The sequence below is a fragment of the Martes martes genome, assembly GCF_963455335.1.
Source record: "Martes martes genome assembly, chromosome: 17".
Lineage (NCBI taxonomy): Eukaryota > Metazoa > Chordata > Mammalia > Carnivora > Mustelidae > Martes > Martes martes.
In genome coordinates, this window is record NC_137905.1 from 51114761 (window position 1) to 51169719 (window position 54959).

The 54959-nt window shown below is 55.9% G+C and overlaps 6 protein-coding genes across 11 annotated transcripts; 2 read left to right on the forward strand and 4 right to left on the reverse strand.

The window, feature by feature from the left end:
- Positions 1-9141: 9141 nt before the first annotated feature.
- Positions 9142-10161, forward strand: LOC308358595 (galactoside alpha-(1,2)-fucosyltransferase 2; the record flags this gene model as incomplete). The annotated part of the gene is made up of 1 exon (XM_080828853.1): positions 9142-10161. One exon carries the CDS (start codon positions 9142-9144, stop codon positions 10159-10161), a length of 1020 nt encoding a protein of 339 aa, XP_080684979.1.
- Positions 10162-18965: 8804 nt separating this feature from the next.
- MAMSTR (MEF2 activating motif and SAP domain containing transcriptional regulator) lies at positions 18966-25076 on the reverse strand (the record flags this gene model as incomplete). 3 transcript variants are annotated; one of them, XM_080829109.1, is made up of 10 exons in its annotated part: positions 18966-20345; positions 20548-20602; positions 20680-20919; positions 21210-21404; positions 21600-21702; positions 22008-22186; positions 22367-22548; positions 23196-23234; positions 24373-24456; positions 24942-25011. In XM_080829109.1, the coding sequence occupies 9 exons, from the start codon at positions 24428-24430 to the stop codon at positions 20062-20064; spliced, it is 1335 nt and encodes a 444-aa protein (XP_080685235.1). In that variant the 3' UTR covers positions 18966-20061. The 3 variants fall into 3 exon arrangements, with proteins under 3 accessions (XP_080685235.1, XP_080685236.1, XP_080685234.1); XM_080829110.1 differs by lacking the exon at positions 21210-21404 and having other exon boundaries at positions 24942-25076; XM_080829108.1 differs by lacking the exons at positions 24373-24456; positions 24942-25011 and having other exon boundaries at positions 23196-23358.
- Positions 25077-25876: 800 nt separating this feature from the next.
- On the reverse strand, positions 25877-37802 carry RASIP1 (Ras interacting protein 1). Of its 2 annotated transcripts, none has more exons than XM_080828000.1 (12): positions 37730-37802; positions 37377-37517; positions 36013-36698; positions 34306-34661; positions 31632-32285; positions 30816-30853; positions 30430-30581; positions 30208-30311; positions 28879-29122; positions 28498-28670; positions 26869-27016; positions 25877-26309 (listed from the first exon to the last, which is right to left on the reverse strand). In XM_080828000.1, the coding sequence occupies exons 2-12, from the start codon at positions 37511-37513 to the stop codon at positions 26110-26112; spliced, it is 2892 nt and encodes a 963-aa protein (XP_080684126.1). In that variant the 5' UTR covers positions 37514-37517; positions 37730-37802; the 3' UTR covers positions 25877-26109. The 2 variants fall into 2 exon arrangements, with proteins under 2 accessions (XP_080684126.1, XP_080684125.1); XM_080827999.1 differs by having other exon boundaries at positions 30208-30323.
- Positions 37803-38093: 291 nt separating this feature from the next.
- On the reverse strand, positions 38094-41582 carry IZUMO1 (izumo sperm-oocyte fusion 1). Of its 2 annotated transcripts, none has more exons than XM_080829433.1 (9): positions 41216-41582; positions 40718-40792; positions 40453-40539; positions 40145-40165; positions 39723-39803; positions 39433-39533; positions 39003-39156; positions 38479-38704; positions 38094-38237 (listed from the first exon to the last, which is right to left on the reverse strand). In XM_080829433.1, exons 1-8 carry the CDS (start codon positions 41448-41450, stop codon positions 38496-38498), a joined length of 963 nt encoding a protein of 320 aa, XP_080685559.1. In that variant the 5' UTR covers positions 41451-41582; the 3' UTR covers positions 38094-38237; positions 38479-38495. The 2 variants fall into 2 exon arrangements, with proteins under 2 accessions (XP_080685559.1, XP_080685558.1); XM_080829432.1 differs by having other exon boundaries at positions 38095-38237; positions 38500-38704; positions 41216-41574.
- A 1050-nt stretch (positions 41583-42632) lies between these two features.
- Positions 42633-46965, reverse strand: FUT1 (fucosyltransferase 1 (H blood group)). Of its 2 annotated transcripts, none has more exons than XM_080829534.1 (4): positions 46921-46965; positions 46084-46335; positions 45700-45862; positions 42633-45133 (listed from the first exon to the last, which is right to left on the reverse strand). In XM_080829534.1, the coding sequence occupies exons 1-4, from the start codon at positions 46951-46953 to the stop codon at positions 44034-44036; spliced, it is 1548 nt and encodes a 515-aa protein (XP_080685660.1). In that variant the 5' UTR covers positions 46954-46965; the 3' UTR covers positions 42633-44033. The 2 variants fall into 2 exon arrangements, with proteins under 2 accessions (XP_080685660.1, XP_080685661.1); XM_080829535.1 differs by lacking the exon at positions 46921-46965 and adding an exon at positions 46453-46474.
- Positions 46966-47650: 685 nt separating this feature from the next.
- Positions 47651-49428, forward strand: FGF21 (fibroblast growth factor 21). Its single transcript, XM_080828459.1, has 3 exons — positions 47651-48066; positions 48187-48290; positions 49031-49428. Exons 1-3 carry the CDS (start codon positions 47832-47834, stop codon positions 49319-49321), a joined length of 630 nt encoding a protein of 209 aa, XP_080684585.1. The 5' UTR covers positions 47651-47831; the 3' UTR covers positions 49322-49428.
- Positions 49429-54959: the final 5531 nt, after the last annotated feature.

The following is a 54959-nucleotide window of genomic DNA, read 5'->3' on the forward strand; positions in this document are numbered from 1 at the left end:
GGTATCCCCCTCAGTACTGGAGGGTTCCTGAGAGGGTCGACGTCACGGAATTGTGAAGACGGAATGAGGCTGACAGACCACGCAAACGCTCCCGTTGGTACCGCAATAAATAAAAGCAGGACCCTGACAGGGCTGGGTCTGGAAGAGGCTGACCCATGGGGACTCAGTCCTCCTCCTCCCGAGCGTCTTCCTGGCCTGCTTCCCAGCGGTCACGTGGGGAGGGAGGAGGCGGGGCTCCAGGCACACCTGGCTCCCCAAGACCAGCTCGCCCCGCCACCCTACTGCCCTGGGAGGCCAGGTAGATCCTGGGCGGGGTTTTCCGGACACTAGTGCTGGGAGGGTCAGATTTCCGAGTGAGGACTCGACCTCACGGGTGGGAGCACCCTGATCTGCTCGCAGAGCAGCCACATCGCCGGCTACCCCAATTCCTGCGGCCAGGATCAGGTGAGAGACGGTGGGGGTGGGGGGCGCTCTCCGACCCCCACCCAGCATGCGGGCGAGAGCACGCGCGCACACACATACGCATGCGCGCGCACGGGGCAGGAGCTGGGACATACTTGAACTCAGGGATTCCCCCCTCTGGGATGCGCCCTCCCCTGAGTCTCCAAAAAGAGAGGGTCCATCCCTCACAGCCCAGGCCTCCCCCCCTCTGCCTCCAGCCCCCCAGCCGCCTCCCCGCTGGGCTACCCTCACCTTCCCTCCTAGCACATCTGTTACCTGAACCCCCATCCTCCTCCATCACCCCCCACTGTCCTCCATCACTCCCCACTCTCCCCTCCCCCGCCCCAGGCTGCCAGCTCCCTCCCTCCACCACCCGTTTCCTGGAACCTACCTGAGAATCACTGTGCGGACCTGTAGTGCTTGAGTTTCCTGGTCGCTTCTCGGGGTCTGCTCCCCCACCTCCGGGAGGGACGCAGGACCCAACCATAGGACCCAGGGGTCCTCAGAGTTCCCACCCCCCCACCCCCCCACCCCCCGTGGTCCCAAGGATTCCTGGCTCCGGAGTCGCACCTTCCGTTCCAGTCCTGGGAATCACGGTGAGGGCTTCAAAGTGGTGGCCTCACTTCTGTGTCCCAAGCCCGTCCCCAGAGACGCGCTTACAGTGTGAATTCCGGGCTGTGGGAAGAACAGGACAAACCAGCAGTGCCCAGAGCAGTAAGGAGGGGACTGAACTGGGTGATCTGGGCTTACCTGGGGGAGAGGCTGGGAAGGGGTAGGGAGGGGCTTTCCGTGCGGAGGGGACCAGACACGCAAACACAGGGTGTGACCACTGGGCCTGGGGACGTGGGAGACGGAGTTATTTCTTGGTGGCAACGCCTGGCTGGGTGGGTTTGGGAAGCCCGGGGAGGGCGGTGAGCTGAGGAGGGGGCCAGGCCAGCTCAGGGGGGTGGGGACGGATGGGGGCGGGGAGGCGCCTGGGGCCAGGCTCCAGATAGGGCAGGACAGAGAGGACTAGGTTCAGCCTGGAGCTTGAGACCGAGAGTTTAAAAGAAATTACGGGTAGATATTGGTGGCCCCATTTTTCCCATTTTTCCGAGGGACCTGGAGGCTGGGCTCCTTCTTCAAAGTTGGGGCCCCTCTCTGTTCTCCACTCGGCCTGGGGCAATCGCCCAAGGGACGGCAGCCAGGGGACCCGGATGAAGGAAGGGATCTTGACCCTTCCTCCTTTTTATTTTATTTTATTTTATTTTTTAAGACTTTACCTATTTATTTGAGATGGAGCGAAAGGGGGCGAGCACGAGCTAGAGCCGAGGGACCGAGGGAGAGGGGGAAACAGGCTCCCCACTGAGCAGGGAGTCAGACGCGGGGCTCGATTCCAGGACCCCGGGATCATGACCTGAGCGGACCCGACTTGAGTCCTCCCGGCGCCCCGTGACCCTTCCTCTTGCCCCTCCCTCCTTGGCTGGCCGCACAGTTGCGTGCGGCTGCAGGTAATCAGGACCGATAAGGAGGTGCACTTTCTGACTTCCAGGAAGGGGGTGCGGTGGGGAAAGCAGGCTCCTCCCACTTGCCCCAAGCAGCCGGGTTTTCCATTAAGCCTCTCCCCGGGGCTGGCTGGTTGGCTGTTGGCATTCCCCCAAACCTCCGCACGGATGTCAGGCGGGCCAGCCGCTCTCCCAGACTCCCTGTGCCCAGCTCTGCTCCCCTGTTCTGGCCTTTCCCCAGGATGCCCCCCACCCCCAGGCCCCTCTCTGACTAGTCCCTGAGCCTCACTTTGCCTTTGCTTTCAAATGGGCGTGTTTGCACCTCCTACAGGACTGCGCCACGCCCTTAAGCATCCAGTTCGGATTTCCGAACCCACGGTGAGCTCACACAGCCCTGGAGAGCAATAAGCCCCAAGTTTTAGATGACAACACTGAGAAGTAAAGGCCCTCGGTCAAGGTCATATAGCCAACCAGAGGCTGATGACCGCATTCCCCTGAGCTTCTCTCCAGATCTGCCCCCACTCCCAGACACTGGCGTCACTTCACCCTGTAAGCCTCCCTCCCTCCTCTCCCCAAGCCTCGCTCAAGGACAGGGGGCCAGGTCTGCAGGTGTTTCCCTTAGGCCCTGAACCATGGACCCTCCCACTTCCCTAGGGAGGAAGCAGGAAACCACCAAGGAAGCTGAGAGAGACTCTGTTCTAGAACATTCTGTCTTCCTTTTCACCGGAACAGAACTAGCCTTCTTGTCTTTCTGTCTGCTGTCAACATATTTCCAGGGGATATTCAGGGCGAGCTCAGAAATTACGAGGTTTGATTGTGAAGGTCGTCCTCCCAGTATTCATTTCTTTACCTACTTGGTGCCGGGAAATGAATTCAGAAGCAAAAAAAAAAAAAAAGAGAGAGAGAGAGAGAGAGAGAGAGAACTCAAGATAGGGAGAGGTGGGCAGACACTTGAGGCAAGGAGGAGAAGCTGACAGGTGGAGACAGACCCACATTCCTTCTGCATCCATTTCCTGCGCACCTACTGTGTGTTGAGCCCCACGTCTGGGGGCTGCGGGGGATACAGAGAGAATAAGACTGACGCTGTCCCTTCCTTCGCAGAGCTGTGTGTGTGATCAGGAGACTGGGACTAAATGATCCCAACAGGGGGGCGCCTGGGTGGCTCAGTGGGTTAAAGCCTCTGCCTGCAGCTCAGGTCATGGTCCCAGGGTCCCGGGATCGAGCCCCGCATCAGGCTCTCCGCTCAGCAGGGAGCCTGCTACCTCCCCCCTCTCTCTCTGCCTGCCTGTCTGCCTACTTGCGATCTCTGTCTGCCAAATAAATAAATAAAAATCTTTTTAAAAATAAATAAATAAATAAATGATCCCAACAGGGACTCACTTGGAGACGCAGAATTGGGACAGAACAGGGGCCAGAGCTGGACTGAGTACGGGCAGGTCCGTCCCGCCGGCCTTATTTGTCCGTCCCTCTCTTTCCGTCTCTCAGTCTGTCTCTCTTGTGGTTTTTCTGTTCCTGTCTCTCTCCCTGTCTCCCTCTTTCCCTGTGTGTCTCCACCTCTCTTTGTCTGTCTCCCCTCCTGCTCTCTCTCTGGCTCTGTCCTTGTCCTCCTCTCAGTCTAGTTCCTTTTCTTTCCCTTTCCCTGTCTCTTTTTCCGTGTCTTTCCTTCCCTCCACCCTTCTGCCCTCCCACAGGCATTCCCCTCGGTGCCTGTCGTCCCACGTCCCCTGCTTGGCAAATTCGGAACTAGACAGAGGAGCCAAGTCGACTCCTTGCCCTTCGAAGGCTCGCAATCTAGTTGGCAAAAGGAAGAGACAAACACCCAGAACAAGTGGGAAGGAGGCACGAGGCCACTGAGCAGGGAGCACTCCCTCCTCCTACCCGGACTGGCCCCTCGTTCCCCAGCTTCCTCCTGCCTCCCAGCCTCCAGACAGTTCCTTCTATCCAGAGTCAGGGCGGGGTCTTGAGGAGTGGGGACCCGGGTGTTGGGACCCGGGTGTTGGGACCCGGACAGGAATGTAAGTGCAGGTGGCCTCGAGGAAACAGGCACCAGGAAGCCACCCGGGGTGCAGTCATACTTTCCATTTTCCCCTCTTTTTATTCTCAGGTCGAATCCCCTGGGCTCATGGATTTCTCTGGCCCTTAGTATGCCATCTCGCTTAGTACGGCTGCGCGTGGGTCCTAATAGGCCGGTTGGCCGCCAGCCCCACCGCCAACCAGCCACCGTCTCGCTGCTTCCGACTTCAGATTCCCAAGGGGGAGAATCTGCTTGACACAGATGGGTCCCTTGAGCCGTCCCCGAGCCCACACATCATGAGCTGGCAGTAAAGAGGCCCACGGATCACGCGATATACCATGGGCTGTGTTTTCGTTTTGCTTTTATTTATTTATTTTTTATGATTTTATTTACTTATTTAAGAGAGAGAGAGAGGGAATGAGAGCAAGCAAGCAAGAGAGGGAGAAGGTCAGAGGGAGAAGCAGACCCCTTGCTGAGCAGGGAGCCCGATGCGGAACTCGATCCTGGGGCTCCGGGATCATGACCTGAGCGGAAGGCAGTTGCTCAGCCAACTGAGCGCCCTGTTTTAGTTTTTTTATAAAGACACGGGTCGTGTTGAATTAGCGTCAACCTTAAGATGACCTCGTTTTAACTTGGTCACTTCTCTGAAGACCCCTGTCCCCAGATAAAGTCATATCCTGCAGTATTAGGAGTTAGCCTTCGACTGGGCGCCTGGGTGGCCTAGTTGTTAAGCGTCTGCCTTCGGCTCAGGTCATGATCCCAGCGTCCTGGGATCGAACCCCACATCAGGCTCCCTGCTCGGCCCTGAGGAAGTCTGCTTCTCCCTCTCCCACTCCCCCTGCTTGTGCTCCCTCCCTCTCCCTGCCAAATAAATAAATGAAATCTTTTTTTAAAGATTTTTTTTAATCTTTAAATCCTTTTTTAAAAGATTTCATTTATTTATTTATTTGACACAGAGAGAGAGATCACAAGTAGGCAGAGAGGCAGGCAGAGAGAGAGGGAGAAGCAGGCTCCCCGCTGAGCAGAGAGCCTGATGCGGGGCTCGATCCCAGGACCCTGAGATCATGACCTGAGCGGAAGGCAGAGGCTTAACCCACTGAGCCACCCAGGCACCCCAGTAATAAAGTCTTAAAAAAAAAAGGAGTTAGCATTCGATATACCTACGCAGAAAGACACAATCCAACACACAACGCACAAGGTCTGTGGGTTGGGGGAGCAACAATGTGGTTCCTTGATACAGTCTATGCTTTGGTTGCTGTCATACATATTATGCTTTATCTCAGACCCTCATCCCCATTAAAAAAAAAAAAAATCAGACATTCCTCAGGGTAAGGAGACCCGCCCATACTCACCCACTCCTCACAGGGACAATCCCCAAAGTCAGCTTAGTCCACCAAGGCTACACCTGGTGGTGCGGGGCTCTCCTGGCTGGTCCCAGAACTCACGAACCTCGGAGTGAAATTCATGCCTCTTGTAGGTTCCCATCTCATCCATCCTCCACATGTGACTCCTCCAAATTCTGGGACCTAAATGCTAGATTTGACCATGACCATGGCCAGTGGGAAAATGGCGCCTGGCCCAGAGCCCCCACAAAACAGCGCTGTTTGCTTTGTACGTGAGGATCTCAAAAGGTATTGGTTTTGTCAGCCCAGGTGTTTGAATCCTCAGAAAGGTGGAGTTACTTGTCCAGAATCCCACAGCTAATGAGGGCGGGAGCCTGCAGTCAGTAGCCTGTGACCAGAGCGTGTGCCCGTAGCCGCAGAGTTATGGGTCCTCGTGGTCCCTGAGCGAAGCGCGTTCCATGTGGGGCTTAGGGAGCGGAAGCTTCACTTCCGGTGGCCATGAGGAAGGGGCCTGATCTGGAACTTTGACCAGGAAGACAGAATCCTGAGCATCCGCTCGGTTGTGAAGTGAACTTTATTCAGCAAATCCAGCCTCCCTGGCTCTTTACATTCAAGACAAATGGGGCAAGAGGAGGTTGTACCAGCCAGGAGTTCACTTGGGGTTAAACTCAACATCCGGTGATGACCCAAGGGGCCCAGACCCCACCTGAGTTGGTTTAACTCAAACACAGGCATCTAGTGGACAAACCGGAGTTTCTTCTGGAGAGAGAATGCAGAGCGCCTGGGTGGCTCGGTGAAGCGTCTGCCTTGGGCTCAGGTCATGGTTTTGGGGTCCTGGGATGGAGCCCCATGTCACGTTCCCTGCTCGGCGGGGAGCCTGCTTCCCCCTCTCCTCCCTGCTCATGCTCTCTACCTCTATCTCTCTCTCTCTCTCTCTCTTTCTCTCAAATAAATAAAATCTTAAAGAAAGAAAGGTAACGCATGTGATCTTAATGGGTGATGACAGTAGCAATGACTTAGAAACAGGGATATTGGCTGTAATCATTAAGGACCACACCTGCACAAGTTCTGGAGGCTTCCCAGGTTGAACCAGATCACGCCCTGCTTGATTTAGCCCCACTGTTCTCTTCTTTTTTTTTTTTTTAATTTTTTGGAGGTTTTTATTATTTATTTATTTGACAGACAGAGATCACAAGTAGGCAGAGAGGCAGGCAGAGGTGGGGGGGGGAAGCAGGCTCCCTGCTGAGCAGAGAGCCCAATGCGGGACTCGATCCCAGGATCCCGGGATCATGACCCGAGCCGAAGGCAGAGGCTTCAACCCACTGAGCCACCCAGGTGCCCCCCCCACTGTTCTCTTCTTAATGGCCACTTGAGTCAACACTTCGACCAGGAATCCAGGCCCTGGACCACGTTAACCAGAAACCTTTTATCTTGAATCTACCTTTGCGCACGGCCTCCCGGATGGGTTTTGATTAAACCCTGCTCATGAGGAAGAGTTTTAAAAAGAACGATTGGGAAGCTCTCGTGCACAGGGAAGGAAGGGGGAAGGCTTTGGAAGAGCTAGGAAAGCAGAAGGGTCTCATTCTTCTGACTCTTCTCACATCGCCCCATTTCCATTCTTCCAGTTCCACAGTTGAGCAGTGGCCAAACCTGGGCTTTTGACTGCGGCAACGTGGTACAGGTGGTGTTCCAGCCTGGACTGTGGAATGACAAAGCCCACCGGTCATTCCTGGAGGCAGTCTTTAAGGAAGTGTTAACTGTAGTCATCCTAAGTCATCTTGCTTGTTCCTGACCGGCTTCTAGCCACGTAATGGGGAGTCACCACCAACTCAATCCCTGCTTTGTTCCACCTTCAGCTGTTTGGATTAGGCTCAACAACCGTATCTTCAAACCCCTATCCTTTGGGGGGCCTTTACTTTGTTTCAGGGAGTCCCAGGAACGAGCTTCATTAACCGCTTTGCTCTACAGATCAATGGTCCAACTTGTATGGCCTGGGATGGAGAATTCTCAGTGCCCCCTACCTCCTTTGATACTACGGTAAATCCCGTGTGTTCTCGGAAGGTCCATCCAGTGCAACCGCCCCACTCCTGGAACTGATCTCCGTTACAACCAGAGTTGAAAAGAACAGGCTGTAGAAGTATATACGGGCGATTTTTTTTCTGGGTTTTCTTGGCCAGTTCTCTTTATGTCTCTGCACATCCCTTCAGGTGTCTCCCTGTTACTGGCTGCCTCTGCTTCAGCCTGCGACTGACCTGTCCCAGCCACTCCAGCCCCGCCTCTCTCAGCATCACCTGCTGTGGTCTCCTACAGTGATATTTGGTCTGTGTCCCTAGTTCCGGCACATGGCTCCTAAAACCCTTGGCATTTCCTGAGTGATAGGCTGATAGGAGTGTCTTCTTCTTTGATGAAGTGACTCTTCTCGGGGCCCTAGGTAGCTTCAGGGTCTGGTCACCAGAAAGACCAAGCTTGAAGAGATTCGAACTTTTGTCTCCAGCCCCCAACCTCCGGGAAGGGGAGAAGAACTGAAGATTAAGTTAATCACCAGTGACTGATGATTTAATCAAGCATGTCTACATAATGAAACCTCCATGAAAGCCCTAAATGGGTTTTGGAGAGCCTTTGAGTTGGCAAACACAGCCATGAGCCAGGAAGGTGGTCCAGGGAGACAGAAGCTCCTTCTGGATCTTACCTATGTACTACTTCTGGTTATTCATCTGTCTCCTTTATCATAAACCGGTAAACATAAGTAAAGTGCCTTTCTGAGTTCTGCCAGCCATTCTAGGAGACTATCAAACCTAAGGAGGGGGTCAGTTTATAACTTATGAGTCAGAAGAAGCATGAATAACTCAGAACTTGCAGTTGGTGTATGAAGTGGGACCGAACTTCTCGGATCTGATACTAATTCAGGTAGACAATGTCAAAATCGAATTGAATTGTTGAATTCAACTGGGTGTCCGACACCCGGGGGAGAAGAAAACGAACGCTCACCTGCCAGGTGCCTTCTGACCTTTCAGTAAAAATATTCGAGAGAGAATTGACCAACTCATCTTTTAGAGCCGGCCTACAACCTGTCGTGACCAGTAAATCGCAAAGCCACCGTGGAACCCGGTGTTTATCTTGTGCTCAGGTTGGCTGTGGCCGGGAGGGTAGGCAAGCCACGTGGTTGAATTCAGGATGGTTTGGGCCATTTCCCTTCAAAGGGAATATAGGAAGGCAGGGCATGCAAAGACGGACCTCTCTAGGAAATGGATCCCCAGTCCAGTAAATAGTAGGATTATACACGTGTACTCCCTATCTGTAGACACCCATGTATGTATATTCAGGCTATAAACTCCTGCATTCAAACATACAAGGTACATATACATAACGTGTGTGTATGTGTGTGTATATATGTCCACACTATATTATATAGAGTACACACCCATGTATGTACACGAGATAGATACTTTCCTACTATACAACGTACACATATCCGTTATATGTATGCAAATGCACACCCACCCACATATGTATACAGTGTGTAGATAACCCGTATGTATGCGCACACACACTCCTGCAATGCATGTGCCGTATGTAAATACACACGGTGCAGTCAGATCCTGTAAACAGGAGCATATGAACTGCATGTAAACACACTCCCATCACACACTCTGGAGACCCACCTCCATACACGCACCTGAGTGCTCACGCCCCTGGAGACACACACACAGCAAAGCCATCTGCACACACACGCACACAGTGTCTGAACACACAGCTGCCCTTGCACATTCGTGAACCCCACTAGGGCCTCCAAACCACCCCCACCCCGCCTCCCTACCCGCCCCAGCTAACATTCCCTGCTCTCCCTCCCCTGACAGCCATGCTCAGCAGTCAGGCGCCTTTCTTCTTCCCCATGGCCCACTTCGTCCTCTTTGTCTTCACGGCTTCCACCATATTTCACATTCAGCAACGGCTAGCGAAGATTCGCCCCACGTGGGACATTGAGACACTGGCTTTGGCGACGGAGAGCCCCACGAGCCAGCTGCCCCGGGGCATGTGGACGATCAACGCCATCGGCCGCCTGGGGAACCAGATGGGGGAGTACGCCACCCTGTACGCCCTGGCCAAGATGAACGGGCGGCCGGCCTTCATCCCGGCCGAGATGCACAGCACGCTGGCCCCCATCTTCCGGATCAGCCTCCCGGTCCTGCACGGCAGCACGGCGGGCCGCATCCCCTGGCAGAACTACCACCTGAACGACTGGATGGAGGAGCAATACCGCCACATCCCCGGGGAGTATGTGCGCCTCACCGGCTACCCCTGCTCCTGGACCTTCTACCACCACCTGCGAGACGAGATCCTGCGGGAGTTCACCTTGCACGACCACGTGCGGGAAGACGCCCAGAAGTTTCTGCGGGGCCTGCAGGTGAATGGGAGACAGCCGAGCACCTTCGTGGGCGTCCACGTGCGCCGGGGGGACTACGTGCACGTCATGCCGCAGGTGTGGAAGGGCGTGGTCGCCGACCGACGGTACCTGGAACAGGCCCTGGCCTGGTTCCGGGCCCGCTACGACTCCCCCGTCTTTGTGGTCTCCAGCAATGGCATGACCTGGTGTCGGGAGAACATCAACGCCTCCCGGGGGGACGTGGTGTTCGCGGGCAATGGCATCGAGAACTCCCCTGCCAAGGACTTCGCGCTGCTCACGCAGTGTAACCACACCATCATGACCATCGGGACGTTCGGAATCTGGGCCGCGTACCTCGCGGGGGGCGAGACCATCTACCTAGCCAATTACACCCTGCCCGACTCCCCCTTCCTCAAACTCTTTAAGCCAGAGGCCGCCTTCCTGCCCGAGTGGATTGGGATCGAGGCAGACCTCTCCCCACTACTCAAGCACTGATGTTAGGTGGCCCTTGCCCCCCCACCCTCCTTTGCTGGCTCCAAGACCAGTTCCCCAAGGCATGGGGAGCATATTGTTATGTGTACCAGGACACTTCCTTCTTATATCAGAAGTCACGGACTTGCTGAAATAACCTATTTATGTGTCTTTTACGACAGGACCCGAAGTTGGGGCATCTCTGGGGTTAAGTCAGCAGCCCAGCAATGTCATCGGCGACCCGTTCCATCTGTCGTGTTCAGCTGCTGTCAACTCCTCTCAGACTGGCTCCCTCATGGTCCCAAAAGGGCTGCCACATAGCTGGGTGTCACATACAGACAGCCTCGTCATGAGGCAGCAAAAACAGCTTCATTCTTGGGTCCCTTTTGAAGAGTAAGAGAAAGATTCCAAAGCCCTCCAGCAATTTCCACCCCGCCCTCCCAGCCCCCGTATATCTCACTGACCGGAAGTGTGTTAAGCGCCCACCTAACCCATTAGAGGGCAAAGTGAAGAAGACCCTGGGATTGGTTTAGCCTCAGATCAATAAATCTTTGCTCCCTCCAGCTGGGGAGTTGATCCGCCTCCTCTGGAAGACAGGGAGGCTTGCAGAGAGAACAGGTGCTCCTAACGAGGAAGAAGGTGCAACACAAAACAGAGAATCCCTGAATTGTGTGGGTTGTTTGCTACACAAAGGCATTTGGCCAAGGGGGCTGATGGAGCTCTAGTAGACAGAACAGCCTACTCTCCAAGCCACCGTGTCCCTGGGACCCTGTCCAGGCAGAGGGCTCACTGTTTTCTAGTGCGTCTGCCCAGACCTGGGACTTTCCCCCCAGTTTTCCCAAGAGCGCCGCCCTACTGGCCAGTAGCTGGTGCGCTTCTAAGACCTCCCGCCCCAATTCTGCAACCCTGGCTTCCTAGGGTTTAGGATGGTTCCTGGTGAGAACTCAGAGCCCAGTAGGGCTCAGTGAACGTGAAGAGGGTCTGTTTGTTCTTTGTAAGTGTCTGCCGTGGTGCATCTAACAGCATCCCTGCTAGCAAAGGTTGGATTAACAAAACATAGTGGCGTGAAGTGACGGTTTAGGATTTCCCACAATCTGGTGGGTCAGCTGGGGGCTCTCTCCTCCATGCGGTGTTGGCAGAGGCCTCATGCTGCTGCGTTTTTGTGGAGTTCAGTTCCCCTCGGTTGTCAACATCATGAAAGCAGCCCCCATGCTATGAGGAAGCCCAGCCCCACTCCGGGGCCACGGGTGGGTGCTCCAATTAGCAGTCTTAGCTGAGGTCAACTTCCGAGTTCAGGGTGGGCATCAGATGTGATGCCACATGTCGTTCAAGTCAGCCTAGCATCCCGCTGAGGTTCCCGACAATGTGCCGCAGAGAGCAGCCCTATCTCGATTCCTGATTCACAGAGTCTGTGAGCATAACTATACGATTGTTCAATGCTGTGTTTTGGACTCATTTGTGATACAGCCAGAGATAAACTAAATCGATGATTCTCTTTATCTGCAGACACTTTTGTGACTTGGGCATGACCTAGGCAAAACCTGAGTGTCCCCACCTGACTTGAGATCCCATGTGCAAAGGCCCAGTGGCAGGGGGAATCTAGTTACACGTGAGAGCGGAACCAGGCCAGTGTGGCTGGAACACATGGAGACAAGAAATGGGAGAGAAGTTATCAGGGTCAACCATGAAAGGCCTTGTGGACCATGGCAAGGACTTTGGGTTTTATTCTAAGACCAAGGGGAAGCCATCAGACGGTGCTTATCAGGGGAGTAACACGATCTGATTTGCTGTGTGGACTTGTCTGGCTGCTGTGTGGAGGAAGGGCTGTAGGGGTGAGAGAGGGTCGAAGACCAGGGAGAGGGCTACGTAACAGTCCTAGCAAAAAGTGGTGGTGGGCCAAGGAGGTCTCATTTCAAGGGCTCAGCAGATACTCCTAGTGTCTCTCTGCCAGTCTGACAAAGTTGAAAGATCTTGATGCCTCAATCAGAATGCTGTTTGAGTCCAGCATTCACCATGGGCCAATGACCTGAGGCCATGCGGAGAGGTCACAGAGTTGGTCTGAAAGGAAGATAATTAAAGGATATAAGGACTGGGGTGGGGGGCCTGGGTGGCTCAGCCGGTTAAGCGTCTGCCTTCTGCTCAGGTAATGATCTCAGGGTCCTGGGATCGAGCCCCGCATCAGGTTCTCTGCTTGGTGGGGACTCTGCTTCTCCTTCTCCCTCCGTGCTCGCGCTCTCTCTCTCAAATAAATAATCCATTAATTAAAAAAAAAAAACTAAATAAAAATGTAAGAAAGAACACAAGGATTGGGAAGATGCTCCGAAATTGCGCATATGGGAGAAAAAAAGTTTGCCACTGGTGTTTCAGTGGCTGAAGCAAGTCAAGCGGTCACACCCGATGTCGGGAACGACCCATCCTTGTACCACAGAATATTTGCGCTCTGATGGCCACCTCACATCTTGCAGGCCCCACAGTCTCTCCACATGGTTCTCTTGGAGCCCTTTCCTTTTGGCTTAGTACCCACAGAATGGTGCCACAGTACCTGGTGTGCTAATAGGTCTCTGCCTCAGTAACTCTATTTTTTTCTTAAAGATTTTATTTATTTATTTGACAGACAGATCACAAGTAGGCAGAGAGGCAGGCAGAGAGAGAGGAGGAAACAGGCTCCCCGCGGAGCAGAGAGCCCGATGTGGGGCTCGATCCCAGGACGCCGGGATCATGACCCGAGCCAAAGGCAGTGGCCTTAACCCACTGAGCCACCCAGGCGCCCCTCGGTAACTCTATTTAACTCATTCAAATTTCCGGTCTGAATTTAGATTTTCTATTTATTTTTTTATTTTTTTAAGTAGGCTCCATGCCCAACATGAACTCATGAACTCATGACCCCGAGAACAAGGGTCAATATTGTACCCACTGAGCCAGTCAGGTGTCCCCCATGTGATTTTATACAGCTGGAATGGGGTGACGGTTGCTGGACCAGGGTTTGCTATTTAAAAAATAAATAAATCCTTAATTATTTTGACTGTACATTTGGCATTCTCTCTTTTAATGTACATTTTAAATGTATTGGGGGCACATTTTGCATGGTCCTCAGTTAAAACAACATCATGATTGGCGGTCATTTTCAAAGATGGTCATGACAACATCTCTCCCCGTAACTCTAACCACCCACAGCTTCCCCTGCCTATCCCCATCTCAGTAAGTGGCACTATCCATTCACTTCAACTAAAAACTTAACTCACTCTAGATTCTTGCTCTCACATTCCATCTTTTCCTTCAAAATATACCCTGAATTGGACCTTTTCTTCCTCTACCATCACCACTCTATCCAAGTCACCACCACCTTTGCCTGGACACCTACAAAAGTCTCTTTCGAAACATACTAAGGGGTGCCTGGCTGGCTCAGTTGGGAGAGCATGCAACTCTTGAACTTGGGGTCATGAGTTCAAGCCTACTTAAGAAAAAAAAGTGTGTGTGTGTGTAATTCTGTATCACAACGCCAAGAAAGCTACGATGTGAAGACTATATTGAAGAATGGGTTTGATTTTCACTAGCAGCAAGCAATGATGGTGGACCAGTGAGGTCATGGCGGAAGTGAGGCGAAGAGACCGTGAGATGACCAGATTTCCAAATTCACCATAAAGCTAAAGTTACCTTGACAAAGTTTTACTGGCATAAAAGATAGACAGATTGGGGCTCCTGCGTGGCTCAGTGGGTTAAAGCCTCTGCCTTCGGCTCAGGTCATGATCCCGGGGTTCTGGGATCGAGCCCCACATTGGGCTCTCTGCTCAGCGGGGAGCCTGCTTCCTCCTCTCTCTCTGCCTGCCTCTCTTGCCTACTTGTGATCTCTGTCTGTCAAATAAATAAAATCTTAAAAAAAAAAAAGATAGACAGATGGAGTCCAGCAGAGTCCAGAAATAGACCACACACATCCATGGTCCTTGATTTATGACAAAGGCATCAATGCAGTTTAGGCCAAGGATGAAAGACGTCGTCAATAAGTGGAAGTGACCCAACATCCACACAGAAAAGGTGAACTTGACCCCTTCCACCCACGATTCACAAACACTAATTCAAGGTGGATCACAGACCAAAACGTGAAAGGTAAAAGCATAAAGCTTTTTTTTTTTTTTAATTTACTTACTTGACAGACAGAAAGAGATCACAAGCAGGCAGAGAGAGTGGGGGGAAGCAGGCTCCCCGCCGAGCAGAGCCCGATGCGGGGCTCGATCCCAGGACCCCAGGATCATGACCTGAGCCGAAGGCAGAGGCTTTAACTCACTGAGCCACCCAGGCGCCCCAGCATAAAGCTTTTGGAATAAAACATGGGAGGAAAATCTTCATGACCCTGAGGTGGGCAAAGGTTTCTTTCTTTTTAATGATTCCCCCCTTCAGGGGGATTTCCTTTTTTTTTTTTTTTTTTAGATTTTTGTTTACTTATTTGACAGAGAGAAGGAACACAAGCAGAGGGAGCGGGAGAGGGAGAAGCAGGCTTCCCGCTGAGCAGGGAGGCCGACACAGGGCTCTGTCCACCTGAGCCAAAGGCAGACGTTTAATGACTGAGCCATGCAGGCGACCCTTCCTTTTATTTTATTTTTTTAAGTAACCTCTAGTAGCTCAGTGGGTTGACTGTCTGCCTTTGGCCTAGGTCATGATCCCAGGATCCCCACACTGGACTCCCTGCTCAATGGGGACCCTACTTCCCTCTCTCCCTCTGCCTACCACTCTCCTTGTTCTCTGTCAAATAAATAAATATTTTTTTTAAATAATAAAGTAGCCTCTATACCCAGTGTAGGGCTCGAACTCATGACCACCAGATCAAGAGTCGCACGCTCTGCCACCTGAGCCAGCCGGGCACCCAGCTTCTTAACCAATACACAACCTCCCAAAACACAGTAACTATGGTACAACTTAAGATCATGATCATGAGATCATGACCTGAGCAGAATAATGGACATCTTCCTAGATAACCCACACCAATTCCCGGCTCTTAACTGCAGGCTCTCCAGATACCTGATTCATAATCTAGTACAGAATTTTATCTGGGGTCCCGGGAACATAGAGGTATCATCTGTCTCCTATATCTTGCATCCTCTAGGACATCATACCATCCCCATTCTCCAGATTTTTTTTTAATCAATTTCAGAGTAAAGCTAATCTGGTCCATATGCTTCAGATAATCTTAAACATACATTGTTATATATTATAAGCCAGCAGGGCCCTGAGCTGGGAGAAGGCAGTAATATTTCCTAAAGAACCTGAGGCTCGGGGCACCTGGGTGGCTCAGTGGGTTAAAGCCTCTGCCTTTGGCTCAGGTCATGATCTCAGGGTCCTGGGATCAAGCCCTGCATTGGGCTCTGCTCAGTGGGGAGCCTGCTTCCCCCCCACTCTCTCTGCCTGCCTCTCTGCCTACTTGTGATCTCTCTGCCAAATGAATAAATAAAAGCCTTAAAGGGGGGGGGAAGAACCCAAGGCTGGTTCATCTGCTTAGAGCGGCCCCTGTTAGGAACTGAATCTTGCCTCCCAGAAGGGATTATGTTGAAGGCCTGAGCCCCAGGACCTCTCAATGCAAATTATTAGGAATAGGGTTTTTGAAAATGTAGTCAAGATCATTGGGGGGGGGGGGTCCTAATCCAATAGGACCGTGTCCTTTTTAATTTTTTTTAAAGATTTTATTTATTAGAGCAGAGCAAGAGAGAGCACAATCAGGGGGAGCAGCAGAGGGAGAGGGAGAAGCAGACTCCCCACTGAGTGGGGAGCCCGATGTGGGGCTCGATCCCAGGACCCTGAGATCCTGACCTGAGCTGAAGTCAGGTGCTTCACCGACTGAGCCACCCAGGCGTGTCTAACATCACATATCTGAGATTCATTCACATTCTTGCAAGTTTCAGTCATTCACTGCCTTTCCACGGGCTGTCGATCTGTTGTTCCTCCATTTGATGGATACTTGCGTTATTTCCAGTTTGGGGCTATACTCTCATGAACATTGGCCCATATATCTTTGTGTAGACATGTTATCATATCTCTTGGGAAAATACATAGGAGTGAGATCTTCTATGAGGGCACAGAGGAGAATGGGCTTTTCTGGGGTCCCCCACCAGGCAGGGGCTGGGCTCAAAGTCTGAACGCAGGGTTGGCCCCAAATTTGGTTTCCGGATCCCAAGGGGAGGAGAGAGGCCTGTCCCCCCAGGAAGTGCAGGCTCGAGACTCCCATTTGCCTCTTTTGTTTTCTTTCTTTTTTTTTTTTTTAAGATTTTATTTATTTGACAGACAGAGATCACAACTAGGCAGAGAGGCAGGCAGAGAGAGAGGAGGAAGCAGGCTCCCTGCCGAGCAGAGAGCCCGATGCGGGGCTCGATCCCAGGACCCTGGGATCATGACCTGAGCTGAAGGCAGAGGCTTTAACCCACTGAGCCACCCAGGCGCCCCTCCCATTTGCCTCTTTTCCCCCCAGTTCAGCCACCTACTCCGTCCTTGCCCTGGCTTTGGGGTCCTCACCACCAGGCTGCCTGGGGTCTGCAAGTCCCCTATCACCCACCCCAAGGGATAAACAAGACTTGAGGTTCAGAAGAGGTAACAGTTCAACAGACTGGGGATGAGAAAGGGGGACGACATCAAGGGCAGGTCAAGCCTCGTGCACGGCCCCCATGGGGGCAGCCATGGGACAGAGGAGTGGAAGTCAATCCACCCCAGGGGGCGGTGACAATGGCTGACGCCTCATGAGGGTGTCCCACGCCAGGCGCGGTTCTAACCGCTCTGCACACATGAACTCATTCATTCCTCAGCCGACCGCGTGGAGAAGGTACTATTGCTCTTGTCCCCATTATCAAGATGAGAAAACTAAGGCCCACGGAGGTTAAATGGGTCACCCTAGGCCATGGAGAGTGATGGAGAGATGCGTCCGCCCAGCTTGATCTGGACCGGGAGAGGTGACTCTCAGTCGCCGAGGCACCAGCCCCTGTGTCATCCATCCCTGGGGGTGTTTCCCCCAGGGAAATTCACACTCTGTAATGGGGCTGCACTCGATGATGGTGGATGGGGGATTGTCTTGGGGTGTCTGGTGGAGTTGGATGCTAGGGGAGCGACACCCTGGAGGTGCAGAGACGGAAAATAATGGAATGGAAATCAGTGATTGGGAGCAGCAGCAGAGGGGGCTGCGTGGTGACATAGACCGAGGAGGGAGGGAGAGACAGGGGTGGAGGGAGAAATGAGGAGGGGCAGGGGAGGAGGAGAAAGAGAAAAATGAGTATATTCTCCAGTCTCCTCAATGTATCCTTCTGGAGGTTATGTCTATAAGACAAACTGATAGGGGCTCCTGGGTGGCTCAGTGGGTTAAGCGGCTGCTTTTGGCTGGGGTCGTGATCCTGCAGTCCTGGGATCGAACCCCATGTTGGGCTCCCTGCTCGGTGGGGAGCCTGCTTCTCCCTCTCCTTCCGTGCTCTTTCTCTCTCTCTCTCAAGTAAATAAATATGATCTTAAAAAAAAAAAAGAAAGGAAATTGATAATTTTGGTCATTTTTCAAATATATTCTTGGCATATTTCACGTGTCGACTGAGCTCATGGGATGGCAACATGGTGCTCCCCATCTTCCTGTGTCCCCCTTTGGTCCAGCCCTGGGGGGCAGTGCAGTCCTCTCCCAGGGGGACCGGAAGAAGCAACCGGAATGTGTGGAGAAGGGTTGGGTGACAGGTGGTAGGGAGTATAGGGCCCAAGTCCTCTCCAGCGCTGGCTTCAAACATGTACCCTGTACCCAAGCCTGTGCCCGTCTTTCAAATTTCCCCCTACTGGAAAATTCCTTAGCCGCCACCCCTTGAGCCGACTCCCTCTGGAGCTGCCCTCCTTCCCTGGACACAGGAGACATGGGGACAGAGAGTCACAAGCTCAGAGTCGGGCCAAGACGGAGACAGACAGAAGCCCCACCACACCCCTTCCTGATCTTTCCAGGGCTGATGGCGCCCCTTTACCAACAATTTTCAGCCTGATCGGAAGGTGCCCGCAAGCCCCAGCCGCCACCTGCCTCCAGCCCCAAATTCTGAGGCAGCCGTGGCAGCCACGCCACCTCCCTTCTGTTCCAGCAGCCCTGGCCTCACAAGGTTCCCTAGGCCGTTCCTCTGACCACCCTCCCGGTTCCCCACGGCTTCTGGTACTTTCTAGGAGTCATGGCCCCACCGCCGTGAAAATCCCTGTCACCCAGCGCTGGAATTTTCTCTGTGCAAATGTTCGAGCTTCACCAAAGCAGAGACTGAGGCTCTGTTTTCTCAACTCTGAGGGCACAGTTCCCCTCAGATCTAGATCTCTCTTCCTGGCTCTGGGTACCCAGTCCCCCATCCTCCATGTGCTCTCCTGCATTCACATGGCTTTTTATTTCCCAGTTTTCTGGTGCTTTGACGTCTGGAGGGACCGCCCTTCCCAGGGCTACCTATTCCCAGAGATAATAAAGGAATCTCCCAGGAGTGTGATTTGCATATGCAAATCACCCAATCCAGACCCCAGACCCCCAACCACTTCCTTTACAAACTCCTGTACTCTGGACCATGATTACTCTGCTTCATCACCCCAGGACCACGTTCCAGACAACTAGGGATGGTCCCTACACCCCAGAGCCGGCTGAAATCATGCACACTAGACAATCTTAAGCCAGCGTACCCTGTCTCCTCTGTTCCTTCCCTGGGAAACCACAACAAAGGCTCTTGCTCCGGGCTCCCCTCTCCCCCTCTTGCCTCCTGAGGAACAGTGGTTCCTCCCCACGTGGCCACGCATGGCTTCCACACCCCCTTCTTTGGGGATCTGTGAAAATAACAAACTATCCTTTTTTTTTTTTTTTTTTTAAGTAGGCTCCACGTCCAGCATGGAGCCCAATGCAGAGCTTGAACTCACGACCCCGAGATCGAGACCTGAGCTGAGATCTAGAGTCTGCCACCGAACCGACTGAGTCACCCAGGCGCCCCAACAAAGGATCTTTTCCATGGCGGTCATTCTGATCCATCGCTGCTAAGGGCTTCCTCTGTGATCTTCCTCCCAGGAATGCCCTGGGGTTCAAGGTGCCCAGCAGTCTACGCCCCGCCCTCTCCTCATGACCCACGGCCTCAAACCGACCAGAGGGGTACGGTGGAGTCTCCAAATATGGTCCCCAATGACCATGCCTCCAAGATGCATACATCGGTGTAGTCCCCCCCCCCCCGCCCCCGCATAGTCTGCCAGCCCAATTTGCATTAGCCAATGGAGTGTAGTGAACGTGAGACTGGACCAGTCCCAAGCTCGGTCTTTATGACACTGGCCGCTTCTGCACCCCCCTTGAGTAATGCTTGCTTTGGAGGACCCTGAGCTACTGTGTAGGGAACCCAGCTACCCTGTCAGAGAGACCACAGCCCAGCTGGCTCCAGCCTACTAGCCGTTCCTGCCAAGGCGCCAGACACGTCTGAGCCATCTTGAACGGTCCGGCCCTCTTGGGCCCCCCGCGACTGCTGCCCTAGTCATATGATGCTGGAAAATCACCTTGCTGAACTGGTCAACCCATGAAATTGTGAGTGAGCCCTCTTTCCCGCACCCAAAAAATACAGACCACCTTCCAGACTCCCATCTAGTTGGCAGCATGGGAGGGGGGAAGTCGGGAACAAAAACATTCGGGAGGTCTCCGAAGGAAGCGGCGGGCAGCTTGTTTGCTCTGGCCAGCAGCAAATGACACGTCCCGGCCCCCAACCACACAACCATGGAGGGGATCACATGGAGGTCAGGCAGGGGGAAATCAGGCGGTTAGCATGTCAGCAGCGGTTGGGGGGCGCCCAGTGAGGATGAGAGGTGTCTCTGATTCTCTGTCTGTGGTGGGAGGGGCTCTGCCGGTTGTCCCACCCCCTCCTTTGAGAGTCGGTCTCAGTGACCTTCCCATCCCCACCAGTTCTCCGTCCCTGGACACCACAGCACCCATCACCATGGATCCGCCAGCAGGTCCCACAACCGGGTTCCACTGGAGTCAGATAAGTCAGCAGAGAAGATGCTGGGGGCTGGGGGGCCACAGCCTAGCAGGGGACCCCCACTCAGAGCCTCCAGCCAGTCCAAGGAGTCTGTGGGGGCCCTGGGAGAGGGGGACGGGGAGTTTGTGGGGGACGGGAGCGAGGAAGAGAAGACAGATGAGAGGCCTTCAGAATCCGGGGAGGAGGACAGCACGTCGAAGGAGCCGGGGAAGTCCAAGGGGATGGGGGGCAGCGGGTCTGCAGGAGAAGGGATGGACTGTGAGCTTAGGAAGGTAGAGATCCGGACCCCACTCCGTTATTCCTCGTTTCCAGAAATCCAAGTCCCCAGCCCACTCCTCCCTAGAACCCAGGACTCCAGACCCTAACTCCTTCCTCCCGTGGACTAGGACTCCAGAACCTCAGCCTCCTCCTCCCCCAAATCTAGGAGTTCGACTCTTACCCTCAGGCTCCACCTGATCCTCCAGGATGTCATCAATGCCCCGGTTCGGAAGCAACTGCGGATGGGCAGAAGCGGCGTGAACCCGGGATCCCGCCCCATCCTGACCGAGACCCCTGGGCCGCTCCCGCTCACCTGCGCCCTGCGGATGGCTTCCTGCAGCTCCTCCTCCAGCGTCAGGGCCGCTGTGGGCAGTGCCGCGGGAGGAGTCGGTGCTGGAGCCGCAGCCGGAGCCGCAGCCGGAGCCGCAGCCGGAGCCGCAGCCGGAAGCGGAGCCGGAGCCGGAGCCGGAGCGGGAGTAGGACCCGCAGCCGTAGCAGGGGTTTCCGGGACACGTGCAGGAGGCGGAGCGTGAGAGTTTGCGCTTGGCTTGAGCTAGAACCGCAAAGAAGAGTTCCTATAAGCCACGCCCACCGGGAGCAACCCCACCCATTCGCAGCTGTGGCTCCACCCCCTGGTCTCCTCCGGGCCCTCCGCTCGCTGGTCGACCGCCCCCCTCCGGTATCGCCCCGTATTCTTTCATTGGGTTCTCTTCCCTTACGATCCTCCCATTTGGCTCTTAGCCACGCCCCCCGCACCTCATTGGCTATCCTTCTATCGACTTCCCGCCCCGTCCCGCTTTGTCTTCTCCTCACTGGTCCATACGCGCGTAGCCCCGCCCTCACCGAGCCCTGCCTCCGGACGGCTCCCAGAGCCTTGGGCCTGAGGCGCGGCCAGGGAGCACCCGCTGGACCGTCCTCGCGCCGCGGCTTCGGCCGCTCGCGGGGCAGGGCGCCGCTGCGCATGCGCTCCAGGAGCATCGACTTAGTCCCCGACACAGGGAGGCCCCGAAGGCGCAGCTGCTGCCGGAGCTCTGAGACCTGGGGTGGGGGGGCGGGAAGAGGCCTTGCTGGGAGGGCTCCGGGGCGCAGGCCGGAGCTGGGGCTGGACATTTGGAAACCAGGAACTGGGCATCCAGGCTCCTGGGTCTCCGATGGGGCAGAGGCTGCGGGGTTAGACCTGTGGGTACCCACCGAGGGAGAGGGCCAGCCTGGGAAGTTACTCCCCACACTCACCGTCAGCTCCTCCAGCTTAAGGGTCTGAAGTTCCAACTTGTGTGGAGGGGGCAAGGGGCTGGGGACTCCAGGTGGGGAGGGAGTGAGGGCAGTGGGCTTCATCCTGGTGGTAGTCGTGAGGGGGGAACCAGAGGTTAAAGGGGGTGGAGAGAGACGGGGCATTCTAGGGTCCTCAAAGGCAGGGGCTTGTGAAGAGGAAAGAGGCTAATTCCTCTGCGTGGGCAATCTCTTGGGTTTGAAGCCAGGACTCCTTGGGAACTGAAGGAAGAGGGACTGGGAACTTGGACTCTCGAATCGTGGGGGAGAAAGGGTTTGGGGGCTGGACTCCCCTGCTCTTGGACTCTGGGTTTGAGGGAGGAGGATGGGGAGCCTGAATTTTCCCCCAGAGAACAAAATCAGGGATCATACCTGGGCTGCTGTGACTTTGTCCCTTCCCATAGAGGTGGTCCTAGGGGACCCAGGGCCAACCCTTTGGCCTGGGGGTTTACCCTGGACCCCTGTCTCCGCCCTGGGGGCATGTACTGGTGGTAGGTCAAGTTCCCCTTTGGCTTGGGCTCTCTCCAATGTTGGGAGATCTTGGGGGACTCCTGAAAAAGTGGGTGTGATGTCATATGCTTCAGCTCTGGCCCATTGTCCTGCCTCAGAGAGTCATGCAAAGCATGGCGTCGGCTTGGCATCATCAGAAAGGAGCCAAAAGGGTAACGGCAAGGACGACCAGTGCTAGCTAGACTCTCCGGGGTACTTCTCCTCATTCACTGGAGACTCACCTTCAGGGACCTCCAAGGGCGGTATTCTGATTCAAGAAGCAGGTCCCCAGGGCTGAAGAGGAAAGGGGTGGGGCCCTTGGGGGAGACTGGGGCTGGAGCTCGGGGAGCCAGAGCAGAGTTTGTGGCTGAGACCCAGGGATCTGGATCCAAGACTGGAGAGGCAGTGAAGGACCCGGAAAGGCCTGTAGACAGGAAGCCGGGCAGGGAGAGAGAACACTGTGTGGAAAGGAGGGCCCTGGAGGCCTCAGCCACCCCCTATCCTCCCCCCACCCCGCCAACTCCCCCCCCCCATGTGGGAGGGAAACCCAGCATTAGGAAGTGGGTCCCCGGACTCCTGGATCTCAGGGCAGAGGTTCCAGAATTTTATATTCTCCAGAAAGGCAGGAATCGTGTCCTCAGTCACTAAGGGGTGTGGTGGCTGAGGATCAACAGATTTTGGGTTTTTTGCTGGAGCAGCTGTGGGGCCAGCACTCCTGGTTCTTGAGGAGAGAGAGAAGCCGAAAGCCACATCCTGAGATTCGAGTGCGTGCCAAGTGTGGAGTCTGGGATGCCTGTCCTCTCCAAAGAAACGGGATCTGGACTCATGCATATCGTTGGAGTGGGAAAAGTCATAGAGGAGGAAGCAGAGCTATGAGGGGGGTGGGGGAGCCAGGAACCTGGACTCTGGGGTCCTCAGGAAGGGACAGGATCGGACTTAGGGGTATCCCTGGTATAGGGGCTGGGGCTCAGGAATCAGTGCCTGACATCTGGCAGCTGCACTCCCGGGCACCCCCCCCCCCGTGGTGGGCCTCCGTCCATCCATCCCCTCCCTTTCAGGGCCCCCACTTACTTGGGTCCTGATACCGTCTGTGGATCCGAAGCTGGAGGACTATGGAGGGAGGAGGGAGGTGGGAGGAGAAAGGCGGGAAGGGAGTGTCCAGGAGCCTGGGCTGGCAGGCCGTGTGAGCTGCAGTTGGCAGGACCTGCATGCCCAGCCCCCTTACACACCCCATGCAGGCGGATGGGCCGGCAGCCTGTTCCCTTTCCCGGGCCTCCCGCCTGCTCCCTGCTCCCTGCCAGAGCCGTTCTAGGACCAGGAGCCAGCCCTGCCCCCAGCTCCACCTGCCCCCTTCGTGAGCATGTGCCCACCCCCACCCAAGGCATGATCGCCATCTTGGCAGCCCGACCCGTGGGCACCTCGCCTCTTCTCGTCCATGCGCCCCCGTTTGTACAAGCCCGCTTCCTTCTGTGTCGCCCTGGGGCCTCCCCACACTCACCCCCTCTGCACACGCATCTCCCTGGGCTCTGGTCTGGTGCCCGAGCCACTTTGGGGCACTTGCACTCTTTGATATACTTCCTCCTTGGCTCACTCTGTCTTGACACCCACCCAGCCTTACTGACACTTCTTTGCACATTCAGGATTTGGCTTCCGGTTCTGGAGCAGGGGTCTCTCTGGGCACATTGCACGCGCACTCTCTGGTGCACTCCTTGCACTTTGGGGACTGGTGTCTTTGTACCCAGCCAGCATACTCATTCGCATGCTCATATGCCCTTGGCCTACTGAGGAACTGACATCCAGTGCCACACTCCCTTAAGCTTCCGGTCTGCATTGGGACCTAAAATACAACCTTTGCACGCTCAAGGTTTGCTACAGCGCACTGTCCCCTCAGCAACACTCCCACACTGCCCACTCCAAAGTCCCCACTCTGTGTACTCCTCTTTGCATGCATGTCGATTTAAGCCCCTGCTCCTTTACAGTACCTGATCGGCAAACCTGCCCCTAGCCACCCACTCCTCACTGTTTACAGGAACATCGCGTTGGCCATTTGCACCCTCCTTGAGCCCCCAAAACTCAGCCCCTTTGCTTGGGCCTCCTTTATACACAAGTGACCTTTTGCCCAGAAAACACCCGCCTGTGGGTCCCACGGCCCCCTCCTGCCTCCCTCACCACACACATTACCCAAGAGTATTTCAGTCCCAGGACCCAGAAGACCCCTCCCCTGCATGCATAGAGAGAAGGCTCTCACCAGATCTGAACTTGGAACGAATGATTTGGGAGCGCTGAGAGGAAGTCGCGAGAGTCATTGCCAAGTCTGTGATGGGGACCTGGACTGAGGGGAGGACAGGGCCCCCACGGGAGGAGGGTCAGAGTGGAGGTCAGGAGGCTGTCCCTCCATGTGAAGGCAGCAGGGAAAGGGCCTTGGGGGCTTAGGGATAGGAGAGGCCTTGAGTCAGAACTTCTTGATCCTGGGGGAGGAGGGCCTGGGAGCCCGGACTCCTGGTTGAGGGCCCCAATTCCTGGAGCCTGGGGGAGGAAAGACTGGGATCTATGAAGGGAGACCCTTGGGTCTGTGAAGGGAGACCCTTCACCCACGGGGGGAAGGGACAGCTCAATATTCTGAAGGGACTAAAATCCAACACCCTTGATCAAGAGGGGAAAGGGACCTGGTACGTTCCTGCGGAATGGGGAGGGTCTTTGCCACCTGCGTGGGTGGGTGTCAGCCACCATGGTCTGTGAGGAAGGGACTGGGACCAGAGAGGTGACTTAGAAGAGTTAAGGTGGGATCCCCCCACCCCCATCCCAGGGGCTTCTCACCAGGTGAGCTCGGCGCAGCAGTGCTCTGGTGCGGGTTGAGTCCCCCGGTCTAGGCTGCAGGCCGCAGGGTCCGCCCCACCAGCCTGGGACCGCCTAGGACACCCCTTTCTAGGGCGTGCCAGGAGCCTGTGGAATGGGGCGGGGCGGGGTGGGGGAGACAGGAGCCCCGCCTGGGACCCTGAGAAGAGGCGGGAGCACGGGCTGGGAGGGACTGGGGCGGGGCGAACGTCGGGGTTCCCTGGGTCGCTCCTCCTCCGCGTCCTGGGGCTGCGGGGTCGGGCGGGGCAGCGGCGGGCGGACTGACAGAGGCAGGTGCCTGGAGAGGGGCGCCGGGTGAGCAGCGGGAGCAGGTGGTCGCGACCCGGGCCTGCGGGCAGGTGCCACCTGTCGCTTATTTTTTCCCTGACGCAGCAGCAGGAGTCGGATTTAGGGGAGTGGAAACTTCAAACCGGAGCCCCGAACTCCTGGATCCGAGGGAGGAGGGGGCTGGGGACCTGGACTCCCGGGTCTGAGGGAGGAGTGGGGTGGGGGCCCAGACTTCCGGATGTGAAGAAGGAGGGATGCCAGCACAAGGACAAGAGGTGTTGGGATTCGGCAGTTGTGCCCGACAGGCAGAAATGTCCAGTTGGGGGCCGGGGACCCGGACTCCTGGGTCTGAGGGAGAAGAGGGCTGGACTATAGTCTTTGGGGTCGGAGGGAGAGAAGTCTGGTTCCCACCGGCAGGACTGAGGGCCTGATATCTAGATGGCAGAGCAAGCTCAGAGCTCTGTCCTGCAATGCGTGGGAGGCCCCAGGGCTCGGGGTTTGGATTACACTCCGCAGGGCAAGCTGAGGCCGAGGCTATAAATACCTCCTCGGACTCGGCAAGAACCCAACACTCTAGTCGAGGACCCTGGTGCTCTAATCCGCAGAAAGTCATCATCACCAGCGTTCCCGAGTCTTACAAGTGAGGCGTTGCCAATACCACAGATACCTTTATTGCTCCTTGCGCTCACATCCCAAGCCCATCTTCCCACTGTCCCAACCTCTACTACCCGAAAACTCAAACTCCCGTCATCCCACGCGGGGAAAGAACTACAACTCCCAGAGAGCTCTGAGCTCAGGCGGGCTCCGGGGAGTAGCAGCCGAAGAATTTTTCAAGGTTCGCGCGCTCGTTTGTTATTGGCTTTCAAGGAGGCGTGGCCACGGGAGGTCCGTGGCGGTGATTGGCCGGCAGTTCCTGCTGCTCAAGATCCCAGAGGAGGCGGCGGAGCCTGCGCAGTTCACGGTGTAGGGCGTCGTCCGTCACAGGACCCGTAAGGCGCAGGCGCGAGCTGCCCAAGGGCAGGATGAGGGGAGGATGGGAAGAGAAGCTTTCGAAGATATCCCCTAGGAGACCGAAGAAGACGGAGTCAAACTCTGAAAATGGGCGTGGGGCAGCAGTGTTGGGGAGAGGCTGTGTCACGCCCGAAGGAAGGAAAAACTTCAACCCCCCAGCAATTCCTAGAGCTGGATCCACGCAATCATGACTCTCGGGAGTCCTCAAGCATCATGGGAGTTGTAGTTTCAGACAGAGAAAGGCCACCGTTGCTCGGGAAACGGACGAGGTATTGGGTTCTTAGATGCATAAGGAAGGAAGGTCTGGGAACTTAGTTTTACGGATTCCTTAGAGTGGAGGGGACTGGAACCTGAACTCCTGGGTGAGGAGGGAAGGTTGTCGGGGGGAGAGGCTGGGGCCCTCGGGGTTGAACTTATATACCCCGGGGGAGGAGGGTGTTGGGGTCCATCACTTAAGTCTTGATGGAGGAGAGGGTTAAGGGTCCAGAATCCTGGGTCAGAAGAGGGAAGGGGCTGGCGCTATGGATTCCTGGGTCCTGAGACCAAAAAAAAAAAAAAAAAAAAAAAAAAATCTGACAGCTGCAGTGCCTCTGTCCCCATCTCTCCTCACCTGTGTCCACAGCATCTCGCTCTGCAGGGGGAGGGTCCCAGGCAGGTGGTGGCCCACGGCCAGGACCCAGCTGGTAGTGGCTGAGCAGATGGTGAAGCTGAGCAGGGGTCAGTGTGGGGTGGTCAGTTCGTAGGCTGCTCCATGAAGCCTGGTGGGAAGATCAGGTGAGAGATCTATGGTCATCATGGGGCAGCTGAGAAATCCTAAAATGCAAGGCCCTCCCTAAAGGGCATGGATGTGGTGGGTAGATAGTGGTGTCTGTGCGATATCTTCCGGACACTGTGAGGCCAGGCTGTCAGCCAAAGTGACGGTGGGAAAGGGCGCTTTCGGTGGGGAAGGACACTTTAAATAAAATATGATTTGGGGCGCCTGGGTGGCCCAGGTCTGTCGTCTGCTCAAGTCACGATCCCAGGGTCCTGGGATCAAGCCCCGCCTTGGGCTCCCGGCTCTCCCTCTCTCCTGCTTCTCCCTCTCCCTCTGCCTGCAGCTCCCCCTGCTGTGTGCTCTTGCTTCCTCTCTCTTTCTTTCTCTGTGAGATAAATAAATAAAATCTTTTTTTTAAAAAGTGATTTGCGGGGCGCCTGGGTGGCTCCGTGGGTTAAAGCCTCTGCCTTCGGCTCAAGTCATGATCCCAGGGTCCTGGGATCGAGCCCCGCATCGGGCTCTCTGCTTAGCAGGGAGCCTGCTTCCTCCTCTCTCTGCCTGCTTTTCTACCTACTTGTGATCTCTGTCTGTCAAATAAATAAATAAATAAAATCTTTTAAATAAATAAATAAATAAGTGATTTGCTTCTGCATAGATGAGGATGTAGGCGTTGGTGGGAGGGTGGAGAAGAAACAAAATTGGCCATTAGCTTCTATTACTGAAGCTGATGACATATACCGAAGTCTTCATTACTGTACTGTGGCTGCTTTTTGTATCTGAAAATTTCTACACCCAACTGAGATGACATCTGAATCATCACTGGGGTAAAACCCAGAGACTGGGGACCCAGATTGCCTGGGTCCCAAAATCCCAGCTTGACTACTCATTACCTTCTGGCAAGTCACTGTGCCCCACTTTCTACATCTGTCAATTGGGTATGGGCAGGAATAGCGACTACCTAACGGGGTGGTTCCGAGGATTCGATAAAGCAAGATTGCAAAGTGCTTCAGACACGGCCTGGTGCTTATCGAATGCTCTGTAAAAGTTTGGTAAATATAAATAAATGAAATCGAGTCACTTATTCTACCTGATTCTCGGCTTCCTTGTCTGAAATGAATTGTCAGTTAATAACCTATTTCATGAGGCTTAGTGGACATTCAGTGAGAAGCGCTAGACAGTGTCTGGCGTGTCATTTACGTTCCATGCAGGATTGAACTGTCACATTCCTTGGTCTCAGAGCAGACTTTCTGAATCAGCATGTCTGAGCATGGGGGGCCTTGGAAACTAGCATTAGTAAGTCCCATGGGATTCAGATGCAGCTGGGATACTTGTGGCTGATTTCCTTCTACTGTCGATGCATCACCCACAGTGTCAGAGCTGGGACCAGGGATAACACAAAGTCCAAGGGGAGATCCAAGGGTGAGCTGAAAACAGATGATGGCTGAGTGGGGTCGAGGAATCAAGAGGTCAGGGATCAGCAGTCACCTTGAGAAGGGAGGTTCGGGGCACGCAAAGGAGGTTCACAGCTATTGAGAGTTTCCGGAAGAATTCAGTGGCAATGTCACCCAGCCCGGCCCCCTGCAGCCAGTCCAAGACAAGATCCAAGTTTGTTCGGATTTGGACAGCTCGGGACCATTGATAGAAAGGTCGACCTTGACCTGTGGGAAAGAGTATGAAAGGCAATGGGTGTGTGGACTTGGCCCTCCCACCTCCCAGATCCTTCCTATCCTTCAGCTTGGGATCTGGAGCTTGCTCTCCAGAGTCCCTAAACATGAGGCCAGATCCTGGGGCTTGGCATCTGACTTGACATGGGTCTCAGAGGTTCCCATGCTTTCCTCCCTGCCCCTTCCCCAGTCCAACCCTCACCTCGTTCCATCAGCGAATTGAGAAGGGATGCATTGGAGAAGAAGAACAAGTAACCAAAAGTCTGAGACACGAGGTCCGGGTGCAGCTCACACTGGCTGGTCAGTTCCAGGGCTGCCTGGAACACGCCCAGGGTAGGTCTCAAGCCTGGAGGCATGGCCCCCAGGTCTGCGCCAGGCCCTGGCAGCTCTGCTCCAGCTGTGAAAGGGTTACTATCCAGGAGAGCCGGCAGGGTTGAATACAGAGTCTAAGAACACACAGAGATGAAAACAAGTGATTGGACTGCACTTCCTGGAAGTTTCAGGGGGACAGAGCTTCTGGGAATTATAGTCCATTCTTCCCCCAACACGCTAAAGGTTCTTTGTGAGCAAATCCCTACTTTCCAGATGGGCATCTAGCATTCATCAGGTCAAGGACACCTCAAGTCTTAAGAGAGCCTCCCGGAGGTTCTTGGGGATTTTAAGACCACCTCTGGTACCTCATAGGACTTGTAATTCTCAACAGAGACAGCCCAGAGTTCCCAAAGGAAAGAAAAAGAATGAAGAGTCAGGAAGTGGGGGTTGCATGGCAGTGAGCCAGTGGAAAGTGAGATCAGGCCAAGGACAGGAAATGAGGTCAGAGACAAAGAAGAAATAAAGCTACACTTGGCAGGGATGGACAGGAGGCAAAGCGTTGGAGGAACGGGCTTCGACAATCAAGGCTGCTTAAGGAACAGAAGGACGCTCCCCAAAGATCTCCTTTGGTGCTGCAGATAGGGACTCAGGCCCACCAGAAGCCTGAAACCCTAGAATTCCAAGACACCATCTTAAGGTCAAGGGTGATGGGGGACTGGGGCCAAGTCCTGCAGGACTAGCACTCCAGGGAGAAGCTCTGTGGCTCGGAAAAGGGAGAGAATTCAGAGCTGTAGGAAATAAGTCTGCAAACACCGGAAGTGAGGCCGGATTCAAGAGGACCTTTCATTTAAATGACAGCGTCCGGCACTGTTTGAGCCCTATCATCTATCTATCTATGTATCATCTATCTATTAAATTTACCAGTGGACTTAGAAAACAGGAGCTTAAAAGAGTGAAAATGGTGATAGAACCATAGGTAATAAAGTTAGCCTGTCAAAAGCAGATCGTTGCAGAGACAGGAAGAGAAGCCGGAAAGACAGGAAGTGATGGAGGCTCAAACAGGAAGTGGTACCAGAACAGCAAAGTGCTTCGGTGATGGGAAGTGATGTCAGAGAAGCAGGGACTCTTACAAGGTCAAACAGGAAGTGACACAGGAACGATGGGACATAATTCCAACCGGAAATGAGATTATGGCAGACAGGAAGCAGGGGAGACCAACCTTGGTGAGGTAGTAGACAGACTGCTGGAAGGTACACATGATGACCTCGTCCAGGAGGGCCATGGCCTCATCACATAATTCCAAGTCATTGCAGAGCTGTGGGTCTGAGGACAGACCTGGGGGTGAGAGAGAGAACCAGAGGCTGACAGGCAGGAGCCCAAGTCCCCAAACAGCAGGAATGACAGGGGGCTCGGACAGGCCTGGGCTTGGGTCAGAGCTCACCCTCCTGGTCAGCCTCTTTCTCCATCTCCAGCACCTTCTCCTGCACAAAGCTCAGCAGCTCCGTGGTGTTGGCCATCCACAGCATGAGCGGCCGCAGCTCTACGGACACAGCCTCGGGAGTCAAGGGCACCTCGGGGACTCCCTCCGGGTGGCTGGGGAAGGAGAAAAGGACCTGCGATCTTTGCCCAATCCCCACGGTAGTGTCCAAACCCCGAGATCTGGGTCTAGTTGGGGACTGAGACCAATCCTCATTTCACGGCTGGAAAAGTTGAGTGGTGAGGAAGAGCAAAAACCTGCACTAAGCCAGGAATGGAGTGAAAGAGCCCCCGCTGCAAGCCCCCCACCCCTGCCTCCCTTTAGTCCCTTCTCCCCAGAACTTCTCTTACTTCTCCGGCTGACGGTCTCCAATTTCCTTAATCTTTTCCTGTAGAACAGAAAGATCAGAGTCAAGGTTGGGCGGGGGAGAGGGTGGGGAGAGGCCTATGAGTTAATACCCTGGTGTTTCTAGAAGCACCTTTTGACAGAGACTCTCCCCACTCAAATGGACTCTAACCCTCAAGCATCAGAATGGTCTCTCCTCTTCTTAACCTTTTAAAACACAAACCTTTATGATTGTGAGTGGTCTGCCGCCCTCCGGTCCGCTACAGTATTTTCTTACCCCGTCCCCGCCCCCCACCCCCAACCAAGACACTTCCTTAAGCTTCTAATGAGCCCTAGCTCAGTGGGTTGGAACCCACTGGATGGAACCATGGAACTCAGGGGGCATGGAAACCCCGTTCTGGATTATTTCTCCCAGGCACTTGCATCTGTAAGTCGGACAAATTTGTTCTTCCTCCCATCCAAGAATGGTCTGGCCCGCTACTGCTCAAAGCCCCACCCCCCGCCCAAGGGGCTGCCGGCCTCACCTCCCACAATAGTCTCTCCCGACTTCTCATCCAACAGGATCTCTCCCGATCTCCCAGAACGGTTTCTCCCGTTATCCCACAGGTGCAAAGGTGGTATTTCACTGCCTTCTCTTCTAGCACCGTGGATGAATCCACAGCTCCCAGCATCCCCGTGAGCCCCCTTGCGTAATAGCCCAAACCCCCTCCTGGAGCATCCTGGAAGGAGTGGTTTCAGCCCGCCCACAGGGCTGGGAGGTGGAGAGGAGGCGTGGCGTGGGGAAAGAACCTGGAGCGCCGACGGCGGCAGGAGGCACTCACCCAGACAGCCTCCTTGATTAGACGGGCCAGGCGGCCCAGCAGGCGTGGCAGGTGGCCCAGCTCCAGTTCCCGGGCCGAATGCTGCACGCACAGCGCCAGCAGCGTGGCGGGCCCGAGCGGTGGCAGGTCCCCAGCGCCCGCAGCCGCAGCGCGCACTATCTCGCCCAGGAGCGCCTCTTCCTCGCGCGGCCGGAAGCGCAGCACCGGCTCGCGGCCGTCTAAGTACGCCGCCAGCGCCTCGCCCCGCTCCTGCAGGCCCCGGCCGCATAGGCGGCAAGAGAAGGCCCAGCCGGGACCCGGCGGGGCGGCCCCAGGGCGGGCGGGCAGCCAGGGCGGCCGCGCCGGCCCCGAGCCTCCAGTGCGGGGGTCCTTGTACATGAAGAGGAAGTGCTCGCCCAGCCCCAGCAGGTCGCCAGGGTGCAGCTCCGCCTCCCGCAGCAGGAGGCACCCGTTATGCGTGACTGGGGCACCCCGGGATGGGCGCACCATGGCCGGGGGCTCAGGGCCCGCTCGCACGGTGCAGTGCCGCGGCAGGATGTCAGGGGCATTGAGAAAGGTGTCCACATATGGGGCCGGGGACCCCCCGCGGGCCGAGGAGTTCCCGCCCCGGCCAAAGACATGCTGCTCCCGCGTCATCACATACACCACGAAGTCCTGGAGGGAAGAGGAAGATACAGGAGAGACAGCTCCAGGAGAAATGGACACTTGCAAGGAGGACCCTTTCTCACACCCAACTCACCCATCAACCACCTTCCTTAGAATGAACGCTTCCAGGGAGATCTCTTGGGATGTCAAGGACTCACCAATGACCTCCACCCAAGAATGCATGAGAGGACTTCTCAAAGGCACTTCCTGTGACAAACTGCCTCCTAACCCTCATCTTGAAGACCAGCTGCTTATAAGGAAACCCCTTTCTTTATAGGGGCTCTAGAATTCCCCTCCCTCAAATTGTTGATGCTTTCCAGGAAGCCTTTGTCCAGTAGACTCTCCCATCTTCTCGCCTCCTCTGAATGGACCCTTACAAGGCAATCCCTTCCCACAGTACACTTGTCCCACAACATCCAGCTCAAAGAACAGGTGCTTCCAAGAACACCACACCCCGCTACTACAATGGACTGTCCTATTACAAAGAATGGAACTTTCCAAGGAAATCTTTCTCTTAGGAACCCCATGATGGAGACTACCAAAGACGTTTCTCCTTCCAATAACAGCTTCTCTGAATATTTCCAAAACAAGGGATAGATATCTTTAAAGAGATTCCCCCTTCGAAAAAAAAAGGTTTCTTCCATTTTCTCCACCCCATGAGTATGCACTCTGGGGAGACTCCCCTTTCTACAATGAACTCTCATTTTTCCCCAATCCATGCTGGACTCACTTCCAAAGAGACAATGGACTCTCTACAATGGACTCATCTACTACCCTCATTCCCATGATAGAGGATTCCAAAAATGGCCACTTGTGACTACATGAGTGCAGATAAATTCCCCTCTATGAGAGATTCACCTCTTACTCCTGATCCCAAGGAAGGAAGACTTTCAGTGAAGCCTCTCTCTTAAAAAGGAATTTCTCGTGAACCTCACTCAAAAGAATGAATGCTTCCAATGTTTTCCCCTCTTCCAATGACAGACTCCCCTATACTCCCAGAACAGATCCCTCCGATTTGACTATCTTCCCAAAAGAGACCCTCCTATACTCCAACCTTGTCTGGAGAAATAGGCTGTTTGTAATATATGCAAACTCCTCTTGCCCCAACAAAGAAGAATGAATTCTTCTAAGCAAGCCCTTCTCTATAGTCTTCCTCACTCACTCAATTATAAAGCCAGGCCACCTAACCCAACTGATCACTCTCTATGACAGTAAAAATGGGACTAATCACTAAATTCCACCAGTGGCCTTTCCCACTGATTCCCAGAAGCACCTGTTGAACGTGGCTTGTACCACCTGGCTGTTACCCAAAGTTGAACAACATCATAAAAATGATTCTCCCAATCATCACCTGCACAAAATTTAGTATTTCCAATAATACACTATGTTTCTATTAATGAAATAATTTCCCAGTAACCCACTAATAATTTTCTACTAACTCCTAATCCTTTCTCCCCCTCTGCTTCCTAACACTCAAGCAAGTTCTACTGTCACCCAAATATATCAAATAGAAGTATGAGTATCACCTACCCCCATCAACAATAGTCAGATCGTTCTAGTGTAAACCAGCATCTTTAAAGAACGGATTAGTCCCCTCCTTCCCAAAAAATGCAGGCTTATCCAGAACAAGATTCCATCCATCCATCAAATTATCTTCTTCCCAAACAAGACAGACACTTCCATTACTCCTCATCAAGAAACAGACCCTTACAAGGAGATCCCTTTTCTACAATAGGCTCTCACAAACCTCCCCCCTACCAAAGACAGTGCTTTCCCTCAGCTTGGCATGAAATGAGCCATTGGCTACTTGTTCTTCCATCCAGATCTTTTCAGCCATCAACCCCCACCACCACCACCTTCCCCCGGACCCCCAGGCCCCATATCTGACAATGACATATCTTACCCTGGAACCTTACTGGGGCATACCTGAGACTACCAAGACCCAAGGAATTCTGGGAGTTGTAATTTTGTCTCCCTGCCAAGGAAGGGTAGAGCATGGGTCTCTCCCAGTAGGACAGTCTGCGCTTACCTGGGCGTCCTGGTAGCCCTGGAGCAGCAGGAAGTAGGGACGGTTGCTGGGGGCCTGGATGAGGCACTGGGTCAACTGATCGAAGTCTCCAGGGTCTGCGGGTCCGATCTGGGCGTCCGCCGCCCCCGGGGCCATGCTAAGTGCCTGCTGCCGGCGCTCCTGCTGCCGCCGCCGCCGCCCCTGCAGGCTGAGCTCCGACACGCTGCGCCGCAGGGACAGGTTTTCCGAGCGCTCTTTGCCCCCGGACCCAGCCGGGGGCCCTGACCCCGACCCCGGGCCGGGACTGGCTAGCGCCGCCCCGCCGGACGCCGCCCGGGAGCGGTTCTTTTGTGGCCGCCACGAGGGGGCGCCCGTGCCTGCCGAGAGACACGGAGGGATGAGGCTGAGACTCGAAAGAGGCAGATTGTAAAGAGACAAAGAATTTACAGAGAAGTGAGGCGGCTTCCCACGTTTAGGTTTTTGCATATGCAGTTCCCTGTGCCTGGAACACACTTTCTGCCTGACTCCTATCCACCTTGCAGTTTTCAGCTCAGAAATTCATTCTTTCAACTGCTTTTTTGGGGGGAGGGGGCACCTACTATGCGCGGGGCACTGCTACACCACACTCGGCCCAAGGAATGAACTAATGGTTCTCACCAAGCTGTAAAACGTAGCAGGGTGGGACCCTCACCTGTCATGTGCTCACTGCATTCCCCCACGGCCCTAAATAATGTGTGGCCCACAGTAGGCGCTCAACGGATGCTTTTGGGAGTTGGGGGGGAGAGAGCGATTATAATATTATAAAATTGCCACTCTTTATTAGGCAACTACTATGTGCCAAGTCTTGTGCTAAAGCCCTGATATACATGATCTCATCTCACCTTCACCTAGGGTTTCGCTCAGTTTAACTGGCAAAGGACAGATTGGAATTCAAGCCAGAGTTCAAAGCTCATGCGTATAACTACTACACCACTTTATCTCTCAAAGGGAGACTCAGAAACAGAAAAGCTGTAGAAGGCTCCTTGAGCGGCCCGTGGCCCTGAGCCAGGCCCCATCCCTGCCAGGCCCTGCTCCGCGCACCCTGTTCCACCAAAGGCATCACCTCCTGTTCCAGGCCCGGCCTTCTCCGAGACCGGGCCAGCACGCAAGCATGACCTTCCTCGGCCTCTACAAACACTCTTTCTCTTCATTTCCCTTGAGCCACCCTCAAGTCTCCCATTCACACTCTGCAGTCAACCGAGCCTAGGGCACCTGCTCCAAGGCCAGCTCCCCTGAGGCTCCGCCCTGCTCTAGGCCCCGATCAAGCAGTCCATTTCTTCACTTCCCAAGTCCCTTCCCCTTATACGCTTAATCTACACGGGCCTGGTCCCTCACAAACCCCTTCAACCTATTGCTCTGAGAGGCTTCCTGCCACAGAGGCCAGGCTGCCACTCAACACCTCTGTTCCGCAGGCCCCGCCCACCAGCTCTGCCAAAACCTCTGGCCTGGCCCCCCTTGCCGAGCTGGGTCGGGCCCCAGCCCCACTCTCCACTAGACCCGGTGCTATAGGTCACTCCGAGTCCCCTTCTCTCCCGCGGGTCCCGCCTCCAGCCGACGACTCGTCCCTCCAGCCCCGCCCGGATCCGGCCCCGCCCCGGCCCCGCCCCACCTCCCCGCAGGCCCCGCCTCCATGGCAGGCCCCGCCCAGCCCGCAAAGCCCCGCCCCCAGAATCCGGCTGGCGGGCTCACCGTCGCTGTCCGCCGCCCCGAAGGCCTCCTGCTCCAGGCGGCGCGCCTCCTCGCGGCCGCGCAGCTCGAAACGCCGCGCCCAGCCGGGCCGCGCTCGCCACAGCTCCTGCACCAGCAGCGGACGCTCCGAGTCGCCCAGCACGCGCAGGTGCTCCGCCCGCCAGTCGCCGCTGCCCACGCCGCCCGCCGCGGGCCGGCCCAGCGCGTCGCACAGCGCGAAGGCGTCCACGCAGCTGCTCTCACCCGGGCTGCCGGCGGGGCTGCCCGCCAGCCCGTAGCGCTCCAGCGCCTCGGCCACCAGCTCGCGTGCCGTGGAGCGCGAGGTGGCCAGCACGCTCTTGTAGTTGGCGCCCGACGCCAGCCCGGCGCCGAAGATCTTGAGGACCCCCGGGGGCGCCGTGGCGCGCGTGGCCAGCGGGGGCTCGGGGGCCACGCCGGCTGACAGCTCCGGCAGCTTCTTTTCGCTGGCCCAGCGCTGGGCGCCCCCTGGAGTCGCGGGGCCTCCCGCGCCGCCGGACCCCGTGGCCCCGGTCCCCGAGCCCCGAAAGAGCTGGGAGATGCGCTTGGCGCGACTCCCCGAGGCTCCCCCCGCCGCCTTGACCGCGCCCACTCGCCGCAACTCCACGTGCGGCGGCGGCGGGGGCAGCGGCTCGCTGCTGCGGCTTCCCGTGTCCGAAGAAGACGACCTGGGAGCCCGCCGGGGAGTGGAGAGGCGGGAGAAAGACCCAGAAAGACAGGCAGAGAGGGGAGTAGATGGTAGAGAAGGAGGAAGGTGGGCAAAGATCCAGGCAGAGGGGACAGAGACCCAGGGAGGAAGGGATGGCGGCGGTGGGGGCGGTGGGGGGTGGACAGAGACCCATTGAGAGGGAACAGGGAAGCAGAGAAAGGGCAACAGAAACCCAGAGAAAAAGAGGGACGGAGCCCCAGAGAACGAAGAAGATGGGAGACAAGGTACCCACAGAAGGGTGAGAGATGGGAGGGGGGGGGAGCAACAGAGATGAGGTTGGGCAGAGGCCAGAAGCAAAGAGAGAGAGAAATACATAAATAAAAGGCAAGTCCCCCAGAAGGAAATTCCAAGAAGCAGGGAGGGGAGGAAGGAAGGTGAACCAAACCCCTGTGTCCCCATCCCCGTGTCCATCCAGCCTAACCCCATCTCCAGCCCCAGCACTCCCCATCCTGGGCCTGAGAGCGCTGTGGCCCACGGTGGTCCCCTGCCTGCCGGCTCACTTGCCGTTCAGGGCAAGAACCGAGAGCCAGTCCTCGGGGCCCCTGACCTTACCCCGCACAGAGACTGGGTCATAAACGGGGACAAATGGGAAGCAGATGGGGCAGGGGAAGGAGTCTCAAGGAGGGTGGGAACTCACTTAACAGAGGCAGCGCTGGGCCAGCGCCGTCCCAGCTTGGCCAGTTGCTTCCTGGGGGAATTGATCCACAGGCCCACGGGGAGATGGAGCTTCCCGAAGCGGGGGCTTCCGCCCTCCTTCCGCTCACCAGATAGCATGGCCCTAAGGAAGGGTGGGTAAGACCCCAAATCCTGAGGCCCTGAGTGGCCGGGTTGGGACAGAGGGGGACTGGGACTCGTCAGTCATAGAGGGGGGCTGGGGCTCAGACATTCTGAGTAGAGGAGAAAGTTGGGAGCCTAGACTCCTGGGTGCTGAGATGCGAGGTGGAGGAGGACTGGCTCCTGGGTCTGGGTTCCTGGGACCCCGGCACTTACCCTGCGTCAGGTCCCAGCAGCACCCTGGGGCCCTGGCTCCGTTGGCCCCGCTGCTCCTGTTCAGCCTTTGCCTCTGCCCCAGCTCCCAGCACTGGGTGGGGGACAGGAAAAGGCGAGAGGAAACCCGGCAGGAAGAGCGGGGAGGGGGCGTCCTGTGAGGGGACTGGGCCTGGGGGAGGAGATCTGGGTAGGGCTGGCCTTTCCCTGCTCCTTGATTCTGGAATTACGTCTCAGCCGGTTGGGCCCTTCCAGGCCTCCAGGAGCTGGCTTCCCGGCCCCTCCTCTTAGACAGGAGACCATCCCCAGACCCAGACCTCTGGGGAAACCAAAAGTTGGGATCAGACCGGAGGAATGAGTCAGATATTGAGACAATCAGACAAATCTTTATTTGTGCCTTGATGATGTGGCTTTTTCCTTTGAGACCTGTGGTGGCGTGGCAGACTCCTTCATGGTGCCCAAACAGTCCTTGATGGAACTGATCACCCTCTCAGGCCGAAAGCAAAGTATCCTGGGGGTGGGGGTTGCAAACAGCAGAAGCAGATTAGGTCCTGAGTGAGGGACACCCCTCCCAGCCTCCCTATATTTGATCTAATTCTAGCAGTGATCCAAGTTTAGCCCACCTAGATAAGCCCCACCCTGTTTTCTAAGACCCATCCCCGACGGAAATACAGCTCCCAGTACTTCCCTAGCTCCCAGACCCCCTCGGGCGTTAGGAAGTTGGAAGTCCCGCCCCTCGCCCCAAGCCCTGCCTTCTTCACTGGGCGGCTCACGCGGTCGCAAAGCCGATTATCAGCACCACAAAGCCCCAGATCAGCAGTCCGATCAGACGGCCTCTCAGCATGTTCTCGGACTTCGGACACTGTGTCGATGTAGGCTGGCCGGCTGGGGGCCTCTGGAGGCCACCCGAATCCCCCGGACCTGCGGCCTCCCCAGCCTCGCTTGACGGTAGCTCTTCATGGATCCTTTCGGGCAACACTGATAGAGGAGAGGGAAGGAGACGTCCTGGGAGGGCACGAAGGTCCCGCCCGAGCCTACGCAAGCCTGCTCCACTCCAGACAGCCGCAGGACCCACGCCTTGCAGGAAGGAATCCAGCCCCTAAGTGCCTGAACACTGTGGTGGGAGGGCCACACCCAGGGCACGAAGCCACACCCTCGTGACCTGAAACCACACCCCAGCAGAAAGGGAAGGAGGCCCAGACCACGCCCCTGAAGCTGACTGCTTCCCCCGCGGGGACCTTGAGTCCCACACTGCTGTCCACAACCCAGCACTCACCTGTGACTCGGAAGAGGAGAACCGTGGCTGGGATGGACTGGACAGTGCCCAAACGGCAGCGGTAGACCCCTGCGTCCTCTGCGGTCACCGCGGTCTTGGTCAGGATGGGATCTTTCCCCTCGGACAGCAAGGTCTCAGAATTTTGCCCCCAAACCTAGACCCAAGCTCAAGGGGTCACAGAGGCCTGGGGAATTCAGGGTTTGGGGTTGTACAGGGGTGAGATCATCATGGGGCCTCAGCGGGGGAGATAGGAGTCCCGGGTATACGGGTCGGGACACGGGGTCCTCGGGGATCAGTAGAAACCAAATCTGGTAGGTAGGCCATGGGTCATAGGGATTGTGGGTGCAAACCTGTGGATACAGGGATCAAGGGGCTCACACAAACCTGATGGACTTGGGGATCAAGGATTACAGGATTTAGAGGGCCCCACCCTGAAAAAGCTGTAATCGGTCAGGCCTTGAGAGAGTCGATGCCAGTTGAGCTCACAGTTCAGGATCATATCTTCCTTTTCGTGGACCAGGACTACGCGCTCTGGGGGTAGGGGGTTACGGTGCGATGCATCTTCCAAGTTCGGTGCCCTTCCTCAACTCCCTCCCACTTGGCCTCGGCCCCGCCTTCTCCCGTCGGCCGGCTCCAGGCTCCGCCCTCTCTAGATACAGGCTCTCCTCTGGCTCCGCCCCTCTTGCACCGCCCCCCTCCTGCCGGCCCCAGCTCTCTCACCCCCGCAATCAAAGCTCTTTCGACAGGCGTGAACCTGCCTCTGGCAGGAATTGCACCAGATCAGACTCTGCAACATCACACCTGAAGGGGCGGGATCAACGCTGTATTCGCCCTGAGGGACGAGGCTAAAAGGAGAGGGCAGGGCCAAGGGCTGGGGCGGGGTCAGGTGCCCAATCCCGGGGAGGTCAGCCCAAGGGGCGGGGGTAGAAGGCAGCCCCGCAGGAAGAGGGATGGAACCAGGCTCGGTAAAGAGTGCAAATACAATATAACGGCCTCTCCAGTAAGCCGCAGTGCGAAAGGACTGTGGAACCTCTCAGAGGTGGAGAAGGAAGAAACCTCGAGACCCAAAGGGGGAGGAGAACGGCTGGGTATTACCGGAGCGACCGTGAGGGATAAGGACCAGCTCCCAAATTCGGACTCACCACATTGGTTGGGACAAAAAACTGCCTCAGAAGAAAGAAAGAAAAAAAAAAAAGATTATCAGATTGCTAAATTAAAGGAGATGAGAGAAGGCAATGGGTTGGGGTTTGAGTTCTTGGGTTTGAGGGAGGAAGGACCCAGGTGACTGGATCCCTGGGTCCGAGGGAGGACGGAGTTGGGAGAGTCGAGGGGCGGGACTTAGAGAAGCGGGGGTGGGGGGGGTGGGGGGCGAGAGGGGGGCTGGGGACAGAGACCCTGGGACTGTTGAAAAAGGGGCTGTGGTCCATGAGGGACTCGCGTCTTCCCTCACCCTCTTTTTGGAACTGAGCTGCGAAGCGGGCAAAGACATCCTTCTGCAGGTGCAACATCCAAAACATCTCCTTCACGAAAAGCTCACCTGGGAAGGAGCAGGGTGACACAGGCCCTCACTCAAGGCCATGCGGCTAGGAGATGACAGAGCCGGAATTTGAACCTGGGCAGTTTGGCTCACAGAGCCACTACCAGACCAGTTGTCACCAACTATCATTTCTCCGAAAGATTCTGGAGCCCCTCCCCTGGCCCCTCCGTGTATTTACCTTCTACATTACTGTCTGTGATACGTTTCAAATCCTTCAGAAAACTCCAGGATGCGTTTTCCAGTGTGGGCTCATCTAGAGGGGTGGGAGGCGGGGATGCGGGGAGGGGGAGATAGAATTCCAGATTTCAAGCCTTACTGCCTCATGGGCTCACCTAGTCTTAGAAACTACAATACCCATGAGGCTACTGGGCAAGGATAAGACGGGTAAAGGGCTTGTCTGCCCATTGTCTTCTGGGAGTTGTAGTTGTTTTTTATTTCGGTTTGTTTTTGAAACACTAAAGTGGAGGAAACACAGTATTTGCCAGCCCTGGGTAAGGCCCAGAATCTGCATTCCAGCCTTCTCCATTCCCGAGCCCAGTAAGCTCTGCTCCAGCCCTGCCTTCCCTTCCCACTAATCCCTCCCCCCGCCCCGCCCGCGGCCCGCCTCCCCGATATCCTAGCCACAGACCCCTCCTTTCCCAGGACTCAGGATTTCCACGCTCTTCCCTGCCCTCACCGACAACTCCCATATAGGAATCCTCCTGAATTGGCAGGTTCTTGAAATCCAGCAGGGCTTCTTTCACCCTTTTCATAAAGCTTTCGTGGCGGTCGGCCGCCAGGTGGCCAGGCAGGTAATCCGTCTCCAAGGAGTCTAGCGCCTCCACGACCTTTGTAGCACACATGAGACAGGCCCGGGCAGGAAGCAGGCAGCCGGCCAGCGCCGCCATCAGGAAGGGAAGTTGCGGACCCATTGCGACCAGAGCGCTCAGGTCGCGGCGAACCCTGGGGAGGGTCCTTTTACCCCACACTTTCACGCTAAGTGGAAAGATGCCCTGCCCCGAGACTAAGACTCTCAATTTGCAGGGCGCACACTTCTCGGTTAGGAAACCGAGGAGTCCGGAGACCCGATGAGCCCTAAACAGCCGCTGCCCGACCTTGACCTTGAATGTTGTGTCCTCAAATACAAGGATCCGCTAAAGAGCCGAATCCGGGCTGAGGGCTTTTAGACGGGATGAGCAGGCCACATCCTTCCACTCTGCTATTTTCCCACGACTAAAATTAAGGATTTTGTTTGGGGGCGAGGGTGAGGTCGGTCCCGTGATTTGGAGAGCTTTTTGACTGGAGTCACGGTCACGGTCCGCCCCGGTCTACGAGGAATTTCCACCGCGTCCCCTTTCTAGCTTCCCACATGGGGCCCCAACTCTCCAAAAGATACTCCCAGGGAGTTTTCTCGGCCCCGCCCACAAGCCCAACGCTGAGTCTGAGAGGACCGCAACAAAGGGAGACTCCGCCTATCGTTCCATGATATCACAGAGGCGGCCGCCTTTTCAAACTAGAATTTTCCCAGCGTCTACCGCAAGGAAAGTAATCGTGTCCCCTCCGGCTTCTAAAACCGAGGAAAGGACTTCTGGCTTTCAGCTTCCTCCCCTCCCTGAGCCCCCGGACCCAGGATTCCGACTAGGTGCGCTTGGCCTTTTGGAAACCTGGCGTGGAGCCACGAAGATGAAGAAAGGGGCCTTTTCTAGCCCTAGGACTACGACTCCCAGGAGGCCCTGGGGTCTCTCCCTGGCCAGTCCGATGGCTCTATGGGAAATGTAGTCCCGGAGTTACACACTTCGCTCGCTCCCTCCTACACTTTCTCTCCCTACCCCCTGGGGCTTGATGCCCAGGTTCCAGAGGAAAGAGGCCTAGGGCCAATACTGAGGAACTGGGGTTCTATGGGTCCTGGAAGGTCTCTCCTTTTCTGCATCATTGAAACAGGCCGCCAGAAAAACAGGCACCATGACTCACACAATTCTGAGAACAAGAGATGGCCAGATTTGAGCAGGACAATACCCCTAGATGTGAATGAGTCCCTGGCAGTTCTGAAACTTTCCTCCTACACACACACACACACAGACACACACACACACAGGACTCCAAAATACTGCAGGGACAGGCGTTAGCCATGTGGCCTTTTAATTCATACCTCCCTCTCCCCCACCTGTGGCAGCCGAATTGGGAATGATCCCTCAAAACTCCCTTAGGAAGACTGAGAAAGGGGTCTGCATTCTTCTGGGTGGACAGGAGATGCGATCAGAGTTGTCTGTAATAAAGCTAGCAGGCCACCTTCACCCCCTTCCAAAAGCCCCAAGGGGTTCCTGGGATCTGAGTCCAGAATCCCATCCTCCTTGGCCAGACCCTGCACTCCTTTCTGCCTGGGTCTGAGGACAGCCTGGGTCTGAGGACAGCCGAGGGTCTGCACACCCTCCATTCTTGTCAAACCTGAAGCCAGATTTAGTGGTTCTGTGATATCAGGGGCAGACCAGGGTTGGCGAGGGGCACAATGCCAGGCGCTTTCTGCAAGGCAGAAGGAAACATTCATGCTGGCTGAATTCCAGAAAATGGATTCCATCACCCCCCCACCCCCCCACCCCTCCAGCCCAGTGGTGGGGGTGGGGGGGGGATGAGGGGGTGGGGGGAGGAGAAGCAGAGGAGGAAACTTCCGTAATTGGGAGGGGCCACCTCAACTCAGACCTGCCTTGTGGGGTGCTTGTCTTTGGCAGTTTTTGAGCTTAAAGAAAAATTAAAAAAAAAGCGTTCCTACATTTCTGAAAAACTTCGCTCCAGAACCGGCTACACTTCTGAAGCCGTCCCCCTCCCTCCACCTCCCACATTTTCGTCCATCTGCTCAAAAAAGAGTCTTGATCTTTCTTTTCAGGGGCTGAGAAGTCAGACAGGTTTCGGGTCGGCTCTCAGCTACACATAATCTGTCTTCTACCCATATTCCTGGCAGTGGTTGGAGGCGTTAGATTTGGATTGTACCTTGCTGAGATTCTCCTGGAATTCCAGAACCCCACCCCTCTGGAAGATCCCTGCAGGATTCTCCACAGGTACTCGAACTGAGGCTCTCTAGAATGACTCCAGAAACACAGAACGGGAGTTGGTGGGTGCTTGCTCTAGGACACCCACAGATTGCCTCAGTCCTGGGGACTGGACCTCTCTTCTCGAGAAGACCAGGGGCAACGTTCGAAGGGGCAGTTGCCTGAACTTGAGTGCAGCCCTCTAGAAAGTACTCTGGATACGGGTTGGGATGAACAGGTAGGTGCTGCCTTCTAGAACTGACATGAGCCTCTCTGGGCATTGCCAACCCACAGGAAAAGATCTTCTGCTGGTTCTAAAATGTCCAGACAGCTACGGAGAGCCCTCCTTTCTCTCGAAGTCTAGCCAGCTAAAACTGCTCTAGAAATGGGGGGGAGGGCACCGGCTGTGGGGCTCCCATACGCTTCCCCAGAAGCTGCCAGGTAAATGCCGCCCCAAGATTGATCAGCAATTCCAGAAAGTCTCCCTGCTGCTCACGGCCCCGCCAGCGACTGGAGTGCGGACAAGTCGGCATTAATGCCCACCCACTCGGGCAGGAAGGCAGCCTCTGGCTTAAAGATTTTCAGGAAGTTGGAGTCAGGCAGGGTGAAGTTGGCCAGGTAGACTGTGTCTCCCCCGGCCAGGTAGGCGGCCCAGAAACCGAAGGTCCCAATGGTCATGATGGTGTGGTTACACTGCGTGAGCAGCGCAAAGTCCTTCCCCGGTGAGCCCTCCTGCCCATCGCCGGCAAAGATCACGTCCCCCCGGGAGGCGTCGATGTTCTCCCGACACCAGGCCATGCCGTTGCTGACAACCACAAAGACGGGGCCTTCGTGCCGGGCCCGGAACCAGTCCATAGCCTGCTGGAGGTAGGCGCGATCGCCCACCACCCCCTTCCAGCGCTGGGGCATGACTTGCAGGTAGTCCCCACGGCGCACGTGGACCCCCACGAAGGTGCGAGGGCGGTCCCCCGCGCGGCCCAAGCGGAGCTGGCTCAGGAGCCCCTGGGCCTCCCGCCGTAGGTGGTCGTGCAAGGTGAACTCGCGGCGGATCTGGGCGCGGAGATGGTGGAAGAAGGTCCAGGAGCAGGGGAAGCCCGTGAGCTTCAGGAAGGCGTCCTCCAAGTGCGCGTAGTCCTCCGACATCCAGTCGTGCAGCTGCAGCTCCCGCCACGGCGTGCGGCCGTCCACCTCGGGGGCGAGCACGGGCAGGCTGATGCGGAACACGGGGGCGAGGGCGGCGTGCATGGCGGGCAGGATGAACGCCTGGCGACCGTTGAGCTGGGCCAGGGCCAGCAGCGTGGCGTACTGCCCCATCTGGTTACCGAAGCGGCCATCTGGGTAGATGGTCCAGATTCCTGAGAGCGAGGCCGGGGGCTTGAGACAGGGAAATGAGGCGTTGGGCGCCATCGGCGTGCCTGACAGGCAGAAGACGGCCACAGGGGGTGTCAGCAGGCGGCGGCCTGGACACAGGGCAGTCAGGTCCAGGCCACTGTGAAAGAGGTCTTGGTGGATGTGGAGGAAGAAGACGGCTGAAAGCACACAGACTAGCAGGAAGGTCAGACAGAGCTGCCGCCGGCTGGGGGCCCACATGGCTGGACGGGAAGAGAGATGAGTTAGCAGTGGCTCAAGGGGCCCAAGGACATATGTCGGGGAGCAGAGGCCGGTTGGATGGAGGATACTAAGGATTCAGACTCCTGGGTCCGAGGGAAGGGGCATCGGGGTCCTGGATCTGAGGGAGGAGAAGCGGGGTCTTGGAATTTCAGGGGACGGGGATGGGAAATGGTGCTTTCCCAGAGAGCAACGGTCTAGGACCCAGCGTGTCATCTCCACATTTTGGGATCTGGCTCCTCTGGGGCCCCGGAGGCCCACTGAAGTTGGGCAGTGTTCCACCAACTCCTTTCTCCGGTGTACCTGGGGCTGGGGAGAAGGCGAGGAGGTGGGCAGCCTCCACTATGGAGGTGACAGGAAGACACAGGCCAAGCAGAACAGGATTAGTCTGGAGGCCCAGACTGGAGGAAGGGATCTTGGTTCCTGGAGAAGCAGGAGTTGCGGGTGGGGTGGAGACTCCCCGGGGCCTAAGGGGCGAGAGGTTGGGGGTGCGCCTCTCGGACCAAAGGCCCAGGTTCCTAGATGCCAGGCATCTGCTGGGCCCACTCACCTGAGCTCCTGGCGGATGGCACATCCGCAGTCGGCTTGGCGAGACTGCAGCGAGCCGTCCGCAAGTGCAGTCCACATCCGGCCGCCCCCGGAATCCCGAACTCCAGGTCCCAAGGCTCGGCAGCGATCCCCTCCATGCCGCTTCCCCCGACTGGCTCCGAGGGCTCGGGGAGGAGAGGAAGGAGATGGGCGCGGTTCCGAGGCTCGCAGCCTCCGCCCCTCCAGGGCCAGGCAGGTAGTTCCGAGGCGGGGCCCCGCCCCCGTCTTGGAGCCCCGGGCTGGGGTGGGAGCCTCCGCCCCCTGCCCTCCCCGGACCGGGGGACCTGCGCCCAGCCCCCTCCTCTCCGGCCTCTGCCAGCCACAGGGCTTTCCAGGGCCGGCCTACCTGGCCGCCAGCAGCGGCATCCTTCCGTGGACGTGGACTTCTAGCGCCGGACGCGATGCTGGACCCAGGTGTTCGGGTCCATGGACTTCTCCCCCGTCGCTGACGCCCGGGCTCACAGCCTGCGCGGGGTACCTGGATGCTCGGAGCCCGGCCACTCCCCGGACACCAGGCCCAGGCGGGGAGTAAGATCCTCCGCCCTCTGTCTGCCCCGTCCTCCCGGTGGGGGTGAGGAACCCGTTCGCCAGGCGGCTCCTGGAGCGGATGGAAAACCTTCTCCAGCTGTCAGGGTCCCAGACGCGGGAGCCTCCGGCCCGTGGGTGTCCCCACGCAAACCAGGGGCCGCTGATCGCCCATGTCCACACCGCGCACCTCCAGATGCCAGAGCCGAGGCCCCCAGCCTCTCCTCCGGGGGGAGTGGACAGTCTGGTGCCGACAGCTCCTTTCTAGACGGCCCCCTCCTGGAGGCAGCGCCCCCCCCCCCCCAGCGGGGAAGGAGCTAGCAGGCAGGAGTGGAAGCCAGTTTCTCCTCCCACAGTCCCAGGTTGGGATTCAAAGGCTTTGCTTTGCAGCACACCTGAAACTGTTCCCATGGTCAAGGTGGCCCTACCCAGCCCCACCCCGGGTGGCTGCAGCAGGGGAGCGTGGACATTCACTAGGGATTTGACGTCACTGTCCAGAGACTTGGCCATAAATGTCTCCAGACCCAGGAGTCCGGCCCCCAGGCCTCTCCTTCCTCAGACCCTGGACTTCCAACCCCGGCCCCCTCCCCTCCTCAGCCGGAGAAGTTCAGGCCCCCAGTGCCCTCCTCGCTCAGACCCAGGTGGCCAGCCTCTGTACCTTTGGTTTCCAGGAAACTGCCCACCCCCTCATTCCCTTTGGGCTCCTGCCTCTCATTTCCCCCTCCAGAGCCTGGCTGGGCCACCAACGCTGAGTCAGAGACTCTCACCCTCCCCCTGCCCCAAGCTATTTTGAGAGCACCCTTCTGGGCCTGGGGATAGCTTCTCTGGTGAAAGAAACACCAGGATTGCATCAGGGAGGAGAGAGAGAGAGACTGGGACCTTTGGTGCAGGAGGAGCATCTGGGCTGGGGTTGGTGACGTTGAGGTCAGGATGCCTCTGTCCCTGCAGGGGACGCTTTGGTCATGTGGCATTCGCAGCCTTCCTGATGATCGAGGAACGTCAGCGTGTGACCCCCAGAAACCTAGAAATTCAGGTGGCGTGCAGAAATTCCAGTGATGGGACACAGTCTGCATCTGTCAGTCAGGGAAGCAGATTTCCAGCCCCCTGCCCACCCGCCCTCCACCCCCGAGATTCCAGGGGTCCCGGTCCCCCAGCCCCTGTCACCCAGGTCCCAGTTCTTCTGACCCCTCTCCCCCTAATTCCTCAGACTGGGAAGTCCAGGCCCCCACCTGGAAGGACCCCCCGGATTGCATCATCCGTTCAGCACGATCTGGCCACCGTGGAATCCTGGCTCCTGCCAAGTGGGTCAAATATCATGGGTCAGGTGTGGGGAAGGTGATGGGGCGGGTCTGTCTGGATATAAATTTTGGAGCGTCTGCATCCCTTCTAGGAGACCTGGGTGTTCAGTTCAGCTGGGAATCCACGTGCAAGAGGGCCCGGGCGATCAGGCTAAGCAGCCATCCGCGACTCTGCTCTCCCAGACAGCCAGGATCTGGAACAGAATCTCTGCCATTCCGCTCGCTTGTCAGACCCCAGACCCCAGATCTCGCCTGAGGACGTGAGCCATTGATGGGCTGGGAGGAGGCCAGGTCCGAGCCCCTGGGGCTGTGGGTCCCTGTGCTGGCCGTCCTTTTGCTGGAAGCCTGCCAGGCACACCCTATCCCTGACTCCAGCCCCCTCCTCCAATTTGGAGGCCAAGTTCGACAGCGGTACCTCTACACAGACGATGCTCAGGAGACAGAGGCCCACCTAGAGATCAGGGCTGATGGCACAGTGGCAGGGGCTGCCCGCCGGAGCCCCGAAAGTGAGTGTATAGACCAGGGGTGGTCTGCGGGAGGAGGGGCTGGAGGCCTGGACTCCCAGGTCCAAGAGAGAGGGGCCTGGGCAGAGGCCCTCTGAGTCCCTGACCACTTTCTCCCCTCAGGTCTCTTGGAGCTGAAAGCCCTGAAGCCAGGGGTCATTCAGATCTTGGGAGTGAAAACATCTAGGTTCCTGTGCCAGGGCCCGGATGGGACACTGTACGGATCGGTGAGTTTCCGGGGTGCTCCTCCTTGTGCTCTACCCTCCCTCCTGTCATCTTCACCCATCCGGGGTCCCACCTGTGGCACCTGTGGCTTGGGCCAGGCTTGGTCCTGTGCTCTCCACGTGCCTGCACCACGCCTGCCCCCCTACCTGTGGGAGCTGACCTTGTCCATGTTTACAAGGAGAGGAAACTGAGGCTTACACAGGGACACACCAGCTGCGAGTCACGAGGCCTGTGAATGACAGAGTGGCCTGAGAGGCTGAGTCTTGTGACTCAGAACCCCTGGTGGCCGCATGGTCCTCCTACATGTCCCGTTCCTGCTGGGCGCAGGGTCCTTCCGAGGACCCATGGCCTGTAAAGTGACCGTGACCCCTGGGAGGAGGCCAGATGTTGCTGTCTGGACTCAGAGAGCCTCGACTGCTCCCTGGGCTGGAATAATCCTCTCTGGGAAGTGGGGTCGGGAGGTGGACTGCCCAGAGGGGAAGGAGGAGCCTGCTTCTGTTGTTTGTGTCTGGGGACCTGGACTCTGGATCTGAGGGAGGAGGGGCTCCCCCAGCTCTCTAGGAGTGTCTGGACTCCTGTATCCTGTTGGAGGGGAGCACTCTGTGGTCAGAAAGAAGAGAGAGCTGGGGGCCCCCAGACGCCCAGGTCCGAGGGAGGAGGGCGCCGGCCCGGATGCCTGGGTCCTGCAGCAGGAAGTTGTGAAGGGATCCCATGTCTCTGATCTCTCTTCTTGTTCCCCCAGTTCCACTTCGACCCCGTAGCCTGCAGCTTCCGGGAAGTGCTTCTGGAAGATGGGTACAACATCTACCACTCCGAGACCCTGGGCCTCCCACTGCGCCTGCCCCCCCACGACTCCCCATACCGGGACCTGGCACCCCGGGGACCTGCCCGCTTCCTGCCCCTGCCAGGCCTGCTTCCGGCCACCCCGGAGCCCCCGGGGGTCCCAGCCCCTGAGCCTCCCGACGTGGGCTCCTCAGACCCCCTGAGCATGGTGGGGCCTTCGCAGGGTCGAAGTCCCAGCTACGCTTCCTGAAGCCGCGGGTTGTTTATTACGGGGTCTCCTCTTTATTTATTGGGTTATTTATCTTATTTATTTTTTTATTTTTCTTACTTGGGATAATAAAGAATCTGAGAGGAGGATCCGAGTGAGCCTGTGTGAGTGTTTGAGGGAGGATATGGGATCTGCTTTCCCGTCTCCCATCCACCCCAAGCACCCCTGCCCCCATTGTCAGGAAGCTGTGGGAAGGTCCCAGTTTTCTGCTCTGCTTTGGTGTCCCCAGGGACTCTGGACTATCCCTGCCCTTTGACAGGAGAAGGCTTGTTAACCTCCCACCCCCCTCCTCCACCCACCCCCAACCTCGTGCTTGTGTTGTGGAACTATTTTTCTGAGGTACCTCAATAACAGGGAGCATTTAAACAATGACACTGCAGACCTACAGCCTCATGGGAGATGTAGTTTTCTGGACCCACTTAGCACAAGGAATGGGATGATATCTGGGTCCTCAGGGCCCAGGCAAAGGCTCTTGGATCCTAGGACCATAATTGGTGTGAGATGGGACTCTTGAGTCCTGAGGGATCAGAGAGCTGGATATTTGGACACCTGGGTCCCAGGAGAACGGGGGAAGAGGAACGTGGAACGCCGGTTTGAAGGAAGACTCTGGAGACTGGGAGTTCTGGTCCTCAGGAGAACACTTGAGGATCTAAATGTTTCCATCCAGGTGCTTAGGGACTCAGGAACTTAACGACTGTCACAGACCCCAGTCCCAGGGAGTTGCCTGTTCTCCCTCCCTCCCCACCATCTAGATTTCCACATTGCTCCTAGGGTTATTTCCCAGCTAGGAAAGACAGGAGAACAGAGATACAGATGACCCCTCCCCGGGGCTCATGGTCAGTGCCCTTTAGGTCCCGGGTGTCTGACCGACTACCGAAGGCCCTTGGGACTTGTGGTCTTAGACCCCTCATTTTAATTCACCTGTTCCAACGAGAGGAACATCTCCGTGGAAGAGTGGGGGGATATCAGTGCGGGTCCCGGCAGCTCATGGGAGGGAGTCAGTGCCCGGAGGAGATGAAAGTGTGTATCTGGAGGATACAAGTGGATACTTGGTGGTTTTCCGCTCTGACGGCAGAGGCTGGCTCAGGTGGGGAAGAGTGTTGTCACCGGAAGCAGGAGCCGAGATGCCACAAAACTCACCGGCAGCTTTAACAGAGCGGGGAGCAAAGTGTGCTCAGTGGGGAGTTGCAAAGTGCACCAAAAGGACAGCGGGGTCTCGCCCTTGAAATTGGCGGCGACCTGGGGAGCCAGCCTGGGAAGGGATCCCAGTAGGTGAACGTATTGGTTCAGCTCTAGGGCCTGGGGGTGCCCTTTGTCAGCTCTTGGCAGGTGCTCTGCGCTTGAGATGCTGTAGAAAGGCCAACAGCATCAGCACCGCCTGGGAACTTGCTAGACATGCACGTTCCCGACCCCAGACCTCTTGGATCAAAAAATTCTGGGGACTAGGCAAACTCCTAGACACAGAAATCAGTTTAGTGGTTACCACCAACTCGCAGGAGGGTGGAGCAGGGAGCATATGATTTTCCCCAGGGGCCGCCATAACGAAGTACCACAAATTGAGTAATTTAAAACACCAGAGATGTGCTCCCTCACAGTTCTGGGGCGTAGAAGTCTGAAATCAAGGTGTTGGCAGGGACAGCCTCTCTCCCAAGTCTCTTGGGAAGAAGACTTCTTTGCTTCTTCCCAGCTTCTGGTGGTCCACTGGCAATCCTTGGCGCCCCTTGGCTTAGAAACATGTCACCCCAATCTCCGTCTCCATATGGTCTTTTCCCCAAGTGTCTGTGTGTGTCTGCATCTAAATCACCCTCTTGGAGTGCCTGGGTGGCTCAGTGGTTTAAGCCTCTGACTTCGGCTCGGGTCATGGTCCCAGGGTCCTGGGATCGAGCCCCGAATCAGGCTCTCTGCTCATTGGGGAGCCTGCTTCCCCCTCTCTCTGCCTGCCTCTCTGCCTACTTGTGATCTATCTCTCTCTCTCTCTCTGTCAAATAAATAAATAAGTACAATCTTTTTTTTTTTTTTTAAATTTTTTATTTGACAGAGAGAGAAATCACAAGTAGGCAGAGAGGCAGGCAGATAGGAAGGGAGAAGCAGGCTCCCTGCCGAGCAGAGAGCCCGATGCGGGGCTCGATCCCAGGACCCTGGGATCATGACCTGAGCCGAAGGCAGAGGCTTAACCCACTGAGCCACCCAGGTGCCCCAATAAGTACAATCTTTTAAAAAAAATAAATAAATCGCCCTCTGACGAGGACCCCAGTCACATCAGATGTAGCACCTAGTCCAACGCAGGATGACCTCATCTTAATCTGATTACATCTGCAAAGACCCTATTTCCAAATAAGGCCACGTTCTCGGGTTTCAGCGGAACACGAATTTCCAGGGGATGCTCTTGAACTCAGTACTGGCCTCGGCAGTTTCCTACTCTCATCTGGTCTTGCTCACGAGTAAGTAAATACAAGAGGGGTGTGCGCCGGGATAGCTCTCCTGGGCTCAGCGTTCTCAAAGTTCACTCCTTGCTCTTTCCAGACGGTATTTAAAAACGTAACCTCTGGGGCACCTGGCTGGCTCAGTAGGAAGGGCATGTGACGCTTGATGCTTGTAGTTTTGAGCCCCATGTTGGGCATAGAGATTACTTAAAAATAAAATCTTTAAAAAAGGAAAAAAATACATATATATATAACCTCTCAGTACATCAAGCTCTCCAAAATTGTGTAGACAGATCGGTTTCCTCTCCCACCGGTATCTGAACCTTTTCTCTCCTTTACTCCCAGAGTTCCAGCCAAAATCAATCTGGGTTCTCCTTCCATTAGTTTTCACAAGACTAGAGCTCAGTCAGACCACTAAAAAGGAAGGATAATTATGTAACCCGATGGAAGTGTCCATTATTGCTATAATGGCAGTCATATTACAGTATATAAGTGTACCAAATGAATAGGCTATCTGCCTTGAATTTATACAATGTTATATGTCAACTATATTTCAATAATACCATTTTTTTCCTTTTTAAAACATTAATTTTTTTTGTTAACATGTAGTGTATTATTTGCCCCAAGGTACAGGTCTGTGAATCATCAGGCTTATACACTTAATAATACCATTTTTTAAAGCATGGAGCTTTGTCCTTCCAAATGAGAGATTCAGGGGGCGCCTGGATGGCTCAGTCAGTTAAGCTGCAGACTCTTTTTTTTTTTTTTTTAAAGATTTATTTATTTATTTGAGAGAGCACACGAGAGAGAAAGTGAGAGCACAAGCGGGGTTAGGTGTGTGGAGATGAGGGAGAAGCAGACTCCCCGCTGAGCAGGGAGCCTGATGCGGGGCTCGACCCCAGGACCCTGGGATCAGGACCTGAGCCGAAGGCAGACATTTCACTGACTGAGGCCCCCCCCAGGAACCCAAAGCGTTAGACTCTCAATCTCACCTCAGGTCTTGGATCTCAGGGTTGTGAGTTCAAGCCCCATGGAAGATTAAGAAACCGCCTGAATCTAATCGTGAGGAGACACCAAACATTCTCCGATCAGGAGACCTTCTGCCCAAGATCTGGCCTTGACTCTTCAAAAAGGTCAAGGTGGAGAAAGAGGAAGAGGGAGGAAAGTCATACTAATGGACCCCAGCGGCAGTCCTTTGAGCAATCAGGTGATATCCTGGTTGTAAGACGCTTGATGATATTTGAGCGAGCTCCGTGCCTTAGATCATAGTAATTGATCCACGTGAAGTTCTCTGACTTGGATCCTTGCATTGTGGTTCTTAAAAAGAATGTCCTTGTTCTTAGCAAATACACACTGCTGTATTTAGGGACAAGGGAGCGTGGTACCTCCCGTGTTTTCCCATATGCCTCTGGAAATGTAAATATATCATAACACAGAGAGAGAACAACGGGATGATAAGACAAAAGGGGGGGTGGGGACGGCGAGCCCTGGAGCCTGGTACAGCGTCTGTGAAATCCTTTGCGCGAGTCTGGGAACTTTCCTGTACGTTCAAAATTGTATCAGGTAAAAGCTACCCCTGCGGGGGCGGGGTGGGGGGGGAACCCAAGCTGTGACCCCCATTGTCATCTCACCTCTTTCCAAACATCCTTCTAAATGTCTGGAGAGCCTGTGAGAAGACAGAAATTTCCAGATCTCCTCCCTCACGAAAGAAGAGGACGACGAAGAGGGAGAGGCAGAGGGAGGAGAAGAAAGAAGGAAGGGACAGAAGGTGACAGGAAAGGGAAGAGGCCGGGAGGGAAGAGGCCAACACAGGAAACAGTGAAATCAGAGTGGAATGCCAGCAGAGCAGGAAGGAGCTTTCTGGAACCTTCGGACACTGTGACAGGGACGTCTATGAAGAGGAAGCTCCGCGGCCAGAATTTCAGTGAAAGCCTGATGTTTAATAAAAATCCCACCAGTGGAGGGCACCTGGGTGGCTCAGTGGGTTAAGCCTCTGCCTTCGGCTCAGGTCAGGATCCCAGGGTCCTGGGGTCGAGCCCCGCATCGGGCTCCCTGCTTGGTGGGGAGCCTGCTTCCCTCTCTGCCCCTCCCCTTGCTCATGCTCGTTCTTTCTCAAATAATAAGTAATCTTGAAATGAAATAACATCCCACTGACCTACCTCCAATGAGACATTACTCAGCCTTAAAAAGGAAGGACGTTGGGACACAGGCTGCATGGCAGAGGAAGCCTGAAGCCATTTATGCCAAAGGCCACGAGCTGGGGGAAAGAGGATGGTGTGGAGCTGCCCGTCGGATGGGCACGGAGTCTCAGTTTGGGAAGAGGAAAAAGTTCTGGAGGAGGAGTCCTGCCTGGGTGTCTCAGCGGTTGGGCGCCTGCCTTCAGCTCGAGTCCTGGTCCCGGGGTCCTGGGATCGAGTCCCATGTCGGGCTCTCCGCTCAGCGGGGAGTCGCCCTCTCCCCCTTCCTCTGCCCCTGCGCGTGTTCCTTCTCTCTCTCACCCTCTCTCTCTCGCTCTCAAAGAATTAAAATTTAAAAGAAAGAAAGAAACAGTTCTGGGGGAACGGATGGCGGTCATGGTTGGATCCCAGCGTGAATGCTCTTAACGCCACCGATCTGTGCACGTATGAACAGTTAAAAGGGCAAATGTCTTGCTATGTGTCTCTCACCACAGTAAAAATGAAGCCTCAGGGTGCCCGGCTGGCTCAGTCACAAAAGCACGCGACTCTCCATCTCAGGGTCAGGAGTTCCAGCTCTACGTTGGGTGTAGAAATTACTCAAACAAACAAATAAGTAAATGGACAAAATTAAAATGAAAAATACTCACCCCCCCCCCTTAAAATCACCCAGTGGCTCTAGGAGGACCTCTAGGAGCTTTTCCTATTTCTGCTTGGGCTCTGGATGGTCGAGAAATGATTCTCTGCTGATTTTTAAAATTTAATTAATTAGTTTTAATTAATTAATTCAGTAATTTGAGAGATAGAGCAAGAGCAAAAGGGCACAAGCCAGGGAGCCGCAGAGGCAGAGGGAGAAGCAACCCAAACCCCACACCACCCCGCTGAGCAGAGAGCCAGATGCGGGACTCGATCCCAGGACCCTGAGATCATGACCTGAGCCGAAGGCAGAGGCTTAACCCACTGAGCCACCCAGGCGCCCCCTCCACTGAAAGCTGAGTGAGCGCGCAACCAGTCTCATGCGGA

Bases quoted from the DNA above. Each gene is read 5' to 3' on its own strand.
- IZUMO1 (XM_080829432.1), bottom strand. From the start codon at position 41,450: ATGGGTCCGCAACTTCCCTTCCTGATGGCGGCGCTGGCCGGCTGCCTG. The intron at 40,540-40,717 runs GTAAATACACGG...GCTCCTTCCCAG, and splicing joins CACAGACAGTAATGTAGAAG to GTGAGCTTTTCGTGAAGGAG. The intron at 39,534-39,722 runs GTGAGAGAGCTG...CCCTACCCCCAG, and splicing joins AAAGAGCTTTGATTGCGGGG to AGCGCGTAGTCCTGGTCCAC.
- FUT1 (XM_080829534.1), bottom strand. From the start codon at position 46,953: ATGAGGGGGTGGGCAGTTTCCTGGAAACCAAAG. The intron at 46,336-46,920 runs GTACAGAGGCTG...CATCCGCTCCAG, and splicing joins CAGTTTCCTGGAAACCAAAG to GAGCCGCCTGGCGAACGGGT. The intron at 45,863-46,083 runs GTAGGCCGGCCC...CTCCTCCCCGAG, and splicing joins ATGCCGCTGCTGGCGGCCAG to CCCTCGGAGCCAGTCGGGGG.
- RASIP1 (XM_080827999.1), bottom strand. From the start codon at position 37,513: ATGCTATCTGGTGAGCGGAAGGAGGGCGGAAGCCCCCGCTTCGGGAAG. The intron at 32,286-34,305 runs GTAAGCGCAGAC...TCTTCCCTCCAG, and splicing joins AGGGCTACCAGGACGCCCAG to GACTTCGTGGTGTATGTGAT. The intron at 28,671-28,878 runs GTGAGGGTTGGA...TCTTTCCCACAG, and splicing joins CAATTCGCTGATGGAACGAG to GTCAAGGTCGACCTTTCTAT.
- FGF21 (XM_080828459.1), top strand. From the start codon at position 47,832: ATGGGCTGGGAGGAGGCCAGGTCCGAGCCCCTGGGGCTGTGGGTCCCT. The intron at 48,067-48,186 runs GTGAGTGTATAG...TTCTCCCCTCAG, and splicing joins TGCCCGCCGGAGCCCCGAAA to GTCTCTTGGAGCTGAAAGCC. The intron at 48,291-49,030 runs GTGAGTTTCCGG...TTGTTCCCCCAG, and splicing joins ATGGGACACTGTACGGATCG to TTCCACTTCGACCCCGTAGC.